This window comes from Catharus ustulatus, chromosome 3 (genome assembly GCF_009819885.2).
Source record: "Catharus ustulatus isolate bCatUst1 chromosome 3, bCatUst1.pri.v2, whole genome shotgun sequence".
NCBI lineage: Eukaryota > Metazoa > Chordata > Aves > Passeriformes > Turdidae > Catharus > Catharus ustulatus.
The window spans coordinates 3,454,150-3,525,741 of record NC_046223.1 but is presented as its reverse complement, the minus strand read 5'-3'; the positions used below and the strand labels follow the sequence as shown (position 1 = coordinate 3,525,741).

Sequence of the window (71,592 nt, the reverse complement as noted above, 5' to 3'; positions counted from 1 at the left end):
AAGTAGGATATAACAGTGCCAGGATAACATGGAAGTGTAAGCCATGCTCCTAGCAGTCTGCTGAAGATGGAGACAATGTGAGCAGGCACTGCCAAGCAGCCAGGCTGACCCTTCAGGCCTGGACAGACCTGTGCCCCCTCTCAGCCCCCCCCACCAAACACCCTTTGCACCACCAAGGTGCCCCAGGACATGCACACCAGCACCCAGTGGGTTTGTGGCCCACTTTCCTCAGGGTGACACCAGGGAAGTGCCAGCTGAAGGAATTCACCAACACCTCCACCAGACCCTGCTGCCAAAGGAAATTCAGCTGGACTTTTACCCTAACACCCTTCCTTTACGCAATTCTTATCTCTTTCTTCACAGGACCTCCTCATCAAAATCTCCCTGGCACAACCCAAGCTGGTCTTCCATCACCAGGGGAGAAGGAGCTGAGTGTGGAGGCAATTTGTTCCTCAGAGCATGCATCATTCCTGCAGTCAATGTGTGCATCTGGCCAGCCTTCCTTGGACTGCTTTACAGAGCGGTGGACGCTGTCCAGAGCGCTCTGCTCAGTGTCCCTGACAAGATGGCCATCAAAGACTGGGTTAGGGGTCAGGCACCCAAAGCCATTAGCACTCCAAAGTGATTGATTATCATCATGTGTGGTCTCAATCAAGAGCCGGTAATGAGCTGCATTCATTAATCCCATTTATATGTTTGCATAGGCCAGTCTTGAATTTCAGAGAATAAAAAGGCTTCATACTGAGATCCGCACACTGCACTACCTGGCAAGGAGAGGGAAGTCACTGAGGCCATAAAGGATTTGCATATAATTCTGCATTTTGGGAATTTCAGCCCAGGTATTTCGAAATGCCAAGCAGAGTGTCTCCACAGCATGGCCTGCACACCTCCCAGCAGCACCAAACCACAAGCTGGTGCTACAGTTTCATCTGTATTTATTTGATGTTTTCCTCACACTTCTAAAATAACTCTCAGTGACCACAGCCCTATCCAGTGTTACACCCACTCCAAGTTTCTGTTCCTGTTTGGACCATTATGGGTTCTCTGCCACTTTGTGTTTGATAACCCTTTATTTTCTTCTTATCACCTCCATCAAAAACTTCACGTTCTGAATATGTCCCTGCCACCTTTGGCCGTCCTGTCTTCCTCAAGCCATGCCCCTGTGATAACCTTCAGCAGAGAGCCCCATCAGAAGTAACTTGACCCCATGCCCTACTCTCACATCCCACTTTGAGCAGGCCAGGCTTCCTGTGCTGAGCCCTACACACCAGCCCAGGTTCCTTTCACTAGCATTAAAACCATATTTTCCTGCTTCCCCTCCCCAAAGATTCCCTAAAGGAGTTATAAAACTAAAGGGTGAAATTCTGGCTCAGTTGAAGCCAATGGGAATTAAAATGTAAGTTACCACTGACTTTAACAAGGCAGGGACTGACCTCAGCACTCAGAGCTCCCACACAAAGCTCTGTGCTTCACACAGAAACACGAGGGGGTTTTCAGCTTCACCACTTCTGAAACCACCCCAGAACGTCAGTGAGGACACCTTCAATGCATTTAACTCTGTCACAAAACTTTTATATTGATAAACTCACTGACCAGAACAGCACAAACATGCCAGAACACAAATCCTTTGCAAAATATGTTACATTTGAACCAGCTCACCCTTAAGTAGAAACCATTTATTTTAAAAGATGTTGGAAACTGCACTCACCTTAGATAGCTCAAGGAATCAGCTACTTGCATGCTTGGATGTCCAGAAGCTGTCATCACTTTTCCCAGCATAAATTCAGTACACAATGTGAAAAACAAAGTTCTTTCAAAAAGTTGAGGGGCTTGTTGGGTTTTTTTCAGAGGGGTATTACTTAGTTAAAAATTGATTTGAATAATAAATGCCTGTAAGTGTTCCCAGGCCTTTTTTTTTGTTTTGTAGAAATGCTTTTAGCATTTCATGTGGGGAGGTAATGATATTTATCCACTCTAATTCAAAACAACAGCAAATATGCTAAAGGTAACCAGCACATAATGGTGCAAGCTATTCCAAAACCTTACAATTATGCACTGAAACCTAAAATAAACAAGGTAAAGGTGACACTGACTGCACAGTAAACTTAAACACTTTTATTTTAATTTTGCAAACCCCTAAAGCCCAGTGCACAGGCTCACCTACCTTGTGATGCCACACATTGCCGGTGCTCTCTACTGCAATGCCCTGCTGAAAATAAACTGGTGGGGTAAGTAAATTCCATGGGCAGAACTTAATATATTTGTATCACACCCATAATCCACAAAAAGGAATTCTTTATTTCTTCAAAGGAGAGACCACCTCTGCTAGCACTCCTTGACTCACAGCAAAAGGCAAAGCATTGTCCTGGTGGTAGAAGGAGCAAGAGGAGTCCTGGAAATGCTCACTAGAAAGACAGGATCAGGCAGAGAGAGATATCATCCCTAGAGTCTGTCATAGGACAGGAAAGAAATGGAAAGCTGCAGAGTTGTGGAATATAACTACTGATTGGAAATTAAATGAGAGAGCAGGAAAGAGTTTGCTCCATAGGTAGACAATGACAAAGGACACTGAGGAGTTTTTTTCACTGGGATTCAGTGATTCAAGAAATCTCTCAGTACAAGGTTTTATACAGCTACCTACTTCTATGGATACACAGAGATAATTGATCATTCTTTAGGAAAATCCCAGCAGGAGACTAGCAGGTGTCAATGCTGACAAGCCTCCAAAGCCATCTTCTCAATGAAAGAGATAAAGATCCAGAGCTGAGCTCAGCCCTGGTGCCCATGAGAGGCCAGGCAGGGTGGAGTGACCACTGCAGTCTCAGGTGTGCACCAGGCCACTCCTGGTTCTGTGACTTCAGGAAAGCTGTCTTCTCTCCTGGGTTAAACTGCACAAACCAGCAGCATGACTAGCCTTGCTCTCTGGCCACAACCCTTTAAGCCCAGTTTTAGAGGGTAACTGGGAAAACAGTGCTGGAGCTGTGTTGACATTGCTGAAAGAGGGTTTTGCCTTTGTCTTCTGTGATCATTTTGTTTCATGCATGAGTTTAACAGGTATACAAAAAACCAAGTGTTTCTAAACATAAATCCTTATTTCATTAAAGGGACTAAAGGAGCTGCCCTCCTCCTCAGCTCACACAGGAGCTGCTGATTACAATATAAAGATGTAGCACATGCCATGACTCCAGAGCTGTGCACCTTCTGTGTGCTGGCAACCTTTCCTCACCTGAGAAAGGATCAGGTTACAGCTTTATATAGATTAGAATAAAATTTACTCTGGCTTTTAACATTTAAAAGCTGTAATCGCTTAGTGCTCCACTTATTGGCAAGTGAGCAAACAAAGAGAAGGACAAAAATTCATAGATAACCCTCCTTCAGAAATAGGAGAATATTTCTAAAACCCCATACGGCCAAAAGTCATAACAGCAGCACTGCAGCAGCTTAATGGGTGAATCCAGGTAAGAATTCACACTCCCTGGCTGATTTCTGGAAAAATTTCTGGATTTCTATCATATGCACAGCCTAAGTACAACCCTGAAATACCCACATGGAGAGACTGCACAAGCTCCCAGTCACCCAGGAGAAGAGCACTTTTTCTCTCCCTTGCTAAGTTTGGGTTCATACAGCTGGTTCAAGTGTTAAAGAACCTCAGCTGGCACTTACAGCAGTGGAGAAGCTCAGTCATACAGCACTCAGGGGTCATGGAGCAGCTGCAGCAAAGAAGCAAATTCAGCACAGGAAGGACCAGATCTCCTGTCTGGTTGTTTTCTGTTTCTCCCATCTTACTCAGCTCCCCAGCAATCAGTCAACAGTTTTGGCAGTGGAAAGAGAGACCATCAGCTTCTAAACTCATAGAAAGTTCAGCAGAAAACACCAGAAAAAAAATCAATTCTCAAGCTCTGTAGTTCAAATGTTTCCCTAAACCCAGCTTGCAGTTGAAATGAACCTAATTAATTACAGAGGTGACTGAAAGGAAGTTTCCTTGTTGTTTCCAACTAATTTGGGTGGTGTATGCTAAAACTTGAATGCTAATCAGCAAGTATCTTCCTGAAAGAAATTTTCCAGTTGTCTTCCTTTGCTGGACGTGGGGTGGAAATGAGTCTTATTTCATTACCAGAATTCACAGACTCTACAAAATTTATAATACTGCAATTAAAAACTGGAAAGGGAAATATTTTGGCTAATAATAAAATGATACAAAAGGGTCAGGCTGCCTAGTTAAACACAGATCTTTCAAGTCCTGACTAAAAGATGCTGGAAATCTGTGACATCCAGAAATTCTAGATAGAGACTCACAATTTAGAAGCAAATTTTTATTCCATAATGGAATTAATTTTTGTTTAAAATTTTCCCAAAACAACATTTCCTATAAAAATTAAATATTTAAAACATGGCAGGATGTTACTTTTTTGTCCTTTCTTATTGTTCAAAATCATGTCTTATCACTCATAAGATCTTTTCCAGGTGTCTTTTTCAGCTTTTTCTTCTTTTGTTTAGGTTTTATTGTTGTCTTTTTTAAAGTTTTCTAGACTTTCTTTAATCCTTTGTAACTTTTTAACACCCTTGTTCTATGGCATACAGGATCAATAAAGAATAAAGAAGTAAACAAAAATATCAAAAGTCCAAAAGACTAACATCTCTACTTTTAATGAAAATGCAAGGAAAGTGATGTTTATGACCTAGTAAGAAAGTTGTCTTTCATCAGAAATGTTTTCAATGGGAGATCTGAACAACATACGCTGCCAACATTGAAATTTATCTAACTTTATTGAACTAGTTTTATCTAACTTTAGTCAAAGTAATGCTCACTATATGAGAAGAAAATAGTTTGTACAAGAATTACTGCTATCACTGGAATCAAATTAGAGCTAAGGAGAAGAAGAATAACAATAATGTTTGTTTGTATAAGGTGTTTCTACAGCCTTTTTTTATTGGTTAAATATTTCATAGGCCTAAAAAATGTAGATTAAATTAAGCTTTTTTTACTCTTTGATGACACATGTCCCTGAAGAAACATCTAGACTGAGCTACTGAGAATTTGGAGCAGAAAGTTGTAGCAGCGCATTGACCTCATATGAAAACAGAGAAGTAAAACATAAGGATTGTGTTTACTCTGTATGAGTTTCCTGTCAACACTGTTTATTATTGAGCAATAAACACACTTGGACTGTAGAGATATATCTTTAGAAGAGGTATTAAGAATCAAACAGTTTCTGTAAATCTTCTGAGTGGTATTAACATTCAGATTTAAACAAGGTTCCACACATAACACGCATTTGATCATTTAACAGGTCCACTTCCAAAATATTTCTGGCTGCAGATGTCCAGTTAGCATCTGATTCTTCCACTTTGCTCGGCCAAAATGCTGAGATTTAGTCTTATTTTAACTAAACATATCCTAAGTTATTTTTATTTGTGCCTCTTGGGCCTCAATTTCACTGCAGCAAATTTCTGCTGTGGTGATGGGCTGTAAATGTTCCTTTCTTCCACTTCCCCTCATTTATCCCACTTTGTGGCATTATCTAATAAAAATGCTGAGGACACACTCCCTCCCTCATGCAAAATACAAACAAATGGGACATGAAGAAAAGGCTCCCCCACTGTCCCAGCACTGGGTGGAGTCCTGAGGGTGATTTACAGCACTAGTGACACTGAGCTAGTTAGGATGACAGAATTTTGCTTCCTCAGCACAAAGTAAAATCCCCTCCAAAGCTCCTCTGTTAGCATCAGTACATATGTATGATGTCCAAGAGCCTGGAGTAGGGATGATCTAAGGAGGATTTCTCCAGGTTATTCATTCTAATTGCTTAGGGTCACTCGAAAACCAAAATGTTTCTGTTTGCTTGTCAAAAAGTAAATATGGGAGGAAATGCATTTCAGAATGAAAGAAATGTTTCATTACATTCAGAAATGGCAAGTGGTTTTTTCCATTTGGGGGCACTTCTCTACTTTCAGAATTTATTTTTAGTAAGTTTTATTGAACCTGATCTTGGAACTCCATTTCAAAACAAAGCCTAAACCTTCCGTGCGAAATGCACTGAAGTGACAGTTCTCACTTCACCCGTTTTTTCCAGGGTGTGAAAGTGGACACAAATTATTTGCCAAGTTTGACTGCAAACAGATTCTGTTGAACTGAGTCTAATTTTTCACCAAATAAACCAGAGGAGTGACTATTTGTTTTACCTATCTGTGAAAATTATATTGGCAATTCCACCACTAGCTTTTTGTCAATGACATGCAAAGACATGAGGGACCAACTCTGCTCTGCCAGGGGCCTTGGAAGTGTAGATGGGTGTTAATGAGAGGCCTTAATGCTAATTAAGCCCTCCAAGGTGATGTGTTTGTGTTTGAGCCCACAGCACAAGCCCCAGCCCAGGGCTGGGAGCCCATCCTGGATTTCTATCCACACTGAGTCTCAGTGTCTGTGACAGCTCTTGGTTACAGTGCCCAAATACCCCCAAAGTGGCCTTTCAAAGCAGCTACACATGTAAGAATAGTACCCAGCAAGTGTGTGAATACAGCCAACCTTCTCCCACTCCTCAGAAAGTCAATGTCCAGAGCAAACCCCTCCTCTGACCTGTCAGCACATGCTGCCTCACCGCTTGGCCTTTGGAGATTGCAGCCCGGACGGAAGGTGATGGGAATTGAACTTCGGCTCTCAAGAGCACCTGGCTTTGTTATCTCTAAGGGCCCAGGAAGATTTCAGGCACTATCAGTCCATGCCATGTCCTGACACTTGACTCACAAAGTGGCACTGGTGTTGGCTTACCTCCAGGCTGCAGATAGCAACTGTCAGCAGCGAGGTGAAAATGAATGGAGTGGAACAGAAGCAGAGATCCTATTGCTTCATTTGGGAAAACATGGCATCCCACATTGCTGAGGAGTCCTCCGTCTTCTGACTCTCTCTGAACATCAAGATCTTTGCTGCAGAGAGTCCAGGAGGTTGAGTTTGCACAGCCTTTTTTAGTGTATTGTCTCCAGCTCTGCAGTGGCCACAGGGAAATACTAAAAACCTGATGGATGTCAGACCAAGACTCTGTGTGGATCCCAGAAACACGGCCATGACACAGATTCCAAGCATCACTGAAAGCAAGGAAGTTTCTCATTTTCCCCATGCAATTCACCTTTTCTTCCAGAAGATAAATATATTATTATGTGCAAATATAGTCTGTATTTCCTATTCAGAACAAAGACACTGAAAGCCCCAGATGACACACCAAGTCACAATCCACAATTTGATTTGAATGCACTTCAGCCAGAAGCTCGAGGCTGATGATAATAACCTGACATCTCTCTGGGAACAGATACCAGGCTGCAAAACTGATCTTCTCCCACTGCTGAGCCTGTGTTACGTGCACAAGACAGATGCAGGAATGCCCTAGGAAGGAGGCAGATACTGCCTTCAATGAGAAAGCAGATAACGGTGAAGAAAGCAGCTGCTTTAGAGAAACTTGGGTGCTTCTGAAGCATTCAGAACTGCAGAGGCATTTAGTGTTTGCTCTTTTATCAGTGCAGCTGCAAGTGATAATTCAACCTCCAAGTGGTCTGTGCTTTTGTTCTGTTTGAATTGAAAAATGCCCAAACAAAAATCCCTGCATTGTATTGGGATTATATGCTTGAAAGGAACTGAACAAATTGCATTTAGAATGATCAAAATGATCCGTTTTCCTTACCGTGTTACTGGTAGACAAAGGTTGGGGTTTGAAAATCAAATTTTACCACTATCAGTGTTACTGCCTGATGTGAGTGCAGTGATATAGCTTTATCAGGCAAATTCCAAGACTGATTTACCCAAAAGACAGTTATCTTTATTATCCAAACAGCAGTTGCTAGTGTCACACACTGACACTTCACTAGACATCCTAAGCATCTTTATCATCTCAATATCCCAAAATAGAATGCATTCTGTACACTGATACCTCCACAAGAACACACTTGCAAATGCTGTTCCTCCTCATATAAAAACAACATAAAATAATAACAATCACTCTTCCAAATTACTGCACTATGAATGTTGCTCTTCTTACAACCTCCCTTGTTTGAGATAGAGAATAAGGCCCAGCTTCTTGCACATTTAGGAACCTCATTCCCACTAAAAATGGAGCTTTATCCTGATTTGAATTAAGTCTCACCTTCTGTGAATGAGGTACCCCTGTGTCTGCAGACAAGAGCTCTGCTTGCTGCTGCAGGAATCTCCAGCACGACGCGAGGTTGGAGCTGCACCCCAAGACGCAGTGATCTGAGCTCACTGCCCAGCCCAACAAAACAGCAGTGCCAGTGTTAGGGACCTGGATTTAGACAGGTATCTGAAGCCAGGGAGAGACTCAGCAGGAAAAACATCCCAACAGACGTGCCTACTGGATGCTCCCTGCTTCCTAAACAACAATTTGCCCCAACAGAAATGTTGATTTAAACCACTCATGCTAACGTGAGTGCAGGATAAGGTTATGTGATTCTTGGAGCCACCATGTCAGGTCATGAATGATGCAGTAATGAAAAGAAAATTCCATGCTCATTGCCCAGCAAATAAAGACAGGACTGTGAAATCTGCTGTGCTGAACTCTGCTCAGTGTGGGCACAGATTTGCAGAAGAGCCCCGCACAGAGGATGGAGAATTTGAACATCATCTCCCAGTCATTACTCTAAAATCTCTTGAAGCTGTGAAAAGTTGTTTATGAATGTAAGCTCTGATATTTATACCCCAGTCCAAGATCCAGGCATGCTACCTGCCCACAGAAACTGATGACCCATTAAATTCTGCTATGCCAACCATCCTTGTTCTGGGTCAGAAACTACCAAATCCCATTGGGAATTGCCCTGGAGTGTGATGAAATCCCTTCCCCACAGCCTGGCAAGCTTTAATTCTCCTAACCTCTACACAGGGAAGAATCTGAAGAGGTTAAGAGAGAAGCTCATCATAACCCCAGGATTCCCTTGCTGAGTTACTGTACTAAAATCTCTCCTGGGGAAGAAGCAGTGATCCCAGGGGAACAAACAAGACTTTCTGAGCCTCAGTTCCAGGGTGCTGAACATCCACAGTTTCCACTGACTTGCTTAGAACTAAAGGTGCTCAATGGCTCCAGAAATCATAATAAAGGGTCACCTCCTGTGGAGAGCTCAGATTATTTAGATTCTGCAATTGCTCATATTACCATGTCAAGAGGGTTTTTTTCCAGGACATCATTATCTCCAATTTCCTAGGCTTTCAATGTTTTTCCTAGGGATAATCCCCTACAATGTGGGGTTTTTTCAATACATTCACTGAACAAAGTTCTCATACATGGAATGTAGAAGTTTTTATATTAAAAAACCCCAAAGCTTTCAGTTTCAATTTGGTCTTTAGAGAGGTGCAAAAGCTTTGGTGCATTTTTAAAAGCAAAGCATTCGAAAGGATTTTTTCCCCTGGCTTAAGTGACCCTGGAGTTCAACCTTAGTCAAGCTGATAGCTGAGAAAGTAAACCAATTACCATGTCAGGTCCAGAGCCTGCCCTGCCCCAGCATCACTGACCCAACATTGCCACACTGCACCTTCTTTTCTACACTTTTCAAAATTCATTTCGGTGAATCAGAGATGCTCCTGGATCATCCACTACCTTGGCATAGCAACCACCAGGAAAAGGCAGCTGTGCAGTGCTTTTAGAGCATCCACTGCCTCTGCTAAACAAGCATTTTCATGACAAAAGTCAAGAAATAAATAACAATTTCAAGAAGTTCCTGAAACCTCTATTTAAAGTGCCTTAAGTTGTAAGTTCAAGGAAAGCAATGCCTTTGTGACAGCACAGCTGTCGATGAAAAAGATTCCCAGGGCCTCCTGGTTAGTCTGACTTTTGGTCTTTAGAATTATATGAATATAGGCTTAAGACCACCCAAATTCCTCTTTTTTTTTTTTCTTTCTGAGAGAAGCAGAGAAAGAGAACATGCACACAAGACAGTGAAAGAGACCATTACCCTGGTGCTGGCCAAGTGTAGTTTTACAGTACCAAAGATGTGACAGGCAGCACTGACCTGTGACAGCAGCTGTATTTACACTAGAGCCTAGCAGGGAAAGCACACTGGAGGGGATGGTACATACACTGCAGGATGCACTGGCCTTTGGAGAGCTGCTTTAACCCACATGTGCAGAATCCAGCTGCAGGAATTGAATTTCCTGCCAAAGCACCACTGGGGGTAGCTGACTTTTGTCTCTTGCTTAGTGAGTATGTGGCTGATTTTGCACCTAAACCTCACCTCTCTACCAGGAAGTGCTTCCACAACAGTGGGACATGTTCTTCCAGAGAGCCAGACACAATCCTGGCTGTCTCCTATTTTATTACCATCACCAGCATGACTGTGCTGAAGGAAACAGGATGACAGCAAGCAAGTTAAGCAGCCTCTAGTCTGCAGGATAGGCTTAGAAAGTAGGGGGAAATACGAGCTTAAAACTCCAATTCATTAAAAGAAAAAAGAAAAACAATAAACTGAACAAAATATAAAGTATCAGTTCTCAGCAGAGAGGAAGGAGATAGAAATATTTCAACAAGCACAGTTTAGCACCTTATTGAAGCTGATCTCCACAGGCTGCCCGGCAGTCCATGGAGAGAGGAGGGGAGGCTCCTGCAAGGATGCGGCAGAGCTGGAGCCCCTGGCTCTCCACGGAGGTTACAGAGGGGCAGGGACCCAAGACAAACCCCTGGGAGGCAGGGGCTGTGCCCCTTGTAGATCTGGGCTCAGAGCAATCCATTTGTGCTGGGTCTCTTCAGACTGAAATTCACTACACAGCCTTTGGACAACATTTCTTTGTCTTCTAATTGATTCAGGCTTTTTTAGGCTGATCTCTCAAGACAGAGTTTAAACAAAGAGAAACAAAATCAAATACTTGTTTTTTCAGCAGGGAAAACTATTTAAAAAAAAATCATGAACATTGCTCTGTCTTGGGCTATAGTTTTCCCATGCTGCTCCCATCTCTATTGTGCTTCCTTCACACCGTGAGTTCTTGGATAACAAAGAAAACAGTCCATGTCTGCAAGAATAAAGGCTGTCAGGAAAATCAAAATAAAAATTGCAATCACATTTGCAGCAGCACAGGAGCTAAAATGATCACCTTTGTTATTTATACCACTTCAGGTATCAGGTAGTTCAGAGCTCTGTTTTGCCAGCTCCCTATGCATGGAAAGGGAACAGCCCTCACCAACACATGGGAAGCATAACTGGCCAGTATCTTCAGGTGCTGAAGCTTTAAGCATGTTCACATGACCCATTAATTCCTTTATTACCAGCTGCTTTTAATCCCCTGCCAAAAGCAGGTGCTTTTATACTTCTCTGAATAACAGATGCAATATGGGGCTTGTGAACCAAGGTGCAAGAGTCAAGATATGAGGGGCAGATGGGACAGGTTGGTGGGGAAGGGAGCAAGGAACACAGGACAAAGTTCAAAGCCATAGGAAGGTTTAGCATAAACTTGTCATGTAAGAGGCTCCAACAGACAGATCCCAGTAGCAGGAAATCCAAACTGTGACATGTTTGGACGTAAGTTTTCAGCACAGAAACTATTCCAGTCTGCAGGACCTGAGCAAAGGCACTGGTGCAGGCAGAGCAAGAATGTGCAGTGACTTTTGTTCTGTGCCACAAGCAGGACGTGGTTCAGTCCCTGAGCCTGCCACTGCTTCAGCCCCACAGGAGTGAGACCCTGCTGACACCAAGCTCCTGCCCACAGCTTTGGGTCAGGGAGGGCACCCAGGAGGTGCTCAGGGTACCTGAGATGGAGCCAGATATCCTCACAACTCTCTGGGAAAAGGATAATTACTCCAAAACATTACTAAAACCTCTTCATCAGCTTGGGAGTCTTTTATTGCTTCTACCTGAGGCACTTCAGGCCAGGCCTGCAGCAGGCTCTCATGTGTAGTACAAAGAATGATATAGAATTATAGAATGGTACCTTCCATTAGGCCAGGTTGCTCCAAGATCCATCCAACCTGGCCCATTCTGCTTCATCTTCTGCATCATTCATCCTGAAGAACCCATGGCAGAGTTTTCACTCATTCACTTGGCCTGGTTTAGGTACTTGTAAAAACAGAAATGCAGATCAAGAGGGCAGTGATGGCACATGAGCTCAAGGGCCCAATTCTGATTTCACACACAGAATTAGCAAAATCCATCCATTCACATCAGTCACTCCTCCCACCTACACTCTCCTCATTTCTGAGGGGTTGGAAGGGAGGAAGACAATTTCAGCTGACTCAAGGACCCCCTGGACAATAGGAGCACTCTTCCAGCAAGCCTCTCTTCCCCTTCACCTGCCCAGACAGTGCCCACAGGCTGTAACCCCAGGAAGGGCTTAGAGAGGAGAGCAGGGAAACTTCTGCAGCTCAGTCACTGACGTAGGTAGACCCACCACCCCTGCTTGCCAGAAAGAACCTTTCAGGGACTCCTTTCCACAATATTGGGAATTCCTGCAAAACTCCCATTTCTGACGTGCTACTCTTTGGTGAAATATCCACAGTGTTTGCAAAGAAGTGATTATGAATGACTAACCAGCCGTGCATATATTTCAAGAAAACTTGGAAACAACCTTGTTATTTTTGGAAACACGGACACTTGTTCGGGGCGAGCTGGCAAGGAGTTACTGTGGAAAGTTCCCTGAAGAACAGAGAGTCTGCAGTGCCACCTACTGCTTTACTCCAGACTGTAACTTCAGATTTGAAAAAGACTCGGAGACGAAAAGTGCCACCCTGGAAAAGCCCCAAGCTCACCCAGACCTGGCAATGGCCCACACCAGATTCCTCTTCAGAAGGTGCAAGAGCCAATCCTGCCTGGGATTGCCACGAAGTGTAGTGGCCCTTCAAAGTGCACTAGATTTTAATTACAATCATCCTTAATATTCTTTTTATGCACACAAGCAGCAAAGCTGATACAAACTCAATGCCTCCTCAAATTCACCACAAGCCAGCAACAGTAAATTCCGAAGATATTCCAAATACATTGCAGACACATTTTATAAAATCATGGTTCATTAATTTTTTTAACATTTTAAATTTTTTTTTCCATAATTTAACCTTTTTATGTTATTATAAGTCTTCCTGCTACACAAGACAGAGCACAATTTCCTGGTCTTCAGTCTGCTGATAAGTCAGTATTGTATAAACCTTCACTAGGCTCACAAAATTGATTTAAAAAACAAGAAGAAATCCAGTCCATCCAGTGTGCTTCCATTCAACTGCCCAGTCAAATACATGACTGTTCCCTAAGTACATCTCAATTTTCCTAACCACAAATTCACAAAACATAGATGATTCCACAAAGAAAACAGATACTGCTTTTGGATTATGAGTTATAAACCAGAAAACAAAACATGCAAAAAATACAAGGGGGGAAGGTTGTTTTTCTCCCGCAGCTACGGAGTATCAAAGACCAGTAATTAGAATTTTCTACTCAGTACAACATATTATCAAAATCACCAAAGAGAACATATCCATTTATTCATAAATGTGGTCTGGATTATACAGGCAGTGTGGATGCTTGGTTGGATGTGTGTCTGGTCTGGTTTCTGTTTGGTTTGGAATCCATTCATTTAGTCCTTAATTTGCCATTAAGGAACTGATACAGCAAGTGTGCACATTAAACATTTAAATACGGGTGCCTGGAGGCACAGAGAGCTAAACAACTGCAAGTGGTTATGGCTGAAAGTTTAAACAAGTGATTTTCCTTCCTCCACAGAGATGAGGTTAAAGGTTGGACCAGACGACCTCCAGAGATCCCCTCCAACCTAAACTCTTCTATCCTTCAAGCACAGGAAGAGACAGCCAAGAAGGAAGGGCAGTGTGGAGTGGAATACTCAGGAACATCACTTCCCATGTGGAGCAGGACAAAGTTCCTACATCCAGCTCTTGGGACATTTCAGTGTCCCATCCATCAGAAGGATTTAGGTGAGACTGCTGTGACATCAGCAGGACTTGGGCTCCTTTGTACCCAGGGTCTTGCACAAGGTTCCAAACTACAGAGACACTGAGTTCCCCAGTCTCAGTGATGTGAATTTGAAGTTTCTCAATGATCTGGAGCACAAAAGAGCACAAATGACATAGCCCTGAGATGTCTGGAAAACCTGAGACCAGCACAGCACAGTGGCCACCAAAGAAGGCCAAAGCCAGCAGAGAGGATTTTAACAGCTCTTTTACAAAAATTCACCAGTTGTGTTTGAATAAGTTGTATCTCTATGAAAACCTGACCTGAATCCCTCTTGCACCAAATGCCAAAGTCCTTCTACATAGAATAAAGGGATTTCATCCAATGTCTAATTACTACTTATCTCCATTTATTTTAGCTAAAAGCAAAATCCTCACAGACCTTAATAAACATTGAATACTGTCACACTACTTCAAGCAACATTTTTGGTAGAATACAGCAATTTAAAAAAACATCACATTTCATCGTCTGTTCCTCAAAAAAAATCCTATAATTTAGCCTGTCTTGTAAGAATTTATTTTTTTTTTTATTAGAAAAAAAAAGAAAGGGAAAAGCCTGCTTCAGCAGTGCAGAGATTTTGATGGTGTCCCAGTGTGATGCAGCTTACAATGGCAAATGAAGAGTGTGGGATCTGTTTCAAGAAAAGACTTGGGACAAAATACATTCAGTGTAATGGAAGGAACACAGCACAAAAGAATCATCAGGAACTTCCCCCCAGTTCTGGGCTCCCCAGTACACAAAATCCTCATGGTTTTACTGCTGTGAGTCCAGCAGAGTGCCACGAGGATGATGAAGGGACTGGAACCTCTCTCCCGTGAGGAGAACTGGGACTGCTCAACCTAGAAAAGAGGGTTCAGGGAGATCCTATCACCTGGAATAAATAAATACCTGTTGGGAGAGCAGCAAGGAGAGGGAGCCAGAGTCTCCTCACTGGAGCCCAGTGACAGCACAAGAGGAAACAGGCACAAACTGAAACACAGGAAACCTCACCTGACTGTAGGAAAAATTCCTATTTGTTTTTGGCTCTTTTATTGTGAGAGTGGTCAAACTCTGAGATAGGCTGTCCAAAGAGGTTGTGGACTCCCAATTCTCAAAAGCAGAAACCTCAAACTCCTCAGCTTACCTTGATTTTTTTTTTAAATGCTGATAGAGATCAAATTCTACTCCATTAGGTCATGCCAGGATCATTAAGTTGCAATAAAAATTAACAAAAATACAAAACTGCACACCAGGTGTAATATCCACTAAAGTATCAAGACTCTTTCTTCTGCTTAAATTTTTCTTTCCTTGATCCATTAGTACATGCAGGCAAGATTTTAAGAGGGGGATTCAGATTGACTTATCCCCAACTAAAATGTTGGTGCATTAATTGGACTTCACCTGCTTTAATATCAGGTACCCACCCAAATGGATGTTGTGGACCAAAAAATATTGGTTTTACCTCAGAAGGAATAAGACATCTCTTTTTTGCTTCTTGCTAGTATTGAACTATAAGGGTTACAATCAGGTCTGAACAAATACAAATCCAAGGAATCTAAAAATACTGACATGAGCTCCTCAGTTGAATTCTGTTTGCATCATTCTTTTGTGCAAAATGCCTGAATTTCAGAGCAAAGCTTCCAGAAGAGAAGACAAAATACATTTCAAACTGTCTTCTTTCCTACACAGGAACAAGATCTGCATCTATTTAAGGAACTGGCAGGATACATTAATTATGTCCCCAAGAACAAAGTTTAGCCAACTATATTTAGTGGCTCTGTATAACCAAGCTTTAAATAAATGCATGGATTGGAGGCAACAGTGTGCAGAGGCAGCAAGTGGCACTTAAAAAGCACAGGCTCACTCCACAGGCCTGAGCAAACAGCCATGGTTTCCATGGTGGTTGTAAGGAATTTGCTTTGAATCTTCATTAAATAGCCAAATTTTCTCCATCCTGTTTGATGCATTTCAAAAACATCTGTTTTGATTAACTTGAAATCAGTGCGGCACGTTAACATCTCAGAGGAAATTAGGTTCATTTAATTTGGATTTTAAGGCTGTGGTCCCCTAGCTCTGGTGATATCAGGAAGGGCTTTAGATGTCTGGCAATGGTGGCAGCCAAGCACTCTGAGCATGGAGAAGGACACCTGAGCCAGGTGTGCTTTCACTGACTTCCCTGGGTGGTGGGGATGAATTCAGGGGAGGAATTGGCCAGATGAGAATTAAATCCTGTAGGATACAAATGATAGATGGAATCCTAGGAGGTGTTTTTCCCCTTGTCTGATTTCCCCTACAAAGACAGGAAACAGCAGGAGCTATTTTCACAAGTTTGAGTTGGTTTCAAGCACTGAAGGCAAGGGGTGACACCAGACAATTCTGAGAGAAATGGAAACCAATTGAAGCAATGTCCCACCATTCTTGTGGGTAAGAATCATTTCCAGAGTAAAACACCTTTCCACATGCATCTGTTGGGGTAGAGCAAGCTGAAAGATGGGCTTTCTCCACAGAGAAGGTAATTTTTTTCTGGATAAGGAAAAGAAGCCCAAGTCAGTAGTACATCCATTTGAAAAAGTCACTCCATTATTACAGGTGTTGTAATTCAGCTGCCTCATGTTCCTACACTCCTGTATCTGCAATCACCTCTGGTTTGATGAAGGCTCTCAACTGGAAAAGAAACAAGGAAAAGAACAGCACAGGCATCTTGGGAATCTTCAAGTGTTGTTCAGTATGGATATCTGGTCAGGCAAACCTGCTCAACAGGAACACAGGGACACTGAAACAAAAATCAAAACAATACACAAGTACCAGGATTAGAATCTATGGGAAACCTTCAGCAGGCAGTCACCGAAACACTTGAAATTACAGCCTTAGGAGTACTGCAGGCACAGTAAGGGAGGATCCAAAGAAAATGCCTCAGGTTTGTTTGTAGATAGAGTTCATTTTAATCCCACATTTTCTCAACCACTCTCATTTTTAGATATCAGATTTTCAAAGCAGATTAAAGATACAAATGATTTTCAATAAATTTTGGGTAACAAAGCTCTTGAAAAATCTCTTCTGTGCCCATTCAGCCTTCCAAGACAAGGACTGCTCCAGTTGTGCATTTCTTCATGTAGGATCTGGCTCAAGACTGGGAGGTTGCAAATGTAGCTGCAGAAATAATGGCTGGTCTAAGTTCTCTGACAAGACTCAGCAGTTGGTGAAGCTTCCAAGCTTTGAGCTTCTTTCTGTGGCAATCAAAGTAAGGCAGTTTTGCAGACCTTAGTGTCATATTTCCCTGCTCCTTTCAAAAAACCATCTAGTTTTCAACACAGCTCTAATGATAACTTCACAAAATTCTGTGGTTTTGCTTTGTAGATCATTTAAGTATTTTCTCTCATGTTGCTCCACAGCTCTACTGTGTCAGCTCCAAATGAATCAAAGAAATCTCAGAGCAAAAGCTGCTTGAAACTGGTAATGCTCCTCGGGATTCTCAGAGGAACCACCAATTTTGCCTGATGAGGTTCACTCGAAAGACTTCATTGACTTAAGCAAATCTTTCAACATGCATGGCAAGAGTTTAAAGTTTCTAATGAACCATGAAACCAGGCAAGTTTCTAGGGCTTTCTGAGAATGCTTTCCTTAATTCTAGTTCCACGTTACAATTTTGCCACCAATCTCACAGTGCACAGACCCATGGGAGCTGCTGAGGAAAGCTGTGACAACGGGATTAGAATATCCAGCAGGCCCAGAGGATCAGAAGTTATTCACCAGCCTGTAGGCCAGAGCTCCACGGACCAGTCAGAGGGCAAAGTAAGGGTTGTCCAGAGCAACACTGAACTCCTGTAACAAATAGGGGCTAGTTTGGTTTTCTCTTTTTGAACAGGGTTTCATTGCAAAATGCTTCATCAATACTGACAATGATGCACTTGAATCCAGGATGAAGCTTCTGGACACAGAGAGAGACTCCATTGCCAAGTATCTTCTGAAATGCTCCTGAGGCAGATCTAAGGTTGCTGTTAAAAGAAAGATTAAAAGCTACAGAAAACATTTGAACTGCTGAAATCCAGGATCAGTCATTTGCTCTGTCACAGTGTCCCTACACAAGTTAGAGCACAGAGAAGCCATCTCCCCATTTTCCAAGCAACTGAGACTTCCTAACTCGTGGAAGCCATGGGAAGATAGAAGCTTTAAAGGCTTCCCAGTGCTTAGCTGTAGCAAGGATGGGAAACATGAATATTTCATGTACCTTACCAAGAAGGGGTAAAATTCACAGTGGTTCTCACCAGTGCTGTCCAAACACTGGCCAATGCAGGCACTTCACTTGGAGTGAAGGTGGAGGTTTGACCACTCTGAAGCCAGCTTTGGATCATGGCTGTGCTCCATCCTAGAGGGACGCTAAGCATAAGCACAGAGCTCATTTTGAAATCCAGAAAATGCACCAGCATTTGGCAGCTCTCTCTGAGCAATGAAAACAATTGTTTTTATTTCTAATTGCACTGAAGAACTCACATGTAGATCCTCCACAGCAGAGCCTGAAGAGCCCTGTTTAGCAGCAGGCCTCCTAAAGGTGTGATATTCAGAGTGCAAATACAAATTTGCTGCAGCTCCAAACAGTAATTGCACTCATCCTCTTGGTTACAGAAGCAGCAGAACCTCCAAATTCCAATTCCTCTTCACTAGTCAGCACTGGACTGACCTTTTACTCCTTTACTTAAGTTTAAACATTGTCATTTGCATTCTTTTCTCAAAATCCTTCTGTATCTATATAAAAAGATACATGAAAGGGAGAAACCTTGTGTGCTTTTCGACATGTTAACTTTGAGGATAAAGATTAGAAACCTCTCAGTGACACAGACTGGAGTTAATTAGACAAAATATTCCATGTGCATACTCTCCTCAAGGCAGCATCTGCAGCTCATGTGTAATGCAAACCACGTTAAGCAGCTCTGTCCAGCCTGATTTCTGTCCAGCTACCAAGGGTTCTCACTGAATTTCACCAGACAGAAATGTGCAATTTTTCTGTCATTAGAGAGCACCCAGGGAAGTAGCACAACAAAATGCTTCCTGCTGCTGTTAAAGGCAGGAGCCTGTGATTTCAGCTCAGTCATCTGCTCTCACATTGAGTAATCCACAAGTATTTGAGCTTTCTGGCAGCATAACCCCCCCCAACACCACAGTAGCAGAATCTTTTCCTCTAAATGTTCCAAGACATTTCCATGTTTGCCTTCTCAGGCTATTGATAGTAAACTGCTTAATAGGAGAGGGCATCTGTGATGCTTTTCCTGATTATTGATAACATCTAGAAGGCTTAAACATGGCCTTTCCTGCTTCAGATTTTAAAGGAGGTTAATTGAGATCAGATACTTAAAGCTGAACTTAATAGCAACAGAGTAAGTGCACAGTCCAGACTATGGAAAGAAAACATGTTAAAAAATATTTGGAATAGTGAAATATATCCAGATCAGCCACACATGATAACTTCAGAGCACTTACAAAGAGACTGAAGGACACTGAGCCATTCCTGGCTATCTGTAGAGTGCTCACTGGAAACACAGGTGGAACTCCAGGAGACCAGAAGGCTGATTTTTAAGAGATAGGGAAGAGTTTGGGAACATTTAGTTCAGTCTGTAGACCTGAGGATAAACTCTACGATACAAAAGAGAGTAAGAAATGGATACATTCAACAGGACAAACAAAAATTTCACCTTTACAAGATAACTGGCTTTTTAAAAAAAATCAGAAGATTTAGAGTGTAGAGGGAAAAGGAGACATGTTGCAGGATAGCAAACAGGGGGTTGGAGAGAAGTCAATTATTTGTTCTCTTCCACCCCAGGGACAGGACAAGAGTGAATGACTACATCATAGAGACAAAAGCAATTCAGCTGAGAAGTCAAAAACAAGTTTAAAAGTTGAGTAATATTTGTAGAGACTGTGAAATCACCTGTCACAGATTTCTAGACCCTATCAGAGTAGTTCTGGCTAATTATTTTCTTGTCTGCAGTTATGCCTTCCAGCCCCCAGCATCTCCTCTTGCCCCTGATGTCCCATTTGATTCCTCCTTGTCTCACAATCTCTTCCTAGCACTGCTCCTTCCCTCAGTGATGGAGGAAGACTTTAAAGAATTCTGCCTCAAGTGAGTGATGAATTAAGATAGAATTAGTGTCACTAATGAGATCATTTTTCAGCCTTTATTAGGCCAGGTGACTCCTTATGGTACAGTTATAGAGTTGCCTTCATTGCAGCACAGTCATGAACAACTTAAACACATCTTGAGATTTTCTAGGCATGAGGTAGAATTCCTAAGGACATCAATAGCTCCTGCACAGTGCAGCTTCCAAATTTTTTCCAGTTTGGAAAACACATTGTGTCAGTGGAGAAATAAGCTGTGGTCCTCTAGTTAAACCTGTATGACAATAATGCCTGTGCAGAAGGCAGCAGAATTACCATGAACCGCTGGACTCTGGCATTGCTTTCCTCTGAGAGCTTCATAACTTCAATGTTGTATTACCACCAGCTCTTTCCCTGGGATCTATTTAACAAGGAACTTACAAATGGCATGTGTAACAAATGCTATCTATTGCATTTTATTATTCATCTTTTTCCACATATTGACATTTGAGATGTAACCAGGGACTCTGCACAGAACACGTCTGGCAGGAGTGGTGCGCACTGATTAATGTCCCCTCGGTGCTGATATGAAACACATGGGTTCTATTAGCAAAGCCATGGATGAAATGATCCTTTGGAAATTACTTACCTATTCCATGAACATGACTTACCAAAGCCAGGAATGTTCTAGAGATTAACTCTTACGAATGCATGGGAATTAAAGCATTTCTTGCTGGGAAAAAGGGGAGCATTTGCAACCACCCATAGGCTGCAAGGGCTCAGCCCTAAAATCTTTAGAAGATCTCTGACAGAACAGGAGCAAAGTTATACATTCAGACAATGAGTAAATGAAAACAGAGGACTGCTATTATTCCTGTTCACTTTGACAATTTGAAGCTGTTTTTCCTCCAAGTTCAGGCTACAATTGAAGAAAGAATCCCTACAGAAGTTTGTAGATATGTGCTTAATTCTATTAAAATCAACATCCCACCAAAATTGTTCAAGTTAAGCATGTGCTTAAATATTTTTCTGAATCTGACTAGTGGATACTTACTTGCCAGGGTTTTATTTTCTTTATTGATACAACATTAACTCAAAAATGCTGTGGACACATAAATATTAGCCAAAACTATTAACTTTTTCTGGGTTTCTTGGCCTTTTAAAAAAATCTGGTCCAACTAGAAGGCTGCCTTATCATTAAACCAACATATTAAATTTCTCTGACAGTAAAATCTATCTATAGACATACAGTAACAACAAATTGACCTCAATCTGACATGAATGAAAACAGTTTCTAAGTGGTTATAGTCCCTAAAACAGAATCTATATGCAATAAATATAATTATTTCGCTGAAATTGTTAGCACATGTTTTTCTTTTGCAACAGACATGTTCGCTGTACCATCTTTGTTGTATTGATATGTTCTTTAGTAGCCCCTTCTGTGCCTTCATCCTTGATTTAAATTTATCGTGACACATTTTTAAACAATAGCAGGAAACCTCACTTATGACTTTAATTATAAAATGGTGTTATAAAATTATATCCACATTTTACTTTTGGCAGTTGGCAATCCTCATTTAACATAAATAACCCTTCTTGGCCTCAGCAGTTCTCTTTGGTTGATTTCAATGCTTACTGTATGTAATTGATATAAAAACACAAGGTTTAGGAAGCAGTTATTGGAACTTGTTAAAAGAAGTAGTCAAGTTCATAAATGCACTCATTTTGCTATGCTACATGCCAAGAGAATTAATAATGGACGTTTGGGAATTGGGGAGAAACTCTGGCTTTTTAAAGAAAGACTGATGTAACTACAGTATTCCACTCCTGTGTTAATTGTTTGGCTCACAGACCCACGGCTTTGTTTCTCTTCCCCCCACAGCTGCTTCCAATAATTTTCTAAAACCTGACACATCCATACACACACATCCACGTTAGACACAGCCAGATTGAACTCCACATATGCATCAATACCCAAATAATTCTGCTGTTCTATGTTAAAGGACAAGAGCAAATACATAAACCTGGCATAAATAAAAGGAAAAGACAATCACATCAGAAGAGGCTGTTCCTGCAGATTGGGATTTAACAATACTAGAAATGAAGCTACTTTGAGACACTTCTCAAAGCAGAAGGGGATGATTTTCATCTGAAGATCCCTGGATTTGCACAAAGGCACCTTTGTCTTACCCTTGCACACTGACAGTAGGGGAATACACATAGTTAATTGTCAGCATGAGCAGTTAACTCCAACACTGAAACCTCCAATGCACAATGGTTACACAAGAGCAGGAAATGTCACCCATACTTCATGGGAATGAAGTAACACCTTCTTAACTTCTACCTGACCATCACACAGCATCACTAACAAGATTAAACATAGCCTTAGAAGCATTGATTGAACTGGAAACAAAACCCAGCTCAACAGTGCTATCATACAGCTGACAGTGCTACTAATTGTCCTCCCCTTCTCAGAGTAAATGACTTGGGTTAGGGCCCACCCAAAGTTTTTCCTTTTGCTATTTTAAGGACACAACTTCAAAAATTCTCTCTGATTAATTTATGAGAAAGAATTCAAAAACATTGAGAACGTTATTCTCAAATTTCCATTTGGCTGGTTTATGTCATACCTCAAATAAAAAATCAGGCTAAGAACAAGGAGGAGACTTCGTTCTTCCTGCACCAAGATCCACCACCTCAGATCTTGAGGGAGATGTCCTACAAGCCAAGTCACACAACAGGACAAAGCCATAGCGTAGGTCTGCATTTGTGGATGGCTGGAGAGCTGTGATGCCATAAATTGCCACTAACAAATGCCAGATGTGCATGTTGGGAGCAGGGGCAGCTGGGGAATTCAGAGGAAAGCTGAGATGCTTAAAATGTACACACTGTCTGTAGGGAGATGGGAGGGCAGGACAGAGGGGCCAGATGTGTGAGGCTCACACAGACAGAGACTAGGCAGACCTGCAAAACAAAGCTAAATAAAATTATGAAGAGAATGAATGTTTAAATGAGGGGATAAAGCTTTAGGAACATGGAAGAGGCCAAAAGGTTTCCTGCCTCCCTTGCCATACCCACCCCAGCTGGTTTTATGCATCCAAAAGCTGATGTGGTCGGCATGTGCTCAGTCAAGGCTGCATCTGGCATCAAGCCAGACTCCTTAGCACAGCCAGGTACCTGTGTCTCCTATCCTTTTCCAGTGAACAGGGAGAGCACACCAATCCCATCACAAAGAAATGGCTCTTCTGTAACTTGCCACTTCCAATCAGTGCTGGAAGCAAGAGCCCTTCTGTGCCTTTGGCCTCTCACTAAACCACTCAGCCAGGAAAACTCAAGGGCACTGGGATTTCACAAACTTCTTGCACTCTCCCCTCTTCACTATGCAATGACCCAGTCTCTGTGACACAATAAAGTTCATTAAATAAATCAGTCATAGAGGTTTTAATTCTTCTCAGTCACTGAACTATAACATCTATTTCAAACTCTCAAATCCCATCCCTATCAGCTGAGACCCTCTGACTTTAACCAAGGCTCTGCCCAAGACATAAGTGCCAGACCAGCCCTGCTACCTATCCCAATGAGGCCCCAAAGCTGACTCCCTCCCTAAAACCAGCATGACAGCTGCCATCTCTTTGGTTTCAGTAGTCCTGACTGCCTTTTTCTTCCTTAGCCATGGCCAGGTTTGTGCAAGTGTTAAATCAAACCTGAACAAACAGCGGTGGGGCAGCCATCGCTTTTTCCCTGAGGTTCAGCAGGGGAGCCTGGCTTTCTCTGTCCCACAGATGGCACAGCAGTGCTGAATAAATAGGAAGCTCAGAATAAATAGGAAACTACCCAGAAGTGGGAGAAATTACTTCAGAGGATGCTGAGACTCTTGGGACTTCCACGTTTCCTAATATAAATTTGGAGTTTGCTATTTTTGTTGAAAAGGGGGTGCTCAGGCCCCTCAGTACTTCCTCCTCACACTTCCTATTGCTGTATGCAATATTAATCCTTTAACCTTATAATTAGGGACAGTCATATTTTGTGGAACCTGAGGTTTTTGCAGCCCTCTTGAACTTCTGCAGTAGAAAGTGGGAAAAGGAAGCTGCAAAGATGAAGCTCACCACATCTTTCCTTGTAAGCCTGTGATTTTCTTTGCACCTGTGAAAGGAGATTGCTTTTTAGCCATCATATTTTTCTGTTTAAAAGACCCATCTCCAACACTCAGATTCCATGTAAACAAACCAAAAAGAAGGATCACAGTGGAGAAACTTGGGTTTCCTGACTCAACCAACAACTGCAATCAGAACCCAAAGCCACATCCTCAGCTAATATAAATATGGTGTAACTGATAAAATATGGTGGGAGCTGATAGAGCAAGGCCTGTCAAACACATCCCTGTTCTGCTGTACTCCTTTCAAACAGAGCTGAGGCAGAATATCTTCCCTAAGACAGGAGGGAAGGAAGCATTGCTCTGTTTGTATGCCTGGGAGGAATCAGCAGTGGCATCAGGGCATTTTCATTCAAGTGCTCATCAGAAACAGAGCCATGGCTGATGGCAGGCATCAGAAGCACTGAAGGAGAAGCAGAACAAAAAGGATATTCACTGGTTTGCTACCAAAAAGGTGAATCCTCTTGTTGGTTCAACAGTTTGAGAAGCCAGAAAACATTTCAGCTGAAGTCAGTTTAAAACCTTCCAGTTGAACAGTGAATGAAAGGATTTTCTGCTGCAGTGAAGATTAGATTAATATTAGATTTATAAAGCACCAAATCCTAGCTTTCACATTATTTTTATTCTGCAAACAAAATGTTTGTGCCCTTCAAGAGTCCTCTAAATTTTGGGACCAACCTCCTAGAGAAGACATTTGACCAGATGTAAGCTTCCAGCTCTGAGTACAGCTATGGCACACAGGCAAAGACTCCTTTCCAGGTTCAGCAACACCTCAGAGCTCGTCCTCTATTCTGCACATGGCTTAAGGCTGCCCTGTGTCTGTGGGAACTCCCATTTCTCTTGTTGGCCCTTTGTATTAACAGGTTGATTCCCCAGATCACCCCTCCACACCTGATATCAGGAAATGGCTGAACAAACCCAAATTCTTCCACCAAACTTTCTGCAGCAGCATCAATCTCCTTAATTTCAAATTCTGCATTATGCAGGTAAAACTTTCACTAATAACAGATCCATAATATATTCCTAGATTTCAAATCCTCCTGTTGATCATTTATCCAAAACACAAAGTTTGCAGTGCTGGTGCCAGTCAGCAGCACATTCCTGACAGAAAACTGGCATGACAAAAAGCTCTTTGCTTCCAGGTCCTGGGTGATAGCAAAGTCGTGTTTTCAGTCCTCAACAAATTAGGCTTTGTAAGTGTAACAAGTTATCCAAGTACATCAAAACCCTATAAAACATCAGGCTAAAGAGCCACAGCAAATCCCAAACGAGGCTCTTGGAGAAATTTATTGAACAACAATGTCCTCTGCTGGCAGGAACCTGACTCAGCTCGTAACGCTGAGCTGCAGCACCTCCCTGGGATTCTGGGACACCATCACCAGGTATTGAACAGTCTGAACAGGAAGTCAAGAATAGACAATTCACAAAATCAAGACTAACACGAAGTGCCATTTGGATGGTCGTGTCTGGTTTACCAGCGATGAGGATAGAGGTCAGGGGATATTTGATGCAAAAACCTCTGACAACAAGAAATAAACTTGAATATGATTCAAGATTGGTCTATGTGACTGCAAACCCAAGCAAACAGTGCAGCAGCTTGGAACAGCAATCCAGATTGTCCCCCAACCTTCCTGCTTCTTCTCAGGGTGTCTCCATGCAAATCAGATCTCCTCCATCTGTTTGGATTTTGAAAGCATCAGAACAGGGAAGGCATCATTTTCCCAATTAGACTGAGGTGATTTCAAGAGCACACAAATGACACAGGAGTCTGGGGTTTATTTCCAAGTGTTGCACAGGTACTAAAGAGTAGATTTTTCAAAGTATTCCTGCTCCAGGAGACTTGGGCATCTCAGCATAACTCCTGCTAATCCTCTTTAAACACGGTGGAGCAGGACTCCATGTCCCTGAGTGCTGATTCTGAGGAGTTTATGTTTCAGTGACACTTCCCTGAATACCTGCTCTAATTCTTAAAATAAAAATCAGTTGCTGAAAATCAAGTTAAAGTTCACTGCCTGGCCTTGAACACTTCCAGGGATGGAGAATGCAATGCCTCACCACTCTCACAGAAAAGAATCTTGTTAAAATATCCGACCTAAACCTACTCTCAGTTTGCAGCCATTCCCCCTTGTCTTCTCACTAAATGTCCTTGTAAATGGTCTCTCTCCATGTTTCTGGTTGGCTCCCTCCAGGTATTGCAAGGCCACAGTTAGGTCACCCTTTCCCAGGCTGAACAATCCCAATTATTTATGCTTCCGATAGTTAACACCTTTAAGAACTGCAGCTACATCACCAGCACAACAACAGTTCTCCCAGCCTTCTTTGGGAGTCAATAGAACCCAACAGAGAAAGAAACCTCCAACATCTGCAAAACCACTGCATTGTTGCTTATGGAGGTAGGAGCTGGGCTCAGGAAATGAGGATTGGGAATCAGTGCAGTGGCTCAGAATGGCAGAATTTGAGTGTCACAATGGTGGTATTTTAACAAGAGATGGAGAAAAATGCACTGTAAGGTTGAATGAGACAAGGTGACGCAAATAAGTGAGCAAATGTCATGATGCAAAAATATTGGAACTATTTCTAATGATCCTTTAGCTTAGTCACCAATTCTGTTTATATGTTTTAAGGGACCATAAATATTTTTATCAGCACTCAGGACACAAAGAGAGCTTTCCAGTTTCTATATAAAAAAGTAATTTTGGACAGATCAAAACAATAAAGGCACAGGACTCCTGGATGACAGATGCCAGGATGTTAGTAACCATAAATGGTTTTCAAATATGGCCCCATCACCATCCCCCACAGTAGCCCTTTCAAGTGGGAATTACAAATTGCTTACTTGGAGAGGAAATTTCAAACAGGCTACTTATCAAAAAGTGCCAAATAAACCTGTCATTGGGATAGAAGTTACAAACCATTCCTAAACTCTGCAGACATTTCCTGAGCCTGTGAACTCTGATCTTGGCTTCTAATAAACATGACATCAGCTCCCCAGTACTGCAGACACAAGACACATGACCCACCACCATGTTATCGCTTCCTCTGCAGTTTCTTCAGGATCTGCTCTCAAGCACAACATCAATAGAAGACTTTCTGCTCATTTCAAAATTGGTTTGGGATCAGGTCCTTGAATTTCCAAAAAATTTCCTGATCAAACATAAGTCAGAGCTGGCAGGGTATAAAGTGCAACATAAAATAAATTGTTGTTTACTAATTGTCCTAGTTTGGAGGACAGGTGTCTGCTGAGAAAGGCAGGAGCTTCTCTCTGAAATGGAGAATGTAAACCCCCTCCCTCCAAATTATTATAATTTTGACATCAAGGGGCTCTCAGGCGAAGATATGGGAATTAGGAATAACAGTTCTTTACTAGGGAAATTAAAATAGAAATACAGTACTACAAAGAAACAAACCTCAAACCCTGACAAAGCCAGAGTACAACCTGACACCCTGTCAGGCAGGGTGTTGGTAGCAGTCCCATTCAATGGTGGCTGCATCCTCCTGCAGTGACAGATGTGATTCAGTTGAAGCAGTGCTCCTGTAGAAGGTGCAGTTTCCCTCTGGAGGTCCAGTGGTGATGTGGAGAAATCCAGTTTTCCTCTGGAGTCCAGTGGAGAAAGGGGCTCCCTTAGTGTCCCAAAACCTCTGTTTTATCTTGGTAAGAAATGTTGGGCTCTTCCCCCTGGCTGGAGCAACTCCCAATGGGATGCAGTAATTTTATCAGTCCCACAGTGGGACTCAATGGGCCATTAGCAGAAAATGACTTGCTGGAGGAAGGATGGGTTGTGAAAAGATAAAGAACAATGCCCTGCCTGGTTTCAATGGATGGCCCATTAGCAGAATATCTCCCACAGAGATAAGGATCATTGCCCCCACCCTCAAGAGATGGTGATAGAATAGATACCTTTTATCACATCCCAGATCATAACCCAAGACACTAATCTTCAAGATTAACACATGAAGCTCACTAGAAAAGACATCCAAAAGCCACCAAGAATCCACACAGATGGTAAATTACAGCAGATCTCAGAAGCTGTTCAGGGCTCAGGGAGAACAACTGTCCATTTTTCCTTTCTGCATTTTCCCTCTTTCAATCTCATCAGTTCAGAACCTGCAATTTGTAAAATTACAGAAGGTCTGTAGGGGTCAGAAAGGAAAGCTCCCTGCTCCAGAGTGTGACCTGACCACCAACACCTCTAGTGAGGTCTAGAGCCATTGCCCATAAGGAACATTCTAGCACAGAGCTGCTACAACATCCTCAAGTCACGTTGGCCTCGGCATGTGGCTCATCTGCCAGGTACAATGCAAATGTTTTCCTCCCATGGGGGCACAGACATGAGGAGGAGCTCAGAAATGGATACAAAAGGAGACACATCTGTGGTTGTCACAGTACAGCAGGTCCTTAGGTGCCTGCAAAGCTCCTCTGGGTACTGCTGCAGGAAAGGGGAAACTCTTCCCAACTCCTGAAATATTTGAGTTTCAGATGGGTGGATTTCACTCCAAGGACTTACCTTACAAAGGGTTAAATTAACAGAAGGCACAAGACCCCTGGCCCTGTGTGCTCTGACAATCAAAAGAAATTATCCAGTTTGCATTATCTGATTATTTCAGAGAATCACAGGATGGTTTGGGTTGGAAGGGACTCTAACAATGACCAATTTCCAGCTCCCTGCATGGGCAGGAACACCTCGCACTGGATGAGGTTGCATTTGCCCCCCGGTGTCAGAGCTGTTGGAGTGCATGGATCTCCCAGCACTAAAGAGGAGCAGATACTCTGCACCAACACCATCAGCAGGAAAGCAAGGAGCACTGCATGAGCCCCAGTGCCGGGGAGGGAGGGATCTGGAGCCGGGTTAGTCAGAAGGCAAAAGCCGCGCTCTGACCAAGGGAGCCAAGTGATGTTTAATGAGCAAGAAAAATGCAGTGCTTTGGGTTTAATGACTCATGGAGCAGGCAGCACCTTCTACCAACATGCTGTGGCATCCATACCCAGGAGGAAGTGTGTCAGCTACTGAGTCACGCAGCTCCACGGCATTGGCTGCCGCCAACACAAACTATGCCCAGCCCTGTTCAGTCCTGACATAACCGTAGCTCAGGGTTAAGCTCATCTCCCAAGAGCTTTCTAAAATAAAAACTGTTCTGGTTATAAACAAAACAGAATTTCCAAACCCAGGCTACCGAGACCATGCTTGGAAGTCCAGCAATTTCTCTGCACACATGTTCAGACTTCCAACATCAATCAAAGTGCCTGCAACCCAATCTGTGAAGCTAACCCGATTTCCCACTTGGGAGAAAACTTTAATGTAGGAGTAGGACTTGTGTTTTTACACTACTGACCTACATTTGCAAATCCCTGGTGGTAATTTTGTCCAGCCCACAGAAAGGAGGGGCTACAAAGCCAGCTATATTGAGTTGTTATGCAGTAGGGAGCACAGCTGCACTGAACAAATCCAGCCTGTGACACGAGGAGCAAACAAAAGCCATGAAGTTCCACATAGGGAAAACTAATACAGTTCAGCCAACAAAAGAAGAGACTTTTCATTAACTTGTTCTCATTGAGTGCAGAGATAATTAAATTACAGAAACAACCACATTGGTATAATCAGTTTAGAAGAATCCACATACTAAGACAAAAGATTTTTCAAGGGTCATCTATGAAAACAAAAGCTTCATTTAAACTGTGTTACTCTTCCCTTGTTATATAGACTCATGTGCTTTCTTCTGGAGGAAAAAGATCCTTACTCCAACCCAGTTTAATTGAATCCTTGAGGGACTACCAAAACTCTTGATCCAATTCTCCAGATATTTTGTATTTTTATTTCTTTCTTCTATTCATGTAGTCACTAATGCTACCACCCACTTCATCAAGGGGTATCTCTCTTCCTTTCAGCTGCACAGTAAAGACTGACAATACAACTTGATGGTAACCAAGAGTTTAAATTTCAAATAAAAACCAAAGCAGCAAGTAAAATAACAAAACTAGACAGAACAATTTTGCTAAAACATTGGGATAAAATTTAATTTTTAGAGAGGTGCAGCTCATGACTTGAAAAATTCAAGGCTTGTTAAGGAGGACTGACTGTTTCAAAAGGGACTGTATTTGTAAGGATGAAGGGTATCTGTTTCAAATTATAAGGGATCTGCCCTGCTTGAGCTACAGTATTGTTCAACCAAAACCACAACCCACCTTTCCAGTGCCAGCCAAGGTTTGATCCATGAAGCTCCAGCCAGAGTCACACCAGGCCAAGCACAAAGGAACACCTTAAACAAGACCATTCCTATCCAGAAGTGCTTTTCCAAAGTGACCCAGAATACACAATCTTACCCTCAGGAGCAGGGGCTCACATTAAGAGGAATCCAGGCCAGGAATGGAGAACCCACTGGTGGGGTGACCCTTAAGGGCTACCTGAACAAGTTTCAGGTGCTCAGAGCAGGGCTCCTCCCACAAAAACCCTGCACACACCTGCCTGGTAGAGATGCTGAGTGTGACAGGAAGAGGGACACCTCCATGTGAAGGAAGCTGGCTGGAATAGCCCAGCAGGCTTGTAAAAGAGATTGGTAGCACAGCCTACTTGCTGTTAACAAATGCTCAGATAACATGGACACCAACACATCCTCAAACTCTCCTGACATCTGTACAGTACAGCTGCACCAATTCTAATCCAAGAATCTTCTCCCAGCAATTTAAGGCCTCTGATGAGGATAGGTTTTGTATGACTAATAAGAAATACCTTTTAAATAGATAATGCTCCACACAAACTTCAGTCAGGAAAGTTAAAAATATATTTGTTTATATACCTAGAAGTCAGAACTACATAAGAAACTGCATGGCTGTTGCTATTCGTTTTTCCTGGAAAAAAAAAAAAAAAGAAAAAACTAATAAAGAAAAAAGCCCATACGTATATTAAAAATACCATTATCTCCGCTTTTTATTATTAATATTTCAATGGAAGATCTTTTCTCCCAGATATCATCTTTATACTAAAGAAGCAGATTGCTCACGCTATTTTGTGAATGTGCAATAGCAAACGTTTATGAAATCCTAAGTACAAAGCTGGGCCCAAAACAGTAACCTGGGAGGAAATATTAACTGCACACCTTCATGCAGGGGCAGAAACACCACAATGGATCTCACTTTATCATAAGGCAAGGGCAGGAAGGAAACTCAGAGAGGAAGAACAACCATTACAGAGGGTCCTACATAGGCAGAGTGTCTCCTGCCCTAAAAGATAATCATGATGTGTCTGTCTGTAAGGGTGCCCTTTACATCCCCGATATCAGGAGGCATAGCACGAACTCTCATCAGCTTAGGGGACCGAGAAGGCCACCAGGTGTCCCCTGTGCCGCAGTCACACCTCTGCAGTGCCTGTTCCCGGGGCTGCAGTGGCATCTGCTGGTCACAGCCAGCCAGGATTGTTACCGGGCTCAAGTATCTCACAAGAGTTTCTCACGCTCCTTGCACAACTCTTTTCCCTCTGTTCGTGCTTGTTGTCAATATTTTTTTTGTTGCTGTTGCGTTGCTTTGGAGATTTTACAGCCACAGAAGCTCCAGCTGCCTGTCACCTGTGGAGATGTAAAAGCTCAGAAGGTGAAAGTCTCACCCCAGCCAATCTGTGATCAGCCTGTATCCTACCAGCAGCACAAGTCTGTGCCTTCGCATGCCTGGCACAGCTGGGCTTTTGGGAAGCCCACCACAGCAATTATTTCCAGCCCCTGACCTGGGACATTTGCACCTCCCTTGGTATTTTGGACACCCACATCTCTCAGTGTTTGATTTCTTCAGTCCTCGGGTAGATCTGCATGAGTGAGTGACAGTATGTGATTCAGTCACAGGTGGAGAGGAAAAAGCTGAACTCGGTGAGATTTGTGTACAGTGTATCAGGACAAGAAAGAAGTTTGCCTTTAGGGAGTTTCTCCTTTATCAGTGCTCAGTTTCAATTGCAAAGCAACAACAAAAACAGCCCAGCTTTGAAGAAAAGCAGTTAAAGGATCATATTCAAGTATCCAACATTTGATGGGTCTTACAAAGAAATCAGTTTTCTTCTGTCACAGCAAATAAAATAATGACTGGCCCTTCAGCAAACACAGGCAAGAAACCCAGCATTGGGTCAGGGCCAGAAAAGAAGAGATTAAATAACACCACTATTTTAACAACTGCTGGTTTAGGCATTTTCAGAGACTGCTCCTATTTAAAGAAATATTTAAAGCAGTACTTCAAGGACTAAAAACATCACCAGTTGTTAAGGATCTGCACCCTGACAAGACTTTTCTTCCATAAATTAGTTTTTAAATAATCAATAAAATATTTTCTAATGGGTTTGGAGCACACCTGAATCCATATTATGAGGTTTTCCTCGCTGTTCTCAAAGTCCAGCCTGGCTTTTAGAGAGGAAGGTCTAGCATGAATTAACACGAGGATAACAATTAAACTGTAAGATTTGGTAACCCAGCCAGAGACTGGAAGGGGTGAGGGAGAGAAAAAGAAAAAGGAAAAAACCCTACCCTTAGGCACTTGAATCTGCAACATGATTTTTCAGTGTTAATTACACTACAGCTTTCACAAGTCACATGCCTTAGGGGAACTTCAGGTGCTCTGCTCAGCCTCTGGAAAATGGTGCAGGAATAGACACAGGGAAGTCTTATTTAAAGTGTCTATATTTAAAATATTGAAACTTTAAATGGGTCTAGCATAAAAAACAAAAAAAAATAAAGTAGATTTGCACATTTGGATGGAAAGCAAGTTTAGCAACACAGCATTTGCATTGCTTTCATCTGGCATCATTCGTTCAGGAAAGTTGCACAACCCCCTTTCACAGCAGCATCCCAAGTTTGCTAATACATTGCATAACTCAGACAGTGCTGCCTTCTCCACACCGAGTTTGGGGTAGGGAGCAGGGAAAAGCTCTTCCTTCAGAACCTAACCCAGCTCCACCTAATCCAGCCCCCGGGGCACACTTGTGTGGCCCACGCAGAGCGGGAGTTGTGGCAGCAGCAGCTCTGCTCTCTCCAGGGCTGTGGCACAAAGGTCAGGAGATGCCAGGAGCAGCTCCCAGTGCAGAGCTCCTCGGAAGCCAGCACAGATCCCACCTGTACCTGAGTCCTGAGGATACTCAGGGCTGTATTCCCAAACTCTGCCCGGAGGGAGCAGCACTTGGCTCCCAGCAGCCTGACCCAGGGCTGAGCACTGGAGTAGGGCACACCTGTACAACTCTGTCCCTGCCACTTGTGGCTCAGAAACAGCTGATTTACAACAGAGCCACTCTGCAATCTCCAGCCATTCTGCTTTTAAGGGGAATGGAGTGAGGCTACTTTTACATTCCACCCTGCCCCCCATTTCAGTTTCAGTCTCCTTGGGGCAAAACACTATCTTTAGTCCATCTGCACAGACACAGAACTTTCAGTTTCGTTGAGATCATGTAAGTACAGCTGTTAAAGCATCTAAAAAGGATGAAGAATGACTTAGGGTACTATCAATATGAGCAATTTTAAACTGAAGAGGTCAGGCAAAGGTGAGTCCATTTATCTTTAAAGCACCCATCCAAATAGCCTCAATCCAGCATCAGATAATATCTCAGTGTCACTCCAACTGAGAAACAGTATCCTAAAGAAAATAGTTTAAATAACAGCAGGTAATCAGACAATTATTTTGAACCCAGTCTTTCTCATTCCTGTTTTGGAAATGACACTACCAAATCCTGTGTTTGCCTTTAGGACTCTTTCTTCACTTGGTCCTACAGCTGAGATTACAATTGCAAGGAATTCCCATCAGACATGACACAGAATCCACAAGAAACACCCCACATCAGGAATGCAGCCTTTAACTTTTATGTACACAGTCAGGTGTAACTTTTAACTCATAACTTTTACAACCTCACGGCATGTGCTTGGGCTCCAAGGCTGGAGAAGGAAAATGTATTTCCATTAATTACCCATGCAGATACATATTCAAGAGGAAAATCTTCAAGATTAGCTTGGTACCATCTCCCTATAGCCCTGACTTACAGGAGCACAGAAAAGGTTAACACCAACAATTTCTGGAAGTCTTACACCACATAACAGATCTGACAACCAAGCCGCACATTTTTTAAAAGCCTGAAAGTCTAAACCACCTTTTTTTTTTTCTCTATTTTGCAACCACCAGACTGAAGGAAGGTAAAAAGGCTGAATAGTAGGATGAGTTCATCCTTGGTCATGAAAAAACAGTTCCATTTGCAACTATAGCTTTGCAAAGCTTCGTTGCTTTGGCTGAAAGCAGCATGAGAGAGGTCTGTGTCACCGATCAGCTGCCTGGGGAACATGCTCCCTGTTACGGTCCTTTTTGGGCAGTTCCCTCTGATCCCTCCCTCTCACCCTTCTCAGTTCCTCCTGGGGAAGGGGGCTGTGGAAGCAGTGTTAAGTGACTCACCCTCTGCACCAAGCAGGGAAGTGTTTCACTATGAGGTGCTTCTCAAGCATGAGGCAGCCCGAGACAGAAATCAGACTTTAAAATTCCCCAGGAGTTCCAACACCCAGAGGGTGGGAACAGAGACACCCTTTGTGAGCTTGACTCATTATGAGTCAGTGCTGTCTGTTCTGTACCAAGGGGCACACCAATGCATCAGCCTCAGACCCATCAGATCTGCAACAGCAGCTTCAACTCTCCCAAACCAAAAGATTGAGGGGTTTTTATTGTTCCTCTTAATTCAAGTTCCACTTACAGGATTTAGATTTTTCTCTTACAGGAGAAAAGCTTCAGATACTTAGACCATCGCTGTTGGTGTCACCAATCAGCAATACTTAAAGATAAAGTATTGCCACCTCTCACCTCTCATTTATCAGAGAGCAGATTTTCAACAAGAAGACCCTCTGTGGTACAGATCAGCTTTTCTCAACAGCTTTGTCAGTAGTGCCTGGTGCTCATGCCAGGGTTTGCATTGATTCATTTCTTTGTCAGTAATGGGGGGGACACAGAGATAAACACTTTACTTCTTTGCCTACAGCGAGTGGAAAACTTTTATTTAGCACAACAAAAATCATCTGCCTGACGAGCATAGATTTCAGAAATCACATCACAAAATAACAAATTCTCCGTGGGGAGAGAGGGCACCACTCTTTTACATCTCCCCTCTTTGGTTTTGATGCCCTTACATGAAGAAAGATCTCCACTAACACAACAGCTTCAGTTTGCAAATCTAAGCCCAGATACTCAGTACAACAACAGCAGCTTCTTCAATTTACAAGTAAATTTACAAGTGCCAGGTACTTGCAGGGGCATTTAAATATTTTACAAACTTCTTTATGTTACTCTTCCTACACTGAGAACTCGCCAACTGCCATCCAAACTCTTGGCACTTCCTCAAGTAATTCCTTGGAAAAGCTGAAGTTAATGAGTGTCTAAAGAGACGTGGGGGAAATGCAGCACTCACAAGTTGCTGCTGTTGCCATCCCTGCCGTGGTTCTGCTCTAGATCTGCTTTTGACACAGCCTGCAAACCCTGAGCAGGAAATGCTGCTCTGGGAGAAGGAGGAAGTATTACAGCTGTTGCAGGGAGAATGCAGAGAATCTTAGTAAGGCAAGTTGGAGAGGAATGGGAATCTGGAAAACAGATGCATCCACAAGCTGGGGTGAGCCCAATAGTACCCAAAATTAAATACTGAACATTTTTTCCCTATAGTTAAAGAAAAATCATAACAGAAATACAGAGGCCTATGAAAAAAGGGAAGACGTTTCTCCAGACCTCATGTTTGTTAACAAGAGCACTGACACAACAGTAGAGCCAGTCTCACATGATTAAATTATCACTTGGTGATAATTCATAACATTGCCTAAGAAAAGCACAGAGAAGCTGTTAAAAGTATATTGGAAGAAGAAATAGACATTTAACCCCAAATTCAGTATTTATTATTCTGCCTTTGTCATGTTACTTCCTCATGCACCCAAAAAATATACATTTTATATACACTAAAATATACTAAGAGACTGTCAGATCTAGGTGGTTAGTACACCTCTTTGGAAAAGGAATTGAACTCTAAATAGATCACATTCAGCCTCAGCTGGGTAAATAAATTAACACTATTAAATTATCCAGTAAGCCTCATTCCTGACTAAAAGAGGCTTTTAGGATATAAACTGTTAAGAACCTGCAAATGGAGGTTTCATTTCCAGTCCTTTTCCATGGGATCTCTGGAAGAGAAAAGTTGTTATTCAATTACAGCTTCCCCCACTCACCTCTCAAAGGATGAAAGAATTACAGGTCTCCAGATCTTGAGAGATGACTGAAAATGAACGCATTGCCTCCAAAACATTCCCTAATTTGCAACTCCTCAGATAGAAACCATCACTGCTTCAGCTGCTGGGGGTATGATCAGTGCTCACTGAAAACCCACCTATTTTCTTACAACACTTTGTGCTGGTTTCACACAGAATTTACCCCAACCTCTTTGTCTTGTGGCTTTTTTCCAGATCTTTTTTCCTTCATCCAGCAAGTGCATTTCCCTCTCCAAGGCACCTGGCAGATTTTTCCAGCAGTGCCAGAGCAGTTCAGATGGAACATGAGGCCCATCCCTCCTGGTACAGAAGGACTAGGCTGCCATCAAACTCTAGAGTCTCTTCTCTCAAGTTAGTTATTCACAAGCAACTGGGGGGCGGAAATAGTGCTTACACTTAGAAGAGCAGCCTGGAGATAAGAGTCAATATTTATTGACTGGCCTAGCAACCATCTTTGCTTTTATTGATTATTTCCCAAGCACCATTTTTTCCCCAATTTGGTCAAGAGCTTGTGATTTTGCTTTATTTGTTTAGTGAACAAAGCCCAAGGATGTGTGTGAGCTGAGCAGCAGCAGGCTCAGCTGTTTACAATTTTTCCTGGACCTCTGCATCATATCTCTGCTTAGGATGAATGGAGCACCAGAAAAACCTTAGTTTGACATCCTAGCCCCCTAAGTAAGGATGCAAAAGTAGCCAGTAAAAGCTCATATAGCTGTGGAAGACACACCAGAATATTCTGGCCTAAGAACTTTTCAAATTTTTACAATTGCTTTCTCAACTATTTAAAGTAACTCACACCAGAATTTTATATTAACTCATGGTCCATACAAAGTTATTTGCTCATTTGCACATGTACCTTTATTGAAATAATAATAAGCAGGTAGCTTATCAAACTGTCCTACAAACATCAAAAAAGCTACTGAGTCAAGACAATGCCAAGGAGCAGCAAAAGTGGAGTTACTCCACATGGCCTCCTGCAAGGACAAAATTCCCACTCGGCCTGAGTTTAACTAGAATGCCTGAAATTGGTCAAAGTTGGGTCTGGCTGGACTGATTAAAGGCCTCTGTATGCCCTCAGGTGACAGAAAGCCCTGAAAGTCTTCATGAGCTCTCAAGTTCCTGTCTCCAAGGATGTCTGATATGACAAGTGCATGCATAGACAATCTAAAGAGAAGAGCATGATCAGAGCAGCTCAGAGTGAGCCTAGGGGAGCAAATATCCTGTGATATAATCTGTGGTTTGACAACTTCATAGCTGCATTGTTCTCATGAGAGTAACTATTTGTTGCCCGTGGTGTGTCAAAGATTCATCCTTTATATCTCTGCAGTCTTTTTTCAGGATATGAGTTTCATCTGAAACAATTTTTTCCTTTATTCTCTCTGTTTCTCCTTTCTGTCATTGGTTTGGTTTTTCCACTGTGCTTTACCTCGTCACTGTAACACCATGCAAGTCAAAAGTTTAAGGCAAGGAAGACTTTCTGCAGAAAGCTGGCTCGTGGAGAAGCTTTTGCCCCTTTCCTCTCGGTCCAATCCACTTCCACGCTGTGCCTCTTCTAGCACATCCCCAACTCACAAACACGCCTTTCTATTCTTTGCCGCTGCGCTCTCAGAACTCATTTTCTCCTGGTAGCCTTAAACCTGTAAAAGCAACACCCGAAGCTGCTCGATGGCCTGGGGTCACCGCTGAGCTGGTGTCCCTGCACAGCGAACGAGCGGCAGACCCTGAGCACACTCCGGGGCGGACAGCGCTCCTCGCCGCCTTCTCCCACCACGGGCGGGCGGGCGCAGAGAAGGGGAAGGGAGGAAGGGCCGCCTTCCCCGGTGTCACTCCTCCCCTTGCCATTTCTCAGAGGCCAGGTGGCGGCGGAGGGCGCGGGAGAGGGGAGCGCTGCCGGCGGGGACGGCAGGTGAGGAGCGCGGGGCGGTGTCGGAGCGAGCCCGGCTCGGAGCGCCCGCGGCGGGGTGGAATGGCCGGCAGGGCAGCCCGGGGCTGTTTCTTTCCCAACCTTTTCGCTGCGCTTGGGAGCGCTCCGGGCCCCCGCGGCCGCCCGGCGCTTCCTCTGAGTGGAAGCGGGGCTGCCCTGGGTGCTGCAGGCCGGGACCCCCGGGCTCACTCCGAGCTGTGCCAGGCACCGCCGGCCCCAGAGATACTTGGGGAAACATCCTTAGCTTGACCTTAACCCCGCGCCCTTAGCACGTTGCTCCAGAATGATTCACATCTTTCTCCGTTCCCACTCAGCGTTTGAAGTTTGGGGCTGCAAGGGCTAAAATCTGCGGAGAACTCGAGCTGTAGAGCCATTGCTGCTTTTGGATGGCTGCGTTGGCCAAAATGCGCTGCAGAAATGCCGAGTGGAGCCAGCAGTAGCCTGAGGACACGTTTCTGGCCTGTTTGATCCCCCTGTGCCAGCTCTTGCAGCTCCCACGTGGAGCCCAGGAGCTGGGGCGCGTTCCCGAGCAGATCCAGGCTTGACCTGAAGGCTGTAAGATGTGGAGCCCTGACAGTTTGGGTTTGGTTGGGCTTTAATACTGAGGGATTCGTTGTCCTCGTTGCTTTGCTTGCCCCGTTTTCGAGACCAGGCTTTGTTTGTGCTGCATACTCCGGTAGATTTACAAGTGTTTGTGTTGCCTTATCTTCAAACTGAAACCTGCTGGTTTGAAGAGGAAGTGGGGAAGTACGTGGCTTCAGGGAATGATGGAGTGCCAGGAGCAGTGCACTGAGGCCGTGGTTTTCCAAGCTGGTGAAAGAAAAGGTTTCACCCACCCCTTGGGCTGCTCATTTTCACCCATGTCAGCACAGGCGTTTGTGTGCAGAATTAGACTGGGAAGTGAAACCAAATTTTAAAAGACGCCCAGAAAAATCCAGATCAGTTCCTAAATGTTTTCGCTGACCCAAGAGGGCAGATGAGACTGCTGCTTTTCTGTAACAACAACGTTATAGTGAAACAAGGATGGGCAAAAGTAAAGTTCATCTGCAGGACTGCACCCCTGTGCTCCTGAAATAAAATCCCAAGTTCTCATCCTTTGGCCATGGATTACTTTTGAAGTTGTTTATTGATGCTTGGGAGCATGACTAGGGGCATTTTGACTTTTCTAAAGTCAGGATTTTTGTTTTGCTCTGAGCACAAGGACAGCTGTTCTGTGCTCTTTGTACTGCACTTGTGCTGAAAGCCTCACCTGCCTGGGACACCATCTCGGGACCTGGCTCTTGGATGCTTTAGGAGAGCCACAGCCCTTCCCCTCCACGGGTACCCCTGGTCTGGTGCATACATAAGCTCATAAATCCATGTGACACACAGCAGCACAAATTCAAAATCCTTTTTCCCAGACTCCAATGTAATGCCTTTATTTACCAAGGCAAGCCAAGCAAACTTCTTGGATAAGCCTTGTTGGTTTAGTAACTGTTTGGTGTAAAGGTGGAGGCTGGCACATGTGAGGACCCAGTTAACAGCAGTGCTTGTTCCATAGTGTGAATTGGCCTCTTGGAGTCACACACTTATGAAGCTGCAGTTTTCTGACTTAGGGCTCTCTGTATGTGTGTCTGTAATTTTGGAACTTCAGGGCACACTCCCAGCCCCATCCCAGTGAAACTTGCTGGTAAGGTGATTTCCCTCTAAAAGGATGACTTTGAGCTGCTCAGATGATGCATTTATAATGTCATTTGTTTAAGGGGAAATCCATACACTTTCATTGCCTTTATGTTTGGAATCACTTTCCTTATTAGCCAACTTTGTCATTACCACCTCAACTCTATTATCCCTTTGATGACAAATTTTCTCTCAATGGCATTGACATCAGGTTTTAAATTACTAAATACTTGTTTTTAAGAAGATCTACAGCAGCCTGTAACATTGTTACATCCCTGCTGGCTTAGTTATTTTCTGTGTTAAAAGCAGTCTGTGTAGGGCCCCTGCAGCAAGAGTCTGTGACCTGGGTTCTCATGTGTTGCTGAAAGTTTGCATTAAATGGAATTCATCCATTTTAGTGCCTACACACCAACTGCAAAGGCTTGTTTCAGGACAGAGAGCTGATGTGGTACCTTCTCTCACTGGTTAAATACCACAAATCCTGCCTGCAGCATCTGTTACCTTATACCTACAAGCACTTTCTTCAGCAGAACCCAGCTGATGATAACCAAAGCTTCTGCTTGGAGCATCTCCTCTAGTTTGTCTTGGCATGATTACTGTTCACCTGTCCTGGCAGGAGCCTGGTGGGATCTCAGACAATTCACCCTGCTGAAAAGGATAAGTGCCTCCCTCCCTGTGCAAGTCAGCAGGAACTGCAGATCTGTGCCTGGATAATGCTGCCAGAGAGCCACTAAAGTTGACTCCCCTTGTATGTACCCAAATAGGTAAAATTGCTCTCTGGATTTGGTCCTTTGTGAGCAAGCTGGTAGAACTACAAGTGGAAACTTTGATTTGCTGTGAAAATTACAGCCCTAAGTGTACAGGTCAACAAAATGCCTTTGTTCACTGGACAGATTGCCAAAGCAGATCCCACCCACAACTTCAGGCTGTGCAATGTCCAGGCTGTCAGATTAGCACTGGATGGTGGGCATACCCAGCTAAAACTGAGCTATCTCTACCCAATTGGAGGCATCTGGGTTGGGGGTGTGGCAAAATCAGAATAAAACCAAAAAATCCCACATTCCTATCTTGCAAGAGCAGAGTCTAGTTCAGAGGTAACAAGAGAATACCTCTGAAGTTCCATCCAAGGCTGCTGCAAAGTCCTGGCAGCATGGAATGATGTTGAGACTATGGAGAAATGCATTAGTTTCAGAGAGTGGAGGAAAACCACCTTGTTTGTTTGGTTGGTTTGCTTTTGCAGGGCTTACACAGACCTTTCCCAAGATGGTTTCCTCAACTGAATATGGGTCACACACCTGGGAGCTCTCACTGACAGTTGATCATGAACTTGAAGATGCACAAAAGAAACAAGTACTACAAGTCACAGGGGACCTTCATGTTGGAGGACTGATGCTGAAATTAGTAGAAAAAATCAGTGAGTAAAGACCTGTTTCATTTACATAGTGTTACGAAGTAATAGGTGCAGCTTTCCCTCTGTGAAGGCTTCTGTGTGTTTTGAAATGATACTGCCTCACTTCTGCCTCACTCACAGAGTGTGGAGACCCAGGGGTTTTTGTGGTCAGAACTCCTCCCTGTGTTCCACCCTCTGTGGCTAAAGCCCCTGTGTTACCATAGTGCCAACAAAACTTTAGGTTTGCCTTTCAGTTAGACAAAAATAATGAAACCAGGCTAACAATTCAACTCCCTTTCCAGAAGGATGTTACAGGTGTGTGGCTTGGGGGGCAGGAGAGGTAGGTGATACCTATTTATCCACCCATGGCTGTCAGAGAGGATGAGTTGTTATAAGGCACTTCAGAGGTTCCTGTTTCCTGTGCTGTTGTGGCATTCTGTCCTTAGTCTGAGCCATGTTATCCATTGTATACATACAGTAGGGAAGAGCTGGGAAAAGCCAAGACTGGCTGAGTCTAGGTTAGGAAATTAAAAGTAAAATCCTCTGTGTACAGGCACAGCAAGGGAGCACAGGAAGAGAATCTGAAACCACTTCTGTCGCCCTCTCTGCGCACTTAGACACACGGTTCAGCCGGAAACTGCTGGGAGCCAGAGTTTCCACTGTGTCAGAAGAATAATTTTTCACAGTGTTTTTTTTAAATACTCAACTGGTGTGAAAAGCTTTCTATATTAATATTTAAAGCAAATCTGTAACTGACTTGTGTCAGCAGCTCTCTTGAGACCACAGCTCTTACAAGGGGACTCCAAAATAGGACAGGGCTCTGCTGTATTGTGGACATGCTGAGGAATATCATGGAACAAAGATTGATGCAAAGACTGAAACAGCTTGACCAAGATCACACAGAAGTTTTACCTGCTACTACATATTGATATCTGGGAAGTCATCTAATCTTGGAATTCCCATGGAACTGAGAGCAGCAATACTTTATCTCTTTCCTTGTGCATGTGCTGCTACTTGGCTGTGTGTAACCAAGACTTCCACAGACTCAAAGCTGGTTCTTAATACTCCCAAGATGAGCTGCTCAGTGCTGCTGCCAGGAGGCTGTGGAAGAGCTTGTGCCCATCTGGGCACACTGGAGATTTTGTAGAAGGATTTTCAGCTTGCACTGACAAGTTCTGAACTGGAACCCTTTGTTGCTAGTCCTTATCCCAGCACAATCCCAATAGCATTGCACCATGTGTAGCACCAGATTCAGGAGATGTTTTTTCCCTGTGGATATCCACAAGACAAAGGGAGTGCCACAGTCAGCACCTAGGTTAGATCTTTAGGGAAAACAGTGGGTTCCCAGTGACTGCCACAAGAATTCAGCAAACAGGGTCTAGGTTGTGACCTGTAGTTGCTGCTTTAATCTAAATAAATATTTGTGTTTGGGGAGACCTGTTTCCAAATCATATTTGCTTCACAGTTTGTTAGTAACCATTTTGTATTCTCCTAGAAATAGTACAAGACTGGTCAGACTATGCTTTTTGGTGGGAGCAAAAAAAATGTTGGCTTCTGAAAACCCACTGGACACTGGATAAATACGGGGTGCAAGCAGATGCTAAGCTGATCTTTACTGCTCAGCACAAAATGCTGCGGCTTCGCTTGCCAAACATGAAGACTGTGAGACTGAAGGTCAGCTTCTCTTCCATGGTGTTCAGAGCTGTCACTGACATCTGCAAAATGCTCAGTAAGTAAAGATAAATCTCCTCTGGCAACTAAGCTGGAGCATTTTATTGGGTGACTTTGTTTTGATGTGAAGTTGTTCCTCACAAAACCGTTTAGCTCAAAGAGAAACTTGAGAGATTTTTGGGAGTTTCAGTAGGCAGTGCATGTCAGTGGTTCTTAGTCTCTGTGATAACTGATGTTATAACTGTCAGGAATGTGTCCCACAAGCTGCAGGAGTACTGCATAGTCAAAGCTGGCAGTTTTCTAGGAATTCTTGTCCTCCTGGAGCAGGATTTGGTCCTGATTATTCTGTGCCATTGACTAAGAGTTTGAGATTCTTAACGTCCTACATCAGCCTTCACCACAGGGAATTTCACTGGTGTCAACTGAATTTACCACCTATTTTCACTAACATTAGTGATATCCAACTCTGCCTGTTATGTGTGCTCACTTCAAATGTAGCATGTTTTTAATGTTCAAAACTTCTGTATACCCAGATCTGTTCAGGTCAGAGCATACCTAACAACCCCAGCCCATGAATGTCTCACAGCATTGAGTCCCCCAGTCTCTACTCTTCCCAAAAATGGAGCATTTCCAAGCAGAGGGTTTGGAGCATGCCAGATGTGTGCCTGTGATCATTGGGAATCAGTTGAGCTTACAAGCAGTCTTCAAAATCCCTTTGTTTTAGGGTAAAATAGGGATTAAATTCCTCATCTTAATTTAGATCTTCAAAGCTTAGTGCATTAACACACTCATCTTCAGAAGGAATTTACTGCCTTATATTGATCCACTTTCAATTTCATCTCCTAGCAGTAGATTGTGAAAGGTGTAGTGTCTTTATTATACCTAACAGCTCTGATATAATGATACCATAATTGTCCAACTGGCATTTGGCCAAATTAAATATTCCTACATTTTCCCTCCAGACTGAGGCAGTAAAGAAATACTGTAACTTTAAATGAATGCTGTCAAAAATGCCTTTGCTTACCCCAGGGTAAAAGTGTTTTTCAGAAATGAAATGCCAAGTTTGTGACTGGGAATAGCTGTCTGAATTAGTAATGCATTAGAGAACAGTGAGAACCAAGACAGAATCCTGTATGAGAAATACATTGAATAATAAAAGGCATGAACCTCAATTACAGTGGTTCTTGCTTATCCCTTATTTAGATATTTCACAGATTATTATGCTCATAGGTGACTGCAGAGCTGTTAGGGAGAAAGAGCTTTTTCCTGGCATTCTAAAATGCAGTTACACTTCCTACAAAGTTTGATTTAAATCCTGTCCAAACTCACTCTTATGGCCCAAAGTCTTTGGCCTTGTTATAGACTTAGTGGATTTTCCACAGCTACTACTTTCAGCCTGCTAAAAATACAGTCCAGATTGCAACATGAAGCTTCCTGAAATGCTGTTACCAACCACGGGTGCTCTTTTGGATGTAATCATCTTGCTTCACTTCCCAAACTGCCATTGTAGATATCAGGCGGTCAGAAGAACTCTCTTTGTTGAAGCAATCAGAAGGCACACTCAAAAAGAAAAAGAAAAAAGACAAGAACAGCAAAGAACCAGCTACAGAAGATATCTTAAACCTGAGCAACTCTCCAGTGAGTTCTGGATTACCAGGTAATGAAAAATCAGTATGATTTTATTGTTCTGACTGGAAGTCAAAAAGAGGAAGAAATTCTTTGTTATGCAAATGAGGCCAGTTTCATGTAAGATGGTCTTGGAGACATAGTGGGCCTGAAGTCAGTGACTTCAAGAAATCTCCAACATGTCAGTATTTTCCTTTCCATTGGCATGAGAGAAAAGCCACACTAGAAAACAGTGGCCCTGCACACAGGATGTGCTGCTGCTCTTTGAAAAAGGGGGAGAATGCTTTAAATATTCGTTAAATTTGGCAAGCTGCGAGGAAAATGAGGAGTAAAGGCTTGAAAGCACGTGTTTGCTGTGTCCAGCACAACTGAGATCTCAGAGCAAAGAAAGAGCATTTCTGTCCCTGAGGTCACCTCACTGTGAAAGGACAAGGCCAGCTGGAAGCAGCAGGGATAGGAGACTCCAAAGAAAAGGGTTTGGTTTTATGATGGAAAGTAGTGGGCAGGACATTTTTCATGGGAATAACATTCTGCTCTTCACTTGCAGCCAATGCAGGTTTATACAGTAAAACCATGACACCTGTTTATGATCCTGTCAGTGGGTCACCAGCTTCTTCCACAATTACTTGGTTCAGTGATGGTTCCTCCACTGAGCACAACTGCAACATCCTGGCCCTCAGTCATTCCACCTGTTCTCCAGAGATGCTGGCAGAGATGTACCAGCCACGGACTTTGGCTGACAAAGCCAAACTCAATGCAGGGTAAGATGCCTCTCCTGAGATCCTTTGGGTTTAAAATAAGGAATGATGGCATTGTGCAGGCTCTGGGCTCAAGTCTGTTGTTAGATGAAGGCAAATTCGGTTGAGCTTTGGGTGGCAAACTCCAAAGGCTTCAAGCAGACAGTGGAAAGAGACATGTGGGTAAGTTCAATAATTGCATTAAAAATAGGTGACTGAGTTCTGCACAAGTACACATTGCTTACTGTATATACACAGAAAATGGAAGTTGGAAGTCTGTATGAATGCTCCACCTTCTTGAGGTATATGAATTTTCCCTAGATTTAGAGGAATTAGAGCTGTTTGTTCCCACTTCTGTTTCACAATTGCACTGGAACTCTTCAGGTGTGATGGGTTTTCCTGTACAGATGAATCTCTGGGTTTTCTTCCACAGCTGGCTGGATTCATCTCGATCTCTTATGGAACAAGGAGTTGTGGAGGAAGAGCTGCTTCTTCTACGCTTTAAATATTACTCTTTCTTTGATTTGAATCCAAAAGTAAGAGCCTTGTTTTTATTGCTAGTCACTGTTTGCCTGCTTTCATGTCAAGGACTAATATAAAATATATATAGCTCTAAGTGGAATTTTAGCTAGGATTTGTAACAAGCCCTTCAGAGACATCAAATTCAGCTTTTTCCCCTCAGCTTCAGCTGCACTTTTACCCTCTGGACACTGAATCACTGTTCCTCATGTGAAATGAGATCTTAAATTTAAAGACGGGATCATCAGCACCAGAAACACTATCTCTGTTGCCAGAGGGGCTGGTTTACTTTCTGTGTCTCTTTTAACAGGAAAAATTAACGGGAAAACTAGACTAGCAGTATCTTAAATGATGTATGAAGTCCTGTTTTTGAAATTTGGCTTAAAATCACGTTTATATTGTACTGGCCTCATTGAATTTCACAGCTTTTCTGGGCTGAAGCCCTCAGAAGAAATCAGGGCACTTTCCAGTTTATCTGGCATGTTTCTGGGTGAAATGGCACTCCCACTAAAATCCCTGTACACATCTTTACTTCAGCAATCCAAACATTTCCCTTCTCTGCCCCAGCCAGCCCTGCAGCCATAGGATGAAACTATTTAAAAGAGCTTCAGGCAACCTAATCTCACCTCTGCTGGGAGAGGTCATGCTCCAAGGTTTACCCTCCCATCACCTACATTTCACCAACTCTGGGGCCTGAACATTTCTCTGAGTCACTTCAGCTTATTAACCAAGTAGATAATAAGGAATAATCACAATCCTAAAAACAGACAGTGAATTAAAGCAGATCTGGCAGATCTCAAACCAGTGCAAAGACAGAACCAGAAGTGAAAAAGCCGAGAGAGGAAGAAAGGAAGTGAGGAACAAGAGACTTCTGCAGGTCACATTCGAGTCAGCCATGTCACATGATTTTCTCCCAGTGTGGTTTCACATCTTGGTTACTCCAGTCCAAGGCCTCCTGCCTCAAAAGGGGACACTGAGCCTCACCTGCTTCAGCCAGGGGCTCCTGGTTGGTTTTCTGTTGGCTCAGCAAGCCCTGGGCCTATGCACACAATCACACGAGCCGGTACAAGACAAGGAGGGTGCTGGGAGCACAGCAGAGGTGGGAGGAGGAAGGAAATGAGCTCTGTGCTCAGCCCAGCGTTGGGTCAGCTGCAGCTGATGGTGAGTCTGTGCTTTGGAGGTCACTAAGGAGCAGTGTTTGCTCTTCCCTGCAGTACGATGCAGTGAGAATCAACCAGCTCTATGAACAAGCGCGCTGGGCCATCCTGCTGGAGGAGATTGATTGCACAGAGGAGGAAATGCTCATCTTCGCTGCGCTACAGGCACGTACTTGAGCCAAGTTGCAAAACCTGTTCCCTCAAGAGGCAGGCACAGGTTAGGACAAGACTAGGACAGAGCCCAGGCCAGGAGCTCTGCTTGGATTGGGGGTCTGTTCTTGGGGTGAGAAACGATCAGCAGCATCCATCAGCTAAAGCAGCTAAACTCAGTAGCAGCACTAACACCATTATTCACACAATTATGGAAACATTTACTAACATTATCTGCACCCAGAATGCAACTTTGGTATCAGTATTAGTGTGAAGTGTTGCTTCCCCTACCAGCTACCATCCCTTCACCTCTTCCTGAAAATTCCTGTAATACACCATGTGTACACCATGTGAACATTTCCCAACAGACAGGAAAAAAGCCACAGCACAATGTGAAGATAGGGACACTATGGAGTACTTGGAAATTTAACATTACTGGGCATGGCTTAGTTTCTGACCATAGGTAATAAAGTACAAACCTTCATTGATAAGAAATTCCTTCCTTCTAAATGTAAATGGAGCTGCCAAGAATTCACAGCCTGTCAGTGCAGAATACCAGAGAACTTTGATTCCAAGTTTCCACCTTGTATGGATGGCAGGACTAGGGATCCAAATCTAGCAGCAAGTCAGCCTCCCAGAACAGGGGCAATCATTCAGTGAAGGAATACAAACACTGATAATAGGAAACCATTATCAGCCATTGCACAGAGTCACAGTGGACATGGCACTTTCCTTGGGAAAACCCCCAGATTCCTGCAGAACTTCACACAGTTGTCCAAGCCCCAGGAGACCAAATGATCTGTTTTCAAACCCTGTGATTGTGTGTTGATGATTCATGTATTGACTATTGGATACTGATGTTTTCTTTTAGTACCATGTAAGCAAGTTATCATTATCATCAGAGACACAAGATTCCACCTGTGAATCAGAAGTAGATGAAGTAGAAGCTGCCCTTTCCAATCTGGAAGTGACACTGGAAGGTGGAAACAAAAGTAACATTTTGGTAAATCCTTTGGGATTACAGAATTTCTTTTGCTTTGCCAAAGCTGTTGACTCTCATAAGCCTTTCTGGTTCTTGATTTTTTTAACAGTTGATTACAGAGTGCATTGTACTAAAATTATTCCTAATTATTCCTGATAGGAGGACATCACAGATATCCCGAAACTTGCTGATAATCTCAAGCTAGTCAGGTGAGTTGTTAACCTTAATTATAAAACATACAAACCCAAAAGCTTAACCTTACAAGAGCTCTCCTGAGTTTTTCATTCTAATCTAACAGTACATCTGACAGTTAGAAATTGACAGATACCCCAAAATAGGACAAACCAGCCTAATATTTTCTTCCAATCTTTCTCTTCCTGCTTCTGACAATGTTCCTTGGCAAACCTTTCCTGCTCCTGGGATGCTGGGTAGCTGTATTTGTACTTACTATTTGTATTTATTAAGCTTATATTGTACTTATTATATTTGTACTTATTAAATCTTTCCCACTCCTGGGATGCTGGGTACTTATTGTTTGTAATTGTACTTGATATTTGTACTTATTAAAAGACCCTGCTGTCTGTATTTCCTAGTGCTCATCAGTCATCATCTCTAAACAAATGAGCCTAAGTTCTGTTTTCAATCACATTTACCTTTTTTTTTTTGCCAGTAAAAACCTGAAAGAAACTTGCAGTTCTCCCTGAGAAGAATTTCTGAAAGTAACCCCAGGGAATGTATTTTTTTAAACAAAAGAAACATCCAAATTAGCCCTTTCTTACCAAACATGGAGTCTGTTTTTTCTAATATCAAAATGATATGTGATCCCATTATAATATCTTCTTTTATGGGTGATTTAAATGACTGTAGAGACCTCAAGTCTGTAATGCCTTTTATCACAAAACAGTCTTTGTGCTTCAGAAAGATAAAGTGTTCTGTTGTACAAGATTTATCAGATTCATCCGTTGACAGATGGTATTTTTAATCTGGGAACTGAAAACTGCACCTGAAAACATTTTAACTGTTGTTAACCGCTAACAATTGTTAATTATTAATTTCCAATTTGGAATTTTATTTGCCATTCTTATTATGAAGGTGGCTTAAGGTGAAAGGGAGTTAAGGCTTTTAACAATGGGTTATTTGTTTTTCCCCAGCAGTAGAGCAGTTTGCTTTTATAAGCACTCAGTTATTTTTCATCATGAAAAGCTTCCTACATAAATGATAAATCACTTACCAAACTTAAGGCATTGTAGAATCCATGTAGGGTGGGAAACTTTTCTTTAAACAACAACACTCTGTGGTTATAATTATTTGATTAATTGTAAACCTGTATGCAAAGCTGTGCATGTCCTACTGTTTGCTGTTCCTATGGTGAACTTTTATTCCTATTTATTCACAATATGCACCACAGTAAATGCTGCTTTCATGTGGGGACATGAATTGGGGAGAATTGCAACTTTTTTTTCAAAAACAAGAAAAAGCTTTCTAAAAAGTTTTTTGGGGACAGAGAAATAATTTTATCTGTCTAAAACATTATAGTCCCTAATTTTTGAAGAATGTCACAATATTGAAAAACTAAAAGCCAAATTATTTGGTAGTTTTGAAAATCCAGGGTTTTTTAATTTAAACATCAAAATTGCCATTTTCTAAAAAGGATTCTAAACTAGGATTTTTGGAAAGGATCTGGAGGTATATGTAATAGGAGTATATGTAGTACATCACTGCTTTCTTTTTCCAACTGGTTCTATACTCTTTGTACCATCCTCTTAGATTTAAAGGGAAATATGAGAACTTTTTATTTCTTTTTCTCTTCATTGATGACCTTTGTCACTAGCTGTGAAGTATTTCTCTACTCAAATAGTGCTAATGCCTCTGGTTTTCTCTCTTGGAGGGCTACAAAGCTTCTAGAAACTTAACAAAGGAATGGAATTTTTGATATTATTCAGCTTAAACCACAAAAACTGGTCTCTGCTTCTTTGCAACAGAGACAAGTTGGTTTTGTGGGTGCAGATATTCAAGCTAAGGAGCTATGAAAAACTGATGCCAGTTCATGGGAAGAAATCAGGGGTTACATTTGTGTTACTGAGTTCATGGGAAAAATTATTCTGTTAGAAGGAAATGGCTTTGATTAGTAATAGAAGAAATAAATGAGAAAAATCATAGATAGAGTTCAGCTAAAATCTGGAGTAAAAACCATGTCCATACCTGGGATAACCTGGATGGGATCCAGGCACTTCCCACCCTCTCACTGACACAGGGGTGTCATTCCCAACCAAAGCCATGGCTATGACCTTGAATTTCAGAGGCTCTGTAATATTTGTGAGGGACTCAGCAGTTTGTATATGTGATATAAACAAATGGGATATATTTTTTTCTGGTAGGCCCAAGAAGCTGACCCTGAAAGCTATCAAGACATATTGGTTTGTCTTCAGAGACACTTCAATATCTTATTTTAAAAACAAGGAATCTGCACAGGGAGAACCTGTTGAGAAACTTAACCTAAAAGGTAGGAATTCTCCTTTCTTTGTTTTTTCTGTTGCATCTGTGAACTGAATAAAACAAGAAGTCCCTGCTAGACTCAGGAAGGCAAGCACAGTAGCATTTTCAATTCCTGAGACTCCTAAGCAGCAGATTGCACCTGCACAAGAGGCTTCAACAGAAAGGATTCAATAGTTTAACCTGAGCTGGGGTTGTCAGAGCCTGATTTGTAAAATCCCCGGTACTGCTGAATTCTTCAAGATGAGTTAGGTTAGGGATGCTTTATTTCCAAATACTTTCACTCTACATGAAATGGGAGTGTTTCCCCATGTCCTTGGCAGCAGATGATGCCATGGGCAGGAATACCAGAGACTGTCCCTGCATTCTGCTGGGCAGGGACAGCTCCAGGACCTTCTCTGGGCCTTGTTTGTGTCGTGCATGGGGATTGCCATGGCTGCAGCCAGCTGCTGGAGGAGGAGCCCCAGGTGTGCACACAGACACCAGCACCCTGTATAGCCTCCATCTACATCTGCTCCTGCAGGGACATCCTTTGTTCAGCATCAGGGAGCCAGTGGTGCCCAGGACTCATCCTAGAAGAAACCTTTGAAATAGAAGATTGACCCCTGTGAACAAATGGCTCTGCATCCCAATCTGCATATCCTCAGTAGGTCAGAGAATGCATGGGAAAAACAGCCAGGGTGGCTGGAACCTCACCAAGGACAGTTCCTCTCCATTTGAAGTGCTGAGCATTTCCTAAGATCAGGCTGAGGTTTTGGGAGCACTCACATCCTTTCACTTCCATGTTGCTCCCTGAGCTCAGAGCATTCATCATCCTGACAAGCCAGGCTAGGCAGTGAACTGAAACAAAACCCTTTCATTAAGGCCTAAGCTAAAAAAGTCTTGGCCCTTAGTCTCAAAGAAAAACAACCACAAAGTACTGTTCCTTTACCTTAGTGTTAAAGCAGTAATTAAAGTTACTGATGTAGTCATGAAATAAATGAATTTCCTTCTGATTCCCTGTGATCTAGGATGTGAAGTTGTACCAGATGTAAATGTTGCAGCCAAGAAGTTTGGAATCAAATTACTAATTCCTGTTGCGGATGGCATGAATGAAGTGTATTTAAGATGTGATAACGTGAGTAATAAGAGAAAATTTGGATTCAAGATTTATGGCAGATTGTCCTGTTCTAGAATTTGTATAGAAAAATGAGGATGCTGCAGAGAGTTTATTGTCTAAATCTTTAGAAAATTTAAGAATTATGTAGTGGGCTAACGTACATAGTTGTTCTAGGGACATAAGGACAGTAAGGAATTTTGTGTTTATCATCAGTTGCTAAATAAAACTAGTAAGAAAAAAACCCAGAACCAACTATTAAAAAAAAAAAGTTACAGGATTTTGTTCCAATATTCTCAGAGAATTGAGGTTTGGATTTTGTTTTCTTTTTTCTAAATTAGAACTCTCCCCATTCAGATGAGGAGAGCATGATAAAGACCTTACATTAGTTTTCAGTTTATTGAAATGTATCAGATCAAATTGTGTAAAAAGCATTCAGTAGGTGAAAACCATTCATGCAATAATTTTTCAAAGAGAATCTATTTCAAGGTACTGGATTTCTTAGAAAATTTAAAACCTAGGTGTAGTTGGAACTAGTCCAATCAGGAAGGAAGAGTAGTAACAACAAATTGTCTTTGTTTCAGGAGGATCAGTACGCTCGGTGGATGGCTGCTTGTGTTTTAGCCTCCAAGGGCAAAACAATGGCTGACAGCTCCTACCAGCTTGAGGTCCAAAAGATCCTTTCATTCCTCCAGATGAAAAACTGGACCATGAGTTCTCAGGCTGCCTCTGAGCCAGAGAATGTAGATATGAAACCTGAATGCTTCGTCTCACCACGCTATACCAAAAAATTCAAGTCCAAGCAGGTATCCTGAGTGTGGCTCCATGGCTGGGTGTGGCTGGGCTCCCATTCCAGTGGTTGCTTGGGGATGAGGCTGGATCAAAGCAGCACGTGGAAACCCTGCAGTACACCACCCTGCAAGAGGCCTTTTCTCCAAACTGAACACAGGGACAGGTGTTTTGGCACCTCCTACATCCACACCTGGCTTAAGGGTCTTGCAGTCCTCTTGCCCTTCAAGTCTTTCCTTCCTCTCCACCTAATTCCTTGTCCTGCTTTTGCTGTGCAAGAGCTCAGCCTGCCCATCCTGAGGAGGGTCCCCAGAGCAGTGGATGGAGCCAGGGCTGCACAAAGCCAGACCTGAGACCTTGCTGTCCATTCTGCCCTTTGCGCTTGGGATGTGTCCCCGAGTGCCCTCTGGGCTCCACATGCACAAACAGTGACCACAAAGTGTCTGAACACACCATCAGACCTCATGATTTCTGATTTAGTGAAAGCAACAGGATTTTTTGTTCTCCAGTCAGCTGAAAACTTTCTCTCTTCCTGTGTTTCCCAGCTGACTGCCCGTATTCTAGAAGCCCACCAAAATGTATCCCAGATGTCCCTGGTGGAGGCCAAGCTGCGTTTTATCCAAGCCTGGCAGTCCCTCCCTGAGTTTGGGTTATCCTACTACATTGTAAGGTAATTGCATTCTCACTCATGTCAAGCTGCCATAATGTGTTCATGCTCCATGATTTGACACCTTGTTCCAAGAACATTTTCTATTTTTCCCCACAGACTTCTTTTAATTTTAGTGATTTCCATACTGCTGGTTTTTTCTCTAGGAGTAGCACCCAGTAGCTCCATCCCTGGAGTGAGACTCTGCATTACATCTGCCTTGGTACAGACCTCTTGGATTTAGCCTGAAGTAACCTCTCACTCCAAAATGTATAAAGTGCACGTCTAATTGGTGTGCTCAGGTTTGCAGGATGTGCTCACTCTGACCCTTGTTCATTGCAATATGATAAAATGCCAATTTCTTTTGTATTTCACTAAGAAAACAGAAAATTATCCCTTTTTAAGGTTAATCTGGAGGAGCAATGAGCACAAGAATCCTGTTGTGTTCACAGCTGCTGACCTGCAGCCTTTTCTCTTGACAAAACACCAAAAAGCTGAAGCATACTGACACAACTTGGAGGCACCTTCCTTAATTTGTGCTTAACAGCCCTCCCAGGGCTGGCTAGGAACCATCTATGGTATAAATTGAACAGCTGGGAACCACGCTGTGGCACGGAGGCCAGCTGGTGTGGAACAGCCCACATCTGCACTGTTCAACTGTGACTTCCCAAAGTCCAGTGGCCTCATGTGAGCTGTGAGATCATGTTGGTCCTTGGATGTTCCAGGTTCTAAACTGTACCTGGCAGTCACTTGAGAGAGCACTGCTTGTTTGGAGCCAGAATTCTCCCTGAATTCCGTGCCCAAAAACGCTCCCTGATCCTGTTGAATTTACTAACACAGGTACAGATGTTTTGCCCCATCTGTCACCATTAATCCTGTTAAAAATCCAAACAAACCCAACACCTAAACTGCATTTTGTAGTGGTGAATTGCTGCAAACTGCTGGGCAGTATCTCAGTGGGGCATTAAGCAAAGCACAAATTGTGTCCCAGGTCACATTTTTTCCCTAAGGTGCAGCTGCATCTAAAGGGAGGAAGGTTCACAAACAGGATCAGAAATACTGAAAATACTCACAGCAGGCAGATGAGATTTCTTCCAGCTTTCAGCATGAAGGTAGAAGAAGGTTGTTTCTTTACCAGAGTAATCTGTTCCTAGCTATTCCCAACTCAAAAAATTCTGTCCCCCAAATATTCCGATGTTTTTGTATTTATTTTTCATCTTTATTTATTTTTCATCTCTAGAAATGTTAAAATACCTCAGTAATTTTGTAATGGGATTGATGTATATATCAGGTTTTTTGAATACATAATTTAGGTTAATATAGGTTAATATAACTAAAGGAACATGTTTCAACATTAGAGAAATGAAGCAACAAAAATTATTGTTGGCATTTTTTCCAGTAAAATTATAATCGGGTTCATGCATTTGGGAAGAACAGCATTTTTTTAAGCAGGAAACAATGAACTGGAAATATTTCAGCCAGATCTACCTGCCTGATTATTTTCCCTCTTACACCATGGCTCACCAGCCTACACTTTTGCTTTATAACAAATCCTGTTCTAAAGATGGGTCCAAGCTCTCCTCAATCCCAGGCCGTTGTGACTTTTCCCACATTTTTTGCACTTCCAGAGAAGAACAGCTGAACTGTTTCTCTAGACAGAAATCATTGCTCAAAGGTTTGGGGCTTTTTTTCAGGTTTAAAGGAAGCAAGAAGGATGATGTGCTTGGGGTGTCCTATAACAGGCTGATGAGGATAGATATGGCCACAGGAGATCCTATCACAACCTGGAGGTACTCCAACATGAAGCAGTGGAATGTGAATTGGGAAATCCGCCAGGTAAACCTGGAACAGCTCTGTCTTCAGTCCTTGCATTTCACACACTCAAGGATGTTTTCAGAAAATATTTTCAAACCTCACTGAAAAGATTTTGAACGTGTTGTGACATGGTGTTAAATAAGCTGTCTGCAGTTTTTCTGTAGTCAAAAACCAGAAACTAAAAGATTGCCAGTTTTAAAGGTTCCTACCAAACTTTTTCTTTACAAGCTGCCTTTGATTTTGATGGGGTGAAATAGACACTCCATGGTGAAGTCCAACATGTTGTGTTTACTGCTCTGTCAGTAAAAATCTCATTTGAGCTCTCATGCATCATCCTCTACATTGTGGTGGTTCAGTGTCTATTACAGACTGAGGATACAGGAACCCAGTTTGGCTTTCAAATCCCAAACTGAGATTACAACTCTGTGTCAATGTGTGGTCCCTGCTTTGGGGTTTCAAAGCTTGAAGCCAGCTCTATAAATTGTAGATTTCTGGGGGGGAGCTAGTGGGAGCTGATGTAAATGGAATCAGCCTGGGAACTGTTCCTGCTCAGGGAGTTTTCCACATCCATCTGCCAGTTCCAGGAGAGATCAGATCCAGTCCCTACTGCTCTCCTGCAGTACTCCCTGAGCCAGAGCCTGTGATTCTGGTCAGGCTGATGGGTTTACATTAAATCACTCTCAAAAAAGGCACAATCCACAGTGATCAGCTGAGCTCAGTTTGCTGCATTTTAGAACTAATGGTAGCTGGAAGCCACAACCAGGACCCCAAAGGCAGATTTAAGATCAGCACATAACAACAGACAGATTAAACATTATTCATTAGACAAAGAGTCAGAAGTGCCATTCCTGCTTTTCCCAGTGTTCACTTTATATGCCATTGAGAAAAAGCTAAAAGGTTTTGTTGCCTGCTTGAACAAGCAAAAAGACTTCACCACAAGAGGGCCCTGATGTAGCAGCAAATCCAAAACCGAGCAGCCACACATCCTGAGCATCCAGCAGACCCAGAACTCTTGGCCAGCAGGGGCAGGAAGTGCTCTACCACAGTATTTGGGATCCAGCTGTGCTCTCACTTCTCTCTTCCCAGCTTATCTCTGTCTGATTTGGCACATCTGTTCTCCTTAGGTTGCCATCGAGTTTGACCAGAACGTGTCCATCGCTTTCACGTGCCTGAGTGCAGACTGCAAAATCATCCACGAGTACATTGGGGGCTACATCTTCTTGTCAACACGTTCCAAGGACCACAATGAAACACTGGATGAAGAACTCTTCCACAAATTAACTGGAGGTCAGGAATGAGATGAAGTAAACTCTTCCCACTGCCTGCTTCTTATAGCTAAGACTACCAGAGATTAAACAAAAATATCTCTGACTGTTAAATGCTGGCTACTAATTATTGTAAGTGTCAGTCTTGTGCTATGACTGGGACTGTTGACAGTTTTTGTTAAATACTGAAGCTAAAGTCACTGGATGCAGAATGGCAACTCCATCATCAATACTTGAGAAAATTTAATCGACTTTGTTCTCCTTTTGTACAGCTCAATGTTTTTAAATAAACAGTGTCTAGCCACTGGACAATTGTTTTAATCTAGTATTTTTAATTGCAGCAATCTGTTTAAGCAACCAGAACAAGTAACTCGAGAATATGGTACAGTGAATTTTCTTCTCTGTTACAGCGAGGCAACTGCCATTGTTAAACTGGCCATTGTTAAAGAGCCCAGCATTTACCAGAACTAAAGCTGAATAAATACATACTTTAAAGCTCCATGGCTTGTGTAACACTTGCCCTGAGAACACAAAACATTCCAAAGTCCTCCAGACCAAGCTATTGAAACTCCTGTAGTAGTTACTCAGTTGCTCAAAAATGTAGTCCATGTAGTCCACCTTCATCCACTGAAGTGGTTTCCTAAAGCCAAAGAAGCTGCAGAGCATTCATCTTGAAAAACCTGGATCCAGAAGGTCCATCTTTTGAGGAATACTGAGACCTGGTTGAAAAATGTGCTTTAGGAACCATCTAAAGCTATTGAAGAGACCTCTGAGTGTTTCTGTTTTCTGTCCCTGTTACTCTGTTTCACTATGACATCTCACTGAACGTGAGGATCTGAAAAGCCTGTAGAAGTGATCTAATGTGTGTAAAGCAGAACACAAAGAGTGATGCTCAGAGGGCTGGAGCCCCTCTGCCCTGGAGACAGGCTGAGAGAAAAGGGGGTGTTCAGCCTGGAGAGGAGAAGGCTCTGAGAGCCTGGAGCCCCTGGAAGGGCTAAGAGAGAGCTGGAGAGGGATTTCTGCCAAGGGCACACAGTGATAGGACAAGGGGAGTGGATTCTCACTGACAGGGCAGGGCTGGATCGATACTGGGGAGAAATCCTTCCCTGTGGGGGTGTAAGGCCCTGGCACAGGTTATCCAGAGGAGCTGTGGATTTCTCTGAGGAACCAGATGTGAAGCCAGCAGCTCTGCCTGCTGGAACGAGCCATACACATGCACCCAAGTGAATGAAATTTGATACTACCCTGTAAAGCAAGGACGGAGCAAAGCTGGGAGAATTCATGAAACTACTGGACAAACCAAAACTGTTTCACATATCTAAAGAAATACAATGGACAGGTGTTGTCATATCATAAAGGGATGCTGCAGAAATCATTGCATAAATTCATAAACATCAATGGAAACTGATTTTCATACCATGTGCTCTGCTTTTCCCCAGCCCCTGTCAATGGGCTTCAGTGGAATCACTCCTGGTTTGTGCAGTTTAAAATACAGCTTTACATTTTGCAAAAAGATAAAATACAGTCTGCTTCTCAGCCCTCTGTTCTTCCCTCTCCTCAGCACTTTTTGCACAAGCTGAGGCACCATCCAGTTTTCCTTCAGAAAAGAGCTTACCCACTTATCACCTGCTTGACACAAGCCAAGCATTTTCCTCATGTTGTCAGATCCACCCAAGTCCAAACACTTAGGCCATACTTACAGCCTGCCTAAGGATGCCATGGGAGAGCTAAATGCTCCTGTTAGTGCCAGCACCTCTTCCACAGACAGCTGCCCTCCAGATCAGTGTCCACCTTGGCTTTGCAGTGAGGATCCTGACCATGCCTGCATGGATCCCCTCATGTGGAGGTGAGCAGTGCCAGGCTGCTGTAATTGCTCCCTAGGAAGCACAGCCCATGCTTGCCACTCTCAGAGCAGAGCTTGTCCCAAAGTGCTGAATGGAGGCCCTGGAGCTGCCACTTGCCTACGTGACCTGAGCACAGAAATGCAGAGACAGGGAAATCTGAGCATAGCTCTCACGGCAGTGCGTGGCTCATTTCGTCACTAAACAAGCACGTTCACTTGCAGTTCAGGCTGGCTGTACCAGGATTTCAGAGAAACTAGCAAATATTTCCATTTTCTTTCCTGCCCCTCCTTCAATCTTACCCCATGTGTCACTGTCTTTCTACTAAATCCTTCACTGCTTTGCAAGGAGGAGTTCTGCCAGCTCATCCTGGCTGACTGTAAGCCCTATCCTTTGCCATTTTAGGTTTAAGAGAGTGATCCCCTGCTGATGCCCTCTCTCCGTGTTTCCTTAGGTCATTCAGCTGTCTCTTCTCCTTGCCCCACTCACTTTGCAAGGTTCTTTCACAATAGGTAAGGAAAGCAAACTGCTTTTATCCAGCTGCTTTGAGTGCTGCATGTGACTGTAGCTCCTCTTCCTACAGGCAGAGGAGAGGTTTCAGTGGAGAGATTGTAGGGAAGGCCTGACCCAGGGCATTCCTGCACTTCCACAATTCCAGGCTGGATATGGTGGGCAGCACCTGAGAGGAGGCCTGCCCCAGCCTGCTGTGCCTGACACCTGCCCCAGCCACAGCTTCCATCTTTCATCCCACCCCATGTCACCGAGCACGTCCCAGCCAGGCTCTGGACATTCTCTTCATGCATGTGGGCTTCCACATCCTTCCTTATTTGTGCAATAACGTGATCACACTTGGCAATCATGAGCTCATCACACCTATTGGTACATAGGGTTAAAGACCACGGGCTCAGTGGGCTGTAGAAATGTTATTAATTGTACAGTGCCAGATGTGGGAGAGGTTTCCCAGAATGAGTGAAAGCAGGACAAGGGCGTCTACCCTGAAGTTTTGCAATACAGAGATGAAATCCTGGAATGTTATTAGATGAAAACAAAACTTTAGGAGACTTACACCTCAGCTCAGCTGCAACCCTATTGTGTACACGTGCTTCATTAAACCCAAGCCAGTTCAGGGTAAAGCACTGATGTCAGATGGATCCTGCTGCTCTCACATCAAGTTCCATAGAGGATTTCACCACTGCCCTCAGCCTGCATTAGGAGACACATACCCCACCGTTTTCTGAAATCTCAGGCTAAATAATCCTGTTCTTCCCTTCTCTCCCCTTTCTCTGTAGGAAAATGTCTTGCTTGTGCTTGCTCTGTGAACAGACCTGTGAAACAGTTCTTTTGTTGGCTTTAAGAGCCATTCTCCAGATTTTTTTCAGGATATTTTCATTCTTAACCATCACTTGGATCACAGCCAGTAAGAAACATTCACCTCTTAAACTTTACAGCCTGGTACCATCCTCACCTTCTCCTGCCCGCCCCAGCTCTGCTTATCTTTGTGTCACAAAGGAATGCATAGCTCAGCCCGAGAATTCCTGCGGGCAGAGGGGCTTTGTGCAGCCCTGAATCACCCCCGGGGAGGGGGCGTCTGCTTCAGCTCTCTGCATCACCCGCGTGAAAAGGCTGACAGGAACGCCTGCCTTTGCTAACTGTTCTCTCAGGTTGTCACTGAAACTCTCAGAAAAGCGGAAAATAGAATAAAAGGCGACGTGAGAACAAGCCAAAGTGACTCACAAAGGGGAAATCTCTGCCTGCTGTTAGCAGATATTTCAAAGAAGCTTGTGAAGGAGGGCTGCTGCCTGCCCTGGGAAACCTCCACCAGTACCTGGGCAGCTGCCTGAGACTCTGAGATGTAGCACCATAGCAGAAATATTCCAGATGATGAGAGTTTGCAGCTAACCAAAGAGCTGGGAAGATAAAACACCTGCCACCAAAACTGGCCATACAAAAAAGCAAGAGGTTATCTGTGTCACTCAGAAACCAAGGGCCTCTGGGCAAACAAAACCTCCACCTCCTTTCCACCTCCACCAAAACGAGCACCTGCTTTCCCGGTCTGACAATCTGCTGGACTCAGTCTCCAAAAGGAAGTCAGTAAGGATAAACTCATTTAAATTAAGGCAGCTTTTGGCTCACCGAGTTCCCTGGAGTATTTTTGTAAGATATTGAAATCAATAAGATACCCAATAACCCTAAAATAAGCAATGAAAATTCACTGTCCATAAATACCGAGCTAAGGGCAGCAAACAAAGGCATTTAATAGCTCAGGCCACCTCCCTGCTCCTCGGCTTCCCAGAGAGGAGCGCCGCAGCTCTGCGAAGCCAGAGGCAAGGCAGGGTTTCCGCCGGCCTGTCTGGAGCTGGACTTTCCTCCTCTTATACCAAATTCTTCAGATTTTTGTAACCTGCTCCACTTTGCCCTTTGAACTGAGGAGTGCAGAGCTCTGGAGGTACCTGCGGGTTCGCACGTGCCGGGCCCGGCTGCCCCGCCCCACCAGGGTCAGTGGTGGGATTAGCCCCTCATTTAGGAAACATTCGTCTTGCCCTAGAGCCATTCCACAGGGGAACGACGTGTGCACCTCGCCCAGCCTCCAAGGGAACCGCAATGGCTCCAGAGAGTCCTTCTGAGAGCCCCTATCTCTGTTCTGTCCATGTTCTGGGGTTTTTCAAGGCTCTCTCCCCACGCACATAATGACCCACACAGGCAATAGATAAGGTCTGCTGTACTGTGTACTTGCAGACTCAAGGTTTTTGGGCAAACAGGACCTTTATCTGCACTTTAGCACCGAAGTTTACAGGTCGTTGCTGCCTTCATGTCAGGGATCTGTTTTGCTGCCCTGATAAAGGAAAAGCACCGACTCCTTGGAAATCGTAAAAATTACTTGTCCTGCAGTATCAACAGAACAACCACCTTTTTGCTTTTACTTTGGAACAATCTCCATCAATTCATCCCTTTCTGGGTTCCTCACCCTGACTTTATTCTCTGCTCTCGACCTGATTATTGTTTGAATTGTGGGAATGCTGAAAAACCCAGCTCAGGGCAGGTCCCTCAGTGGGAGATGGTTTATGTTGTCAGTTTTACTTATCCAGCAAAGGATGAGAAAAGTAGCAGGAGGGGAATTCTCCCAAGCCATGTGGTTCACAGATGCAGAACGCAGAACACAACCCACGCACAGCGGGACCAGGAGAGGCCTCCCGAGACCATCACTCCGGGAGTGACATGCCCCACGCCCTCTCCATCGGCACAGAGAATTCCTCTCTGCGGGAGAAGCAGGTGAGAGTTTCATTTTTGACATATCCTAAGGGCCTTCTTAGAAAAATAATTTGTCCTGCGTGAACTTTTGCAGGATTTACTCCCCAAGAGTCTTAGAGAGAAATTTAAACACTTGAAGCCCCTCACTGGCGCCTAAAGAGAGTCCAAAGCTCATGTCAGCAGGCAGAGCCTCAGCTTTACATCATCCTGACCTACCAACAAAGGAACACAACAACTCCTCTCCCTCCCCCCGTCGGTGGAAGACGTGAGAGTTGGGACTATTGACACTGATCTGTTCCCTTTACCCCCCTCTGCTTAGACAAAGACGGACAGGAGCAGCCCTGCCTGAGTGTTGGGAAATAAGAGCCCTCCCACCCACCTCCTGCTAGGGCCAAGGGAGCGGGGAAAGCTGCCCGGAGCCGCCCCCTCTCAAAGCTGGAAGCGGGGGAGCGAGCCTGGAACAAACCTCGCTCGAGTTTGTGGGCAGAGCCGGGAGCAGGGAAAGCTGGGAACAGAAAAGAGGCTTTTCACGCTGTCGGCTGAGTCACACCAAGCGTATAAAATCAAGGCCAGGCAGTCGGAGCCGAGCGGAGGCACGAGGCACCGGCACTTTTGGACAGGTACGTGCAAGCGGATGCGGTTTAGAGGCAAAGATTAAGATTAAATCTAAAATTGGAATATAGCAGCCCAATTCCTCCCATCCTCTCCCTGCCAGTGTGCTGCGGAGCAGGGGATCCAGCCGCTCCTGTGACCGGGAAGCCCTGAAGCTTCTTGGCTCTTGTACGGTTCCATCTGAGCAAAAGGACACAAGCAAACACAACACATAAATTTGGTGATCCAGTGTATCCTATTTTGCTGGTCCCCACTTCAAACCTGGGATGGCAGCAGAGGATAACAGTCCGGGCAAGACCTGGCATCATTCAGGCAACAGCAAGGAGCAATTAAACTTTGGAATAAGTCTGAGATATTTCATAATACGTGGGGTTAGGTTACCACCCTACACTAAAATATATTTCAGGAGAAGAAATGACCATTTTGATGCTGGGAGGCACAAAAGACAGCTCAATAAGAAAAGCACGAGTTTGGGGTTGGCTTTGGGGTTAATTCCTTCCTCTGACACAGATTACCTGCGGGACCTCGCACAAGTCATTAAGGACTTTTTTTTTTAAAAAAAGACCAAAGCAGGGGTGGGAGGAGGAGAGAGCACAGAGGGAGCTGTAACACTAAATAACAATTTTCTTGGCGCTCAGGCCTTTGGGGCCCTGATCCAGGAGCATACTCAGTTTCTGACCACTTCCACTGAAATGCGGTTCGGGAGCTGCATTTTCAGTGCATCCCTTCCCTGCAGCTGGGCCGTGCTCGCTCTGTGCTCCCGCCTGCAGCAGGGCCCAGCGCTGCCGCTGCCTGGCAGACAGTGGGGCACTGCCAGCTCTCAGGAGCCCCAAAGCGCCTGTGGGGTCCCCACTGGGACTGTCCTCAGAACGGGACAGAATTGCCCTGGCAGAGCCCACACAAGCCCTTGGCTTTTCTGTTACAACTTCTGCTAAGTGCTAAGAGAAGGAAAGTCCTTCCTAACACAGGAAATGCACTTTCACCTGCCCGCTCCATCACAACTCAGCCCAGTTTGGGCTCCTGTGCTTTAATGTTTGGCAACTCTCCTCTGTCCTCAGATCCATTCATTTGCTTTGCACAGACAACAGTCCCTTGCCCCACACACACTTCATCCTGTTGTTTGGGCATCACCCCACTGGAAAACTCTTCCCACTGGGCTGGCCAAACTGGACACTATGCAAGACAACCTGCTGGCACTGAGGGTCCTGTGGTGTGGGATACAACTTGGTTTATGCTTCCTGCAGGAAAAACTGTTGGCACACAGAATAACACTGCATGATACTACTGTCTCAAAGATTCATATTCACTTAATGAGCTATTAATTATCACTTATCACTGTCTGGATATAATAAAAAAGGGTTTATAAACTGTTTTTCTTTTAAATAGTTTGTAGTTGCCTGGAGGGATTTTAATTTAGCTGTAAATGTTGATGTTTTGTTTTCCCCTTCCTGAAACAAAAAGGAAACAGGTCCTGCAAACTGCAAGGATGATGTCACCTTTGCTCATCCTCCCTCTGCTGCTGGGGACCACAGCACACGGCCCAGTGAACAGAGCATCATCCAGGGATGTCACCACCTTCTTCCAGCTGGCTCAGGAAGGCACCTGGGAGAATGTTAATCTCACCAGCATGTCCTGTGAATATTGGAAGAACAGGACGTGGATCACCCTGCAGCTGACCAACAGCAGCCTGACAGCTTTCCCTGTGTGCCTTCCAGAGGCCCTGCAGGACTTGGATCTCAGCAATAACCTCTTGGAAGAGGTGAATGGCACAGAGATAGCAAACCTCCCACAGCTGCGTGTCCTCTCGCTGAGGCACAACCACCTCTGGTCAGTGAGGTGGGGATCTGAAACCCTCAGCAGTCTCCTCAAGCTGGACTTGAGCTTTAACAAGCTGTCATCTGTGCCATCCTGCCACGGCTCTGCTCTACCTAACCTGAGGTGGTTGTCCTTGGCTGGAAATCCACTGATTGAAATCCAGCCACTGGCTTTTTCCTGCTATCCTCAGCTGCAGGTCTTGAACCTCTCTGCAACACTGCTTGGGCAGGATGACAATAGAGGAATTAGAGACTCTGCTTTTGCCATCAGCACAGATCCCAACGAGGCCATGAACAGGACTGGAAACTCCATCAGTGTGCTTGATCTGAGCAGGACCTTTTTTGAGAAAAGTAAGTTACTGGGTCTTCCACTGTAAACACAGGGCTAGGTCAGGCCAGGGGAGCAGAAGCCTTGCTGGGATGATGGCTCCCATCCTCTGGGATGAGCCTGGAGTGCAGGGGGAACACCCCACACTGAAAGCTGCAAACAGCTGGTCTGAGCATGCAAGGCACTGTCACGCAAACCAGCCTCCCAAAGGAAGGGCAGAGAGCAAACAAACGAGACAGGAAAATTTGTCCCAGTGTAGTCACCCACCTCCATCCTAATCCCACTGTCTGCTACTGACAGTCATCCCCCTGTCAGCCCCGGGCTTAGTTTTGGGAAGCACAGGAGGAAATTAGTTTCTCTTTCCAGACAGGCTGCTGAAATGTTTCTTTGTCCCCACAGCTACACTCAGCTTTTAGCACAGCACAAAGAGAGGCTTTTTGTGCCATCCACAGCCAGCCTACTTCCGCTGAGGAGGGAGACAATCCCTGCCCCGAGCAGCCCACAGGAGATTTTTTTTCCCCCTTTGCTGGGCTCCCCTGCCAGCCTCAGTTTATACCTCAGGTGCTGAGACACACAGATGTGAGATGCACTGCCCAGCTGCTCTCAGTCTGGCCCAGGGCCAGGGCCTTAGGGGCTCCTCAAGCTAGAGGCTTCACTTGAACTCCCATTAAACAGCTTCACTTCAACTCACATTAAACAGCTGCACCACCAAATTTCCTCCATGAATTTGCCTAATCCCTCTTGTGGTAGTGAGCTACCCCATTGAGTCATGGGATGGAAAGGCCCTTTTGTACAAGACCTATTCTTTCCGTTTCATGGCTCTTGGCTCTTTTTCCTGTGCTAGGAGAAATAAGTGATTTGCCTTTCTTACACCAGTCAGAACCTTGTAGACCACTTTCTTGAGCAGAGAAATCCTTTTTCATTTAATCTCAACCAACAAGAAATCTATTCCATATCTCTTATCAGCTTTGTTGTCCTTTTTCTCCCTATTTTCCCCTGCCCTATGACAGCCTGGCCTGCAGAGACTATTACAAAAATGCAGCTGCATGAGTGTTACACACTGGTGTATTGACTTTTGTTCTATCCCTTTCCCAAAGAGAATAGCTGCAGAACGTGACAGATAATTTATATCTACTAATTCAACCCCCCTTTCTAGGCAGAAATCCACAGGAATGCTTTGTTTATGCAATAGGTATAAATAAATATTTTTCTCTTTCAGTTCAACCAGAGTGGACCAGGGACTTGGCCAACCTCAGATTGCTTAAACTGACAAGCATGCCACGGTTAAGAAGCCTCGATGGCAACTTCTTCAAGTCCCTGCCTGGTCTCCAAGAGCTGCACTGTCAGGACTCCCATTCCCTGAGTTTTGTGCAGACAGAGGTGTTTGACAGTGCTCCTCACTTGAGGCATCTCTCATTTGAGAAGTGAGTTGGGTTTTCTGTCCTTCCCCACATCGTGCTGCCTTTGCCTCGCAGCGCTGTGGTGCCTGGGAGCTGATTTGAACAATTTGTGTCACATTTAGGAAGGAGGTGTGGACTTGCTGTCTTTGCCGTGTAAAACCTGATCTGGCCCAATAGAGCTGATACAGCCCAAAGAGGCAGCATGGGACTCATAGCACTATTAATCGTTTGCTTGAGGTTGTATCCATTGTGTTCCTACTCCTCTACTTTATCTCCCTGTCCAGTGGATGAATTCCTGAAATACTAAGAGGGACAAAAGTCTGAAAGTGATTTATCAAAATAAGAGCAGGTGAAGTGCACATAGAGCAGTCAGCATAAAGGGAAAAATCTGGAGAGCACTTTGAAACATTTTTATAATACCAACCCAGATATATCAGAAAACAAACACTGGAGCACTGGCTGTGCCTAGAAACCAGTTTCAGGAAAATAAACCCACACAAAGCAAAAACCCCATGGATTCCATCCCACCTTGATTGCCCTACTGAATTTACACAGCACTTTCCAACACTTGCAGGAGTATCAGTTCAAAGTGCTAAAAATCATGCCCAAACTTAAAGGAATTGCAGTTAAAGTCTCAGAAAAAAAGAGAGCAGTTCTGAGCATGCAGAGTACAGGATGCTGGTTTAATAACTGGTTACTGCCAGGGGAACTGGGAACATTGCTTTGTGCCTTACACACACTAAGGATAGGGGATACTAAGTAGCTCAGCATTTTTTAATTATTGCTTTTGTCTTGTTGTAGCTGTAACCTGAGTTCCTTTAACCCTTGGAACACCAATTCATCAGATGGCATCGCCATCAACTTGTCTGGGAATCCTCTGCTGTGCGACTGCCAGCTCTCCTGGCTGCTGTCCAAGCCCGAGAAAGTTGTTCTGGTAAAGTAAGTGAGCTCAAAGAGATCAAGTAATGCTCGTCAGACACAGCTTCAATGTGCAAGTTGTCCAGGGACCAGACAGTTACCACCATTCACTAAGTTATTCAAATTCCTTGTGTGTTCTTCCCTTCCACAAGAGGTAGAAGTGCAAAATAATGTCCCTTTCAGGGACAAAACATAAAGTGTTCTTAGCTGTGGATTCTACTTTAAGGTGAGAATATTTTCTTTATGTTTTGGACCATATTTCGCTGTCAGCTAAAGATACAAAATAAGCTGTCTTGATGTGCCAGCAGAAACTGGAAAACTTTGGAAGATCTTTAACAAATTATTTTCTCCTAACCCTGCTATTCACAAAGCTTACATCACCACCAGCAGTCAACAAAACCCTTTGCAAATAGCACCATTTCTCACCTATTGTTTTCATTCTCCCCTACAGTTTTACAGGCTAATTACAATAAGCTGCAGTTAAAAGAAATATTTGCATATAAATGGTCTCTCTTCCTTTTGAGAGGCCACCAAGAAGATTTGTTATCAAATCTCTCAGAGAGCAAGGAAGTAGATCGTTGAAATTAGACAGTTTTTCATCCGGATGGGGTTTAGCTGTTGCATTCTTTACCAAAACTTCAGTGTCTGAGTAAATAAAGAATTCTATCTTAGTCATTTAAAAGTCCTGGATCAGCCCACCTCCAGCTGCCTAAAGCAGATGGATTAAGAATCCTGGGAATCCTGTTACATCTCTCGCATGTGTTCCCCTTTAAGACAAGTTGCCTTGAATCCCGATGCCCTTTGCTAAAGTTCACAGCCATTGTTGTACCAAAGGACGATTTCCCTCAGGCAAAAGATATCCCTGCACCTTACAAAACCAAAAAGCCAGCTCCAGCTAAATTCCTCAGGCAGTGCTGTGGAAAGCTGCCTGGACTATTGTTAAGACAATCTAGGTTTCACATTCTTACTAACAAAGTGTTTTGACAGCAAGTCACCAATTCCAATCCAAGCAGCCTACAGAAATTTGTAATGTTCCTCTGGATGTTGACGGTTCTGGTTTCCTTCTGCAGGGCTTCAGAGACTTTTTGCACATCCCAGGAAGATTCGGGCAGACCTCCAACATCTTTTTCACTGCTGGAGCTCTACAATAAATGCCAGTCAGAGGGCAATGTTACACTGCCCCATTCAAACACAGCCCTTCCTGATCATGATGCTTTCAGCTTCACCAGTGATGAGACCTCTGCTCTAGTAACAACAGACTCAGCTCTGCTCACCACGGATTTGACTCACACCAGCTCCCTAATCCGGAGGGATGTGATGAGCACAGCAGCATCCAGCCCAATGCTAACCAAAGACACCTACACCAGCTCCCTGATCTATGGGGATGTGATAAGCACAGCAGCATCCAGGCCAACACTGACCAAAGACACCTCTACCAGTTCCCTGATCTATGGGGATGTGATGAGCACGGCAGCATCCAGGCCAACACTGACCAAAGACACCTCTACCAGTTCCCTGACCTATGGGGATGTGATGAGCACGGCAGCATCCAACCCAACGGAGCCGATCCTAACAAAGGCCAACAGTTCCTCCCATGAGGACAAGGCAGTTTCTGAATCCACAAGTAACCCCCCTTCCTCAGCATCTGTTACCTCCTTCCCAGTTTTTCTCCAAGAGCTCTTTGCTCAGTCCCCAGACCACAGCTCCACAAGCCCATCTGGAACAGAACAGGTGCAGAGAGGGCTCAGAACAACCGACACAACATTCCCCCAGGAAGGGCCGTTCAACCAGACCAAGGATTATTCCACTGGAGCAACAGGAGTCCCACACACCACCAACCATCCCATTCACTCCTTTGCCACCCATGGCAGGGAAGGTGCCCTCCAGACAAGCCCTCCCCAGCTGATCACCACGAGGAGCAGTGCCCACCCAGAGCCTGCACCCACCACACCACCACCACATTACACCGATGACTACGACTACGACGAGAAGCCAAAGGAAACCCCAGGGCTAACAGCCCACGTGAACTGTGACTACGATTCTTGCAGGCACCTGCAGAAGCCATGCAAGGAACTCCAGAACATAACCCAGTGTTCATGTCCTGGCACATCAAGGGAAGATGAGATTCCAAACCCACCCAGGCTCAAAGAAGTGATTGAAATCACTGACAGCTCTGCACAGATACGCTGGTGTGCCCCACACTCAGTTGTTCACAGTTATGAGCTGGTGCTTCATGCCCAAGACAACGAGGACAGGCAGTTTGTCATGGACAACATCTACCCCACGGCCAGGCAGCACACTCTGTATGGCCTGCTGCCATTCACCACTTACCACATCTGTATCACTGCCTCCAACAAAGCAGGCTCAAGCCGGAACACAGGCCACGAAACTCCAGGTAATTCGTGTACCAGCTTTAAAACAAAACCCAGCTACAAGTATATTTTTGCTGGTCTGTCTGCAGCAAGTGGACTCTTTCTCATTACCACAATTGTTTTATCTGTATGTCTGTGTAAGGCATGTAAAAAGCCTCAGAGTGAGCAGTATGGTACACACTTAGTCTCCTACAAAAACCCAGCATTTGATTATCCTTTAAAAATACAAACCACTAATTAGCTCTGGGTGATTGTTCCATGCATTCAAAGTTCACTGTCTCCATTGCCATGGTTTGTTTTTGTGGGACTCTGAAAATGTGCTTCAGTAAAAAACTATGAACCATCAGATTCCATAACCCTGACGTTTCTAAGGGAGAGAAAACCACCAAAAAAAGAGGAAAAAAAACTAATAATGAAGGTAGTCAACCAGAAAAAAGTCTTTGGACTCCTGTTCCTGTGCTAAGCAGCAGCAAACCTGCACACTAACCTTGAAAAGTTGTTTTTGTAATCACAAACAAATAGAGTGGCATAAATTTCACACAGTGAGAGGCTGCTGGCCAGCTGCCTGCCTCCAGCATCTCTCATGAACACAGCCAGATGAGAGCTGTAATCCAAGGTGCATTAAGCTGAGCAAGACACACTCTGCTTTTATTCACACAGGAAAGCTGGGGATTCCATTTTTTAAAGGTACTATCCATAAAGAGAGTAAAGCTGAAAGGAGTGGGCTCAGTGACAAGGTGCTGCACAGATCTAACTCCTCTAAGCAAGTGCAGTGGATGCACATGATCAACCTAACTTCAGGAAAAAGAAACGTGAAATTTAATTGTGCTCACAGATTGTGCAGGATCCTTAGGGCAGGGGTAATTATTTTGTTCTGACTTTTTATGAGGTTGTCCACAACTGAGCCTCCCAAGTGCTTCCCAAGCACAAGGTAATGGGGGGGGTCTGCAGTGCAGCAGTGACCCACAGAAGAGGTGGGGGGATTATTTTAACATTTGCTTTTAATGTTTAACATTGGATTTTAAGCAGAGAGGATGTTCCATCCCAATTATCCGTCCCAGCTACAGATTTAGCAGCTGATGATTTACCTCATACAGGGGCAAAAAGCCAAGTAATGAAGCAATTTCATCCATGTGCTACTGAGACTTGAAAAAGCCAAATCTCCTGCACCAGCAGCAAACAGTTCTGCAGACACCATTCAAATGAACTCTTGGGTTCTGTACAATAATAGTAACAAATGCTGACAATCCCAACTTTGAGCTAGAATCTAAAGAGGTGTCCCAAGCTGATATTTTCCCATAGATTCCAGTTCCAGGAGCTGCTGAGGGGAAGGTGCTGTGCTGTACAAAAAAGTCTCTGTTCCATTCTTTTGGGGTTTTTAATGCTTTCAGTATTACAGAAATAAAAGCCACAGAGCTATGTTCTGGTTTTTTGTTAAAGATGTGGATCTTGGTGTTGTCTTTATAATCTACAATGTTTAGCCTGAGAAATTAACTCCTTTTGTTGTTTTGGAATGAACTTTCAACATGTAGTAAAGAAATGTTTTTATTATGGTAGATTTGTGTTCTCTGACGTCCCAAGAGCTTTCATTTTGTATGTGGCAGGAGGAGGCTTTTGCCTTCTCACCACTATGGGCTTGCAAATTTCCTGGGAATTTGTCCTCTCCTGCACTGCACTGGGAATGACTGGACAGATACAGATTCCTGCCATGTCTATCCCAAGTTTGGCTGAGCCCCATGACAAACTCATAACAGAATTGAAAAGCAAATGAAGAAGACAGAATGGTGTCACCTTCCACTTTTAAAATCTTTTATTTTCACATTCTGGTAGTTCAGACTTTTTGCTGTTTGGACCTAGGTTTTTATACTTATTTCTGGCCTGGCTTTTCCTGTGTTTTCCCCAGGATTTAGTGAATGGGTACATATGATTGTCATCTGCAGCGAGCAAATGAGCCAAAGGCTCATTATCCCAAATTGGGGAAGAGATCACGTATTCCCTTGTGTTTGTACAGCACAGCTTGAGGAAACCTTGACTGGGCTGTTTGGTTTTACCAGCAACAAAGCAAAATAAGAGACCTGTGAATAGCAATTTATATTGTCTCAAAGATTAGCTGCAGAGAAGGGCAGGAAAAAAAAAGATAGTGCAATTGAAAATACAGATTGCTCCAATTTAAATACGAGTTAGTTCAAAGCAAGAGGACATATCTCATTACCCTTTAGCACACTGCAGCTCATAATCACTGAACTAGGAAGTTCATCACAGTTGATTTCTGCAAACAGTTCTCACTCCAGCCTCTCCTGAATTTCACAGCCAAAGGAACACAGAGCCTCCCAGTCTTTCAAAGTGCCCTTTCTGGAAGCCACACAAATGTACAAGTCCTGCTTCCACAATTCCCATTTGTTCCACCTGAAAGTAACCCTCAAAAGCCCAATTCCAGCTGAGCTGAACCATCCTGAAACACAGATGCCCCAGCCAGGGGCAGTGCCTCCCTTTTTCCTGGTTTTAACATTCAACCCTTCCATAAGTGCAAAGTGGAATGTATGAGATGTAGCAGCAGGGTTAAAAACATGGGATTTGTAATAATCAACACCTGTGAGAAGTATCAGTGCTTCAAATGCAGATTTTTCTTTTTTCCTACGACCACTTTGTATTTTCAGCAGGATTCATTTTAGTAATGACCAACTGAACTCTTTTTCCAGTGGAGAAAGCTCTCAGAGCACTGCTCAGAACTCAGGGGAG

The 71,592-nt window shown here is 43.7% G+C and overlaps 2 protein-coding genes across 2 annotated transcripts; both read left to right on the top strand.

Annotated features, from left to right (window-relative positions):
• Positions 1-38,239: 38,239 nt before the first annotated feature.
• FERMT1 (FERM domain containing kindlin 1) lies at positions 38,240-56,768 on the top strand. Its single transcript, XM_033056567.1, has 15 exons — positions 38,240-38,306; positions 41,224-41,397; positions 42,869-43,102; positions 44,555-44,701; positions 45,218-45,431; positions 45,841-45,943; positions 47,141-47,248; positions 48,105-48,236; positions 48,375-48,424; positions 50,594-50,718; positions 51,719-51,825; positions 52,389-52,610; positions 53,139-53,263; positions 54,934-55,075; positions 56,179-56,768. Exons 2-15 carry the CDS (start codon positions 41,247-41,249, stop codon positions 56,350-56,352), a joined length of 2,034 nt encoding a protein of 677 aa, XP_032912458.1. The 5' UTR covers positions 38,240-38,306; positions 41,224-41,246; the 3' UTR covers positions 56,353-56,768.
• A 5,097-nt stretch (positions 56,769-61,865) lies between these two features.
• LRRN4 (leucine rich repeat neuronal 4) lies at positions 61,866-70,329 on the top strand. The gene is made up of 5 exons (XM_033053706.1): positions 61,866-62,029; positions 63,483-64,186; positions 65,383-65,587; positions 66,365-66,502; positions 67,552-70,329. Exons 2-5 carry the CDS (start codon positions 63,508-63,510, stop codon positions 69,092-69,094), a joined length of 2,565 nt encoding a protein of 854 aa, XP_032909597.1. The 5' UTR covers positions 61,866-62,029; positions 63,483-63,507; the 3' UTR covers positions 69,095-70,329.
• Positions 70,330-71,592: the final 1,263 nt, after the last annotated feature.

Excerpts from the sequence above, each read along its gene's own strand:
- FERMT1 (XM_033056567.1), top strand. The coding sequence starts at position 41,247 with ATGGTTTCCTCAACTGAATATGGGTCACACACCTGGGAGCTCTCACTG. Across the intron at positions 48,237-48,374 it reads GAAACAAAAGTAACATTTTG|GAGGACATCACAGATATCCC; the intron begins GTAAATCCTTTG and ends TATTCCTGATAG. Across the intron at positions 48,425-50,593 it reads GATAATCTCAAGCTAGTCAG|GCCCAAGAAGCTGACCCTGA; the intron begins GTGAGTTGTTAA and ends TTTTTCTGGTAG.
- LRRN4 (XM_033053706.1), top strand. The coding sequence starts at position 63,508 with ATGATGTCACCTTTGCTCATCCTCCCTCTGCTGCTGGGGACCACAGCA. Across the intron at positions 65,588-66,364 it reads AGGCATCTCTCATTTGAGAA|CTGTAACCTGAGTTCCTTTA; the intron begins GTGAGTTGGGTT and ends GTCTTGTTGTAG. Across the intron at positions 66,503-67,551 it reads GAGAAAGTTGTTCTGGTAAA|GGCTTCAGAGACTTTTTGCA; the intron begins GTAAGTGAGCTC and ends TTCCTTCTGCAG.